Consider the following 63,555-nt stretch of genomic DNA (forward strand, 5'->3'; position numbering starts at 1 on the left):
CTGCAGTCACTATTCTGCTGCAGGTGCAGTCACTGTGTACATACATGACATTACTTATCCTGTACTGATCCTGAGTTACACCCTGTATTATACCCCAGAGCTGCACTCACTATTCTGCTGCTGGTGCAGTCACTGTGTACATACATGACATTACTTATCCTGTACTGATCCTGAGTTACATCCTGTATTATACCCCAGAGCTGCACTCACTATTCTGCTGCTGGTGCAGTCACTGTACATACATGACATTACTTATCCTGTACTGATCCTGAGTTACATCCTGTATTATACTCCAGAGCTGCAGTCACTATTCTGCTGCAGGTGCAGTCACTGTGTACATACATGACATTACTTATCCTGTACTGATCCTGAGTTACACCCTGTATTATACCCCAGAGCTGCACTCACTATTCTGCTGCTGGTGCAGTCACTGTGTACATACATGACATTACTTATCCTGTACTGATCCTGAGTTACATCCTGTATTATACCCCAGAGCTGCACTCACTATTCTGCTGGTGCAGTCACTGTGTACATACATGACATTACTTATCCTGTACTGATCCTGAGTTACATCCTGTATTATACTCCAGAGCTGCACTCACCATTCTGCTGCTGGTGCAGTCACTGTGTACATACATGACATTACTTATCCTGTACTGATCCTGAGTTACATCCTGTATTATACCCCAGAGCTGCACTCACTATTCTGCTGCTGGTGCAGTCACTGTGTACATACATGACATTACTTATCCTGTACTGATCCTGAGTTACATCCTGTATTATACTCCAGAGCTGCACTCACTATTCTGCTGCTGGTGCAGTCACTGTGTACATACATGACATTACTTATCTTGTACTGATCCTGAGTTACATCCTGTATTATACTCCAGAGCTGCACTCACTATTCTGCTGCTGGTGCAGTCACTGTGTACATACATGACATTACTTATCCTGTACTGATCCTGAGTTGCATCCTGTATTATACTCCAGAGCTGCACTCACTATTCTGCTGGTACAGTCACTGTGTACATACATGACATTACTTATCCTGTACTGATCCTGAGTTACATCCTGTATTATACCCCAGAGCTGCACTCACTATTCTGCTGCTGGCGCAGTCACTGTGTACATACATGACATTACTTATCCTGTACTGATCCTGAGTTACATCCTGTATTATACTCCACTGGTGCACTCACTATTCTGCTGCTGGTGCAGTCACTGTGCACATAAATGACATTATCCTGTAATATGATACATTATTGTGCAGCAGATCAGTTACATTGTTGCATTGTGTGTACATGTGACAGTTGGTAACCTGTGACGTCATGGTAGTGTCGGGAATCTTATTACAGGGGGCGGGGCCAGGCGTGTCACTGATACAGTGTGGTGTCTGGTGTTCTTGCAGTGGGCGGGGTTGTGTTAGGGATGTGTGCGTTGTTCCTCCCTCTTGTACATCTGCTTCTCCTCTGCTGCTCTCCGCTTCTTCCCGGGGCCGCGCTTTCTCCTCGCTCCCTGGCTGTGCCGGGGAGTTTCCATATAAGGAGATGCCCGGATCCGCGGCCTTTGATTGGCTGAGCGTAGCTCCTGTCACCGCCGTGTACCCAGCGTGGGAGCTGAGGTGAGACTGGCCCTTTAAGAGGTCATGTGACCGCTGAGTGACAGCTGCTCGGGTGTGCGGGAGGCAGCGGCGATTACCGGGTCACCAGAGAGGCGCCCACCGGATGTCACCCGGATCAGGAACCCACTGAGCGGAGGGTGATGGTCGGCGGCCTAAAGGTGAGAGACGGGAAACCCGCCTGCTGTGCCCGGGGCCCTGTATACAGTGTAATGGAGGGGGGACCTGTATACAGTGTAATGGAGGGGGGACCTGTATACAGTGTAATGGAGGAGGGGGGGGACCTGTATACAGTGTAATGGAGGGGGGACCTGTATACAGTGTAATGGAGGAGGGGGGGGGGACCTGTATACAGTGTAATGGAGGGGGGGACCTGTATACAGTGTAATGGAGGGGGGACCTGTATACAGTGTAATGGAGGAGGGGGGGGGGACCTGTATACAGTGTAATGGAGGGGGGACCTGTATACAGTGTAATGGAGGAGGGGGGGGGGGACCTGTATACAGTGTAATGGAGGGGGGACCTGTATACAGTGTAATGGAGGGGGGACCTGTATACAGTGTAATGGAGGAGGGGAGGGGGACCTGTATACAGTGTAATGGAGGAGGGGAGGGGGACCTGTATACAGTGTAATGGAGGAGGAGGGGGGACCTGTATACAGTGTAATGGAGGAGGAGGGGGGACCTGTATACAGTGTAATGGAGGGGGGGGGGACCTGTATACAGTGTAATGGAGGGGGGACCTGTATACAGTGTAATGGAGGAGGGGGGGGGACCTGTATACAGTGTAATGGAGGAGGGGGGGGGACCTGTATACAGTGTAATGGAGGAGGGGGGGGGGGAGCTGTATACAGTGTAATGGAGGAGGGGGGGGAGCTGTATACAGTGTAATGGAGGAGGAGGGGGGGGACCTGTATACAGTGTAATGGAGGAGGAGGGGGGACCTGTATACAGTGTAATGGAGGAGGAGGGGGGACCTGTATACAGTGTAATGGAGGAGGGGGGGGGGACCTGTATACAGTGTAATGGAGGGGGGGGGGACCTGTATACAGTGTAATGGAGGGGGGACCTGTATACAGTGTAATGGAGGAGGGGGGGGGGACCTGTATACAGTGTAATGGAGGAGGGGGGGGGACCTGTATACAGTGTAATGGAGGAGGGGGGGGGGGAGCTGTATACAGTGTAATGGAGGAGGGGGGGGAGCTGTATACAGTGTAATGGAGGAGGAGGGGGGGGACCTGTATACAGTGTAATGGAGGAGGGGGGGGGACCTGTATACAGTGTAATGGAGGAGGGGGGGGACCTGTATACAGTGTAATGGAGGAGGGGGGGGACCTGTATACAGTGTAATGGAGGAGGGGGGGGACCTGTATACAGTGTAATGGAGGAGGGGGGGGGGACCTGTATACAGTGTAATGGAGGAGGGGGGGGGACCTGTATACAGTGTAATGGAGGAGGGGGGGGGACCTGTATACAGTGTAATGGAGGAGGGGGGGGGGCTGTATACAGTGTAATGGAGGAGGGGGGGGGAGCTGTATACAGTGTAATGGAGGAGGAGGGGGGGACCTGTATACAGTGTAATGGAGGAGGGGGGGAGCTGTATACAGTGTAATGGAGGAGGGGGGGGGACCTGTATACAGTGTAATGGAGGAAGGGGGGGGGACCTGTATACAGTGTAATGGAGGAGGGGGGGAGCTGTATACAGTGTAATGGAGGAGGAGGGGGGGCCTGTATACAGTGTAATGGAGGAGGGGGGGGGGGACCTGTATAGAGTGTAATGGAGGAGGGGGGGGACCTGTATACAGTGTAATGGAGGGGGGGACCTGTATACAGTGTAATGGAGGAGGGGGGGGGGACCTGTATACAGTGTAATGGAGGAGGGGGGGGACCTGTATACAGTGTAATGGAGGAGGGGGGGGGAGCTGTATACAGTGTAATGGAGGAGGGGGGGGGGAGCTGTATACAGTGTAATGGAGGAGGGGGGGGAGCTGTATACAGTGTAATGGAGGAGGAGGGGGGGACCTGTATACAGTGTAATGGAGGAGGGGGGGGGGCTGTATACAGTGTAATGGAGGGGGGGGGGGAGCTGTATACAGTGTAATGGAGGAGGGGGGGGGGAGCTGTATACAGTGTAATGGAGGAGGGGGGGGGGGAGCTGTATACAGTGTAATGGAGGAGGGGGGGGTAGCTGTATACAGTGTAATGGAGGAGGGGAGGGGTAGCTGTATACAGTGTAATGGAGGAGGGGGGGGGAGCTGTATACAGTGTAATGGAGGAGGGGGGGTCCTGTATACAGTGTAATGGAGGAGGAGGGGGGGCCTGTATACAGTGTAATGGAGGAGGGGGGGGGGACCTGTATACAGTGTAATGGAGGAGGGGGGGGACCTGTATGCGGTGTAATGGAGGAGGGGGGGAGCTGTATACAGTGTAATGGAGGAGGGGGGGGGTAGCTGTATACAGTGTAATGGAGGAGGGGGGGCCTGTATACAGTGTAATGGAGGAGGGGGGGGGGGACCTGTATACAGTGTAATGGAGGAGGAGGGGGGGGAGCTGTATACAGTGTATTGGAGGAGGGGGGACCTGTATACATTGTAATGGAGGAGGGGGGGGGACCTGTATACAGTGTAATGGAGGAGGGGGGGGACCTGTATACAGTGTAATGGAGGAGGGGGGGGGACCTGTATACAGTGTAATGGAGGAGGGGGGGGGACCTGTATACAGTGTAATGGAGGAGGGGGGGGGGACCTGTATACAGTGTAATGGAGGAGGGGGGGGACCTGTATACAGTGTAATGGAGGAGGGGGGGGACCTGTATACAGTGTAATGGAGGAGGGGGGGGGCCTGTATACAGTGTAATGGAGGAGGGGGGGGGACCTGTATACAGTGTAATGGAGGAGGGGGGGGGACCTGTATACAGTGTAATGGAGGAGGGGGGGCCTGTATGCGGTGTAATGGAGGAGGGGGGGCCTGTATACAGTGTAATGGAGGAGGGGGGGCCTGTATGCGGTGTAATGGAGGAGGGGGGGGCCTGTATACAGTGTAATGGAGGAGGGGGGGGGACCTGTATACAGTGTAATGGAGGAGGGGGGGGGACCTGTATACAGTGTAATGGAGGAGGGGGGGGACCTGTATACAGTGTAATGGAGGAGGGGGGGGGACCTGTATACAGTGTAATGGAGGAGGGGGGGGGGACCTGTATACAGTGTAATGGAGGAGGGGGGGACCTGTATATGGTGTAATGGAGGAGGGGGGGACCTGTATACGGTGTAATGGAGGAGGGGGGGGGGGACCTGTATACGGTGTAATGGAGGAGGGGGGGGCCTGTATACAGTGTAATGGAGGGGGGGGGACCTGTATACAGTGTAATGGAGGAGGGGGGGGCCTGTATACAGTGTAATGGAGGAGGGGGGGGGACCTGTATACAGTGTAATGGAGGAGGGGGGGGCCTGTATACAGTGTAATGGAGGAGGGGGGGCCTGTATACAGTGTAATGGAGGAGGGGGGGGACCTGTATATGGTGTAATGGAGGAGGGGGGGACCCCTGTATACAGTGTAATTATTATGGGTGAGAGGTATGGAATAGGCTATATGGATAGAGCCCCCAGTATAGGTTATAATTCTTGTAGGTGGGGGTACTGTATGGTGGGGGCTGTATAATGGATTGTGTATAGTCGGTGGTCTTCATTGTCTGACCTCCATCTTCTCCCTGCAGGTTGCCTTGGACCTTTGATGTCATGGAGCCCCGGCTACCACCCCCCTCCACCTGTGGGGTCCTCGTCCGTTTGGTGCTTACCCCAGCAGCCATGCTTTGGAGAGCGGTGACAACGCGGGGGCTGCCGAGGAGAAGGCCCCTCCCCCAGAGGACGAGGAGTGCCCACAGGGCGGTGATGACCGAGTCCTCCTGGACACGTGGTACGTTATCAAGCCCGGGAACACCAAGGAGAAGGTGGCTTTCTTTGTGGCCTATCAGTGTGCGGGCAGCGGCTCCTCCCAACGCCCTGGAGGAGCGAAGGTCAAAGGGCGTTGGAGTGCAGGGGGCAGTTCCAGGGCTAAGCGGCGGCGGCATGCCTTAGATGCAGAAGCTCCTCCTTCTGTGGCTGAAATGGTGGCCCTTGCGGAGAGCCGGGGGGCTGAACCTGCCCCAGCCAGACCTCCGCTGGTCCTGGTGACGTCGTCAGAAGATGGTGCCGAGGCGCGCTGCCGCAGTGTGGCCGAGGCAGTGGCGCAGTACGAAGCAGAGCAGGCGGAGCGGGAGGTGCGCATTGCCTTCCGTGTTGCAGAGCGGCCTGGGGACCCCATCACCTGTGACCTGTACCAGCTGCTGAGCCCAGAGCCGCACCGGGTCTGTGTCCTGCTGGAAAAGATGGAGTCACAGCAGGGGGAGCAGTCAGACGAGGCGCAGGCTGCGGCCGCCGAATCCGGTTTCCATGTGGACCTGGTGCTGACGGGAGCCGTGGACCGTTGTGTCTTCTATGGGGGGGAAGCGGATGAGACAGAACCACTTCCTGGACAGCTCTTCTTCCCTGGACTGTCTGTGCCCCCTCCCCCACCTCCTCCCCCACCGCCTGTCCCCCCCCTCTGCCGCCTTTACCGCCACGTCTCCCATGACTTCCTGGAGATCCGTTTCCAGGTACAGCGTCTCCTCCAGCCACGGCTTTACCTCCCGTCATTACCGGACCACGTCCTCCTGGCGATCTTCAGCTACCTGTCCACGCAGTCGCTGGCAGCCATAAAGTGCACATGTCGCCGCTTCCGGACCCTGATCGAAGACTACGGTGTGCGGCCGTGTGACTCGCGCTGGAGCCAGCACCCCCTCTATCGGGACGACCCCTGCAAACAATGCAAGCGGGTCTACAAGCGCGGAGACGTGTCCATGTGCCGCTGGCACCCCAAGCCTTACCACCACGACCTGCCATACGGACGTTCCTATTGGATGTGCTGCCGCCGTGCCGATCGTGCTGCCCGGGGTGTCAGCTGGGCCTACATGACAATAACTGGGTGCTGCCTGGAGAAGGGACCCGGGGGAAAGGACGGGGACACGGGGAGGGGGATGAGGGGAGGTGAACTGAGGGCCGAGTGTCTGAATTAAAGGAATTATTTATGAAGTGTTCTTGTCCTACTGTGTCCTACGGGGGGCGTCTGCTGCCAGGAGCTCATCTGAGCCATGAGGTGCCCCCTGCTTCACCTACAAAGGGACCACTGATGAGCAGCGCCCCCTGCAGAAAATACACTAATGTGAGGTGTATATACCCTCTATAGGTGGTTTTGGGGGGGAGTATGTATATACTCTGCATTGGCACATTCCCAGGTGTTGAGTTTTGGAGCCTTGTGGTACCGGCCCTGGGGCCGTGATGTAGCCGCAGTTTGTGCCGTGTGTATGTGCGAGGTCTCTCTTTCCCTCTCTTTGTGGTCGCTGTTGAACAGGTGTGGTGTTCTTATTTTTTGCGGCTGAATGGTACAAACTGGTGACTTGTAGCATCTGTTGACCTCACAATCTCCTCACTGAGGCCGTGCTACGCTGAGGCTGGTTGGTTGCGGCAGCAAATGATACGGTAGCGCAATCCTGATGACGGTCTCTTCCACCTGTCAGCTCCATGAAGAAGGGGGTGAGGGGTGTAATGGGTCCCGGCTGCAGGTACAGGAGAGGCCTGTGATGTTAGCGGCTTCAGTTGAGACATCGCTCTGGGAAATGGAGATGATGCAAAACCAGAAGAACAGGTCAGCGGCAGTAATAATATGTATATAGCGTTATCCTATTCCATAGCTCTTTGCCACCGGTGGCTGAAGTGCAGATAAACTTCCATCTTGGTTGGAGCGACTGGACATCAGGCCCGTAGTAGTGACCTGCCGTGCTGGGCTAATCTACTGAGCGCCGTATCAGCTCTGCTGCATCAGCAGCACAAAACTGTGACCCGACTGTGAAACTGCGTTCACACTTTTGTCTGGATTGCGTTTCAACTCACGCCACGGTCACACGTACCGCTAGACGTCATAACGCGCCGCTAGCGCACAGGGGGAGGTCCTCGGCCCGAACACACATGCGTTTCCAGAGAAATGCATGCGATCGGCTTAACAATAAGTTCCCCCTGTGCGCTAGCGTCACGTTATGACGGACGCCTAGCGGTAAGTGTGACCGCGGCCTGACAATCCAGATGGAACGGGGATTGGGGGAGAGGGGGCGCAGCCCAATCCCAGATGCATTTCAGTGGAAACGCAAGCATTCTGTAACGAGCTCCTGATACACAATGCAAAACACTGGGCGCTCATTACCAAACACACACGGTTCTACGGAATTGCATCTGCAAGCCCCTCCCCCCACATCTGGATTTAGTTTTGAAAAGCGATCGAGAAGGATTGTGTGAATGCAGCCTGAAGCTTCTGGCAGATAAGAGATGGTGATTGGTCGATAAGACGCCTCTTTCATGTGAGCAACAGGAATCGGCTCTTCGCTTTGAGCCGACTGCTCACTTGATCCTGCCTAGAACTAAGCGTGATGAAGCGCATGCGCAGATGGATGGAACGGATGGAACTTTCCCTGGAACTGATATAAATAAACAGTAAAAATCATAAACACATTATGTATCGCTGCGTCCGACAATGCCCGATCTATCAAAATATAATCATTTTTTTTACTGCGTTTAACCCCGTAACGGAAAATAGAGCCCCAAAGTCGAAAAATGGTAGCAGCGAAACATCACACAAAATGACACCACCCCCAGCTCCGTACACTGAAGTATAAAAAGGTTATTAGCGCCGGTCATGTGGGGCGCACAGTCAAAGCTGTAAAATCCAAGTCCACAAGAAAACTACGCAGATGGGTTAATGCATTTGGAATTTTTTTTCCCGCTTCCCAGTAAACGGCAGGGAAGATTAACTACGGTCACTATGAAGTGCATTTTGTTATGCAGAAAACAAGCCGTCACACAGCTCTGTATGTGTAAAAATAAAAAAAGTTATAGATTTTTGAAGGTGGGGAGTGAAAAATGGAAATGAAAAAACAAAAAAGGGCCATGTCGTTAAGGGGTTAAATATCCTGTATAATGTGTGTGTGGGGGGGGGGGGGGGGGATGGGTTGTACTATATACCCTGTATTGTATGTGTGTGGGGCTGTTATATACCCTGTATGGTTTGGCCTAGCAACACCAAGCGTGGTGCGGCGCATGCGCAGATGGATTGGGGGATCGGGTGGCCAGCTCCACTTCATCTGCTCATGTCCACCTTCAAATGCTGTGCTGGTGGTGGGTTATATACCCTGTATACTGTAGAGTTAGGAGACGGAGTAAGATACACCGTGCCCCTCCACCTGTGTGATTTTATATATATACAGGGCGGAGTCACTTATTAGCCCCTCCTCTTGTGTGATTATATATAGAGTGGGGTTACTCATTTGCCCCTCCTCTCACTTATCATCCTCTCCTACATGGTCATATACAGGGTGGAGTCAGTTATAGCCCCTCCTCCTGCGTGATTATATATACAGGGTGGAGTCAGTTATAGCCCCTCCTCCTGCGTGGTTATATATACAGGGTGGAGTTAGTTATAGCCCCTCCTCCTGCGTGGTTATATATACAGGGTGGAGTTAGTTATAGCCCCTCCTCCTGCGTGGTTATATATACAGGGTGGAGTCAGTTATAGCCCCTCCTCCTGTGTGGTTATATATACAGGGTGGAGTTAGTTATAGCCCCTCCTCCTGCGTGATTATATATACAGGGTGGAGTCAGTTATAGCCCCTCCTCCTGCGTGGTTATATATACAGGGTGGAGTTAGTTATAGCCCCTCCTCCTGCGTGCTTATATATACAGGGTGGAGTTAGTTATAGCCCCTCCTCCTGCGTGGTTATATATACAGGGTGGAGTTAGTTATAGCCCCTCCTCCTGCATGGTTATATATACAGGGTGGAGTTAGTTATAGCCCCTCCAACTGCGTGGTTACATATACAGGGTGGAGTTAGTTATAGCCCCTCCTCCTGCATGGTTATATATACAGGGTGGAGTTAGTTATAGCCCCTCCTCCTGCATGGTTATATAGGAGGTGGAATGCTGGGAGCGCCTGTGGGTTCTGCCCGGAGCGGCGCCGGGATGACAGCGATTAGTCGGGTCCACACTGTGACTTGTTTGGTTAATGCTAATTTATTTATTTATTTGGATGACGCTTTTCAGGGATCATCCTGCATCAGATCTAACATTATAACGGAGGAGAGTAATACACGTAACCACGTAATGTAACAGATAGAAACAAGTAACTCATCATAAAGCGTCACATAAATACTCGGGGACCGACACGTGACAAAGAAAGGGAGAAGAGGCCGTGACGCCACACCCGGGCACCAGGGGGCAGCGGAGAGCAAGGGGCAGTTATTCAGTCTTTGTACTTCCATTCGCTGTCGGTCCCCGCGTTACTTTATGTGATGCTTTATTATTACTTCTAGTGTTTGCCTTTCAGGCTTGTGGAGACTTACAGCCATTGATGCTCCACTAGGGGATTCTGGGAGATATGCAGATATTTCAGGTGTTCTATGTTATAGGGTCCTTGGAGACATATCTGATACTTCCCGGACTCTTTATCATTTGGATTTGATGAAGGTTCTCTCAGCACCGAACTGGCCCAACCTGTCTGGACTGCGCCCGGGGCGGCCATTACCAGCGATAGGGGCCGGGATACGGATGTGATACGATGCTCTACCTTAGAGGGCGCCGTATCGCTGTGTATTCCTTATATACAAGGTGCTGTCATTCACAGCTCCTCCTCCTGTGGTCATTATATAGAGAAAGGGCGGGGTCACTGATAAGCCCCTCCCCCGGTCTAGTCATGTGACTACCGACTCCTATTATTCCACAGTATGGTGTGTGCTGTTACTTAGCAACGAGCGATAAACCAATGAGTGCCCGGGATGTTTACGATGACCTGTCACTGGAAGACTCCGCCCATCTCTTCTCATTGGATGAATAGTTATTGACTGGTTACGGAGTTTCTCTTCTAATTGGATTACAGCGCCCACTTTGATCAACGCCCACCTGATCAGGCCCCGCCCTCGTACAGTGTCTGGAGGGAGAGAAACCATGTGTTTGCGCGGCCTTGGGGCCCTGACTCCGCCCTCTGCTGTTGATTGGTTGTGTTAGAGGCCCCTGCCCTCTGATTGGCTCTAGTTCCTGTAGTCATGTTCTTCCTCGATGTGTGCCCGTCGTGCCGCCCGCATCAGCCCGAGCCCCGGGGGCCCCTGCAGCGGCCGAGCCTGGAGCCCGAGGCGGGGGCCCCTGCTCATACTCGGCCTGGCCCTGCTGCTCGCTGCCGCTACATTACTATGGCCGGACTGGGGGGACCGCTCCGGAGAGGAAGAGACTGCAAGAGGCCGACAGCAGGTGAGAGAGAGGAGACAGCAGGTGAGAGAGAGGAGACAGCAGGTGAGAGAGAGGAGACAGCAGGTGAGAGAGAGAGAGACAGCAGGTGAGAGAGACAGCAGGAGAGGGAGAGGAGACAGCAGGAGAGGGAGAGGAGACAGCAGGTGAGAGAGAGGAGACAGCAGGTGAGAGAGAGGAGACAGCAGGTGAGAGAGAGGAGACAGCAGGTGAGAGAGAGGAGACAGCAGGTGAGAGAGAGGAGACAGCAGGTGAGAGAGAGGAGACAGCAGGTGAGAGAGAGGAGACAGCAGGTGAGAGAGAGGAGACAGCAGGTGAGAGAGAGGAGACAGCAGGTGAGAGAGAGAGACAGCAGGTGAGAGAGAGGAGACAGCAGGTGAGAGAGAGAGACAGCAGGTGAGAGAGACAGCAGGAGAGGGAGAGGAGACAGCAGGTGAGAGAGAGGAGACAGCAGGTGAGAGAGAGGAGACAGCAGGTGAGAGAGAGGAGACAGCAGGTGAGAGAGAGAGGAGACAGCAGGTGAGAGAGAGAGAGGCGGCAGGTGAGAGAGAGAGAGAGAGGCGGCAGGTGAGAGAGAGAGAGAGAGGCGGCAGGTGAGAGAGAGAGAGAGAGGCGGCAGGTGAGAGAGAGAGAGAGAGGCGGCAGGTGAGAGAGAGAGAGAGAGGCGGCAGGTGAGAGAGAGAGAGAGAGGCGGCAGGTGAGAGAGAGAGAGAGAGGCGGCAGGTGAGAGAGAGAGAGAGAGGCGGCAGGTGAGAGAGAGAGAGGCGGCAGGTGAGAGAGAGAGAGGCGGCAGGTGAGAGAGAGAGAGGCGGCAGGTGAGAGAGAGAGAGGCGGCAGGTGAGAGAGAGAGAGGCGGCAGGTGAGAGAGAGAGAGGCGGCAGGTGAGAGAGAGAGAGGCGGCAGGTGAGAGAGAGAGAGGCGGCAGGTGAGAGAGAGAGAGGCGGCAGGTGAGAGAGAGAGAGGCGGCAGGTGAGAGAGAGAGAGGCGGCAGGTGAGAGAGAGAGAGGCGGCAGGTGAGAGAGAGAGAGGCGGCAGGAGAGAGAGAGAGAGGCGGCAGGTGAGAGAGAGAGAGGCGGCAGGTGAGAGAGAGAGAGGCGGCAGGTGAGAGAGAGAGAGGCGGCAGGTGAGAGAGAGAGAGGCGGCAGGTGAGAGAGAGAGAGGCGGCAGGTGAGAGAGAGAGAGGCGGCAGGTGAGAGAGAGAGAGGCGGCAGGTGAGAGAGAGAGAGGCGGCAGGAGAGAGAGAGAGAGACGGCAGGAGAGAGAGAGAGAGACGGCAGGAGAGAGAGAGAGAGACGGCAGGAGAGAGAGAGAGAGAGAGAGAGACGGCAGGAGAGAGAGAGAGAGAGAGACGGCAGGAGAGAGAGAGAGAGAGAGAGAGACGGCAGGAGAGAGAGAGAGAGAGAGACGGCAGGGAGAGAGAGAGAGAGAGAGAGACGGCAGGAGAGAGAGAGAGAGAGAGAGAGAGACGGCAGGAGAGAGAGAGAGAGAGAGAGAGAGACGGCAGGAGAGAGAGAGAGAGAAGAGAGAGAGACGGCAGGAGAGAGAGAGAGAGAGAGAGAGAGACGGCAGGAGAGAGAGAGAGAGAGAGACGGCAGGAGAGAGAGAGAGAGAGAGAGACGGCAGGAGAGAGAGAGAGAGAGACGGCAGGAGAGAGAGAGAGAGAGAGAGACGGCAGGAGAGAGAGAGAGAGACGGCAGGAGAGAGAGAGAGAGAGAGAGACGGCAGGAGAGAGAGAGAGAGAGAGAGACGGCAGGAGAGAGAGAGAGAGAGAGAGACGGCAGGAGAGAGAGAGAGAGAGAGAGACGGCAGGAGAGAGAGAGAGAGAGAGACGGCAGGAGAGAGAGAGAGAGAGAGACGGCAGGAGAGAGAGAGAGAGAGAGACGGCAGGAGAGAGAGAGAGAGAGAGAGACGGCAGGAGAGAGAGAGAGAGAGAGAGACGGCAGGAGAGAGAGAGAGAGAGAGAGACGGCAGGAGAGAGAGAGAGAGAGAGAGACGGCAGGAGAGAGAGAGAGAGAGACGGCAGGAGAGAGAGAGAGAGAGACGGCAGGAGAGAGAGAGAGAGAGACGGCAGGAGAGAGAGAGAGAGAGACGGCAGGAGAGAGAGAGAGAGAGACGGCAGGAGAGAGAGAGAGAGAGACGGCAGGAGAGAGAGAGAGAGAGACGGCAGGAGAGAGAGAGAGAGAGACGGCAGGAGAGAGAGAGAGAGAGACGGCAGGAGAGAGAGAGAGAGAGACGGCAGGAGAGAGAGAGAGAGAGACGGCAGGAGAGAGAGAGAGAGAGACGGCAGGAGAGAGAGAGAGAGAGACGGCAGGAGAGAGAGAGAGAGAGACGGCAGGAGAGAGAGAGAGAGAGACGGCAGGAGAGAGAGAGAGAGAGACGGCAGGAGAGAGAGAGAGAGAGACGGCAGGAGAGAGAGAGAGAGAGACGGCAGGAGAGAGAGAGAGAGAGACGGCAGGAGAGAGAGAGAGAGAGACGGCAGGAGAGAGAGAGAGAGAGACGGCAGGAGAGAGAGAGAGAGAGACGGCAGGAGAGAGAGAGAGAGAGACGGCAGGAGAGAGAGAGAGAGAGACGGCAGGAGAGAGAGAGAGAGAGACGGCAGGAGAGAGAGAGAGAGAGACGGCAGGAGAGAGAGAGAGAGAGACGGCAGGAGAGAGAGAGAGAGAGACGGCAGGAGAGAGAGAGAGAGAGACGGCAGGAGAGAGAGAGAGAGAGAGACGGCAGGAGAGAGAGAGAGAGAGAGACGGCAGGAGAGAGAGAGAGAGAGAGACGGCAGGAGAGAGAGAGAGAGAGAGACGGCAGGAGAGAGAGAGAGAGAGAGACGGCAGGAGAGAGAGAGAGAGAGAGACGGCAGGAGAGAGAGAGAGAGAGAGACGGCAGGAGAGAGAGAGAGAGAGAGACGGCAGGAGAGAGAGAGAGAGAGAGACGGCAGGAGAGAGAGAGAGAGAGAGACGGCAGGAGAGAGAGAGAGAGAGAGACGGCAGGAGAGAGAGAGAGAGAGAGACGGCAGGAGAGAGAGAGAGAGAGAGAGAGACGGCAGGAGAGAGAGAGAGAGAGAGAGAGAGAGAGACGGCAGGAGAGAGAGAGAGAGAGAGAGACGGCAGGAGAGAGAGAGAGAGAGAGAGAGACGGCAGGAGAGAGAGAGAGAGAGAGAGAGACGGCAGGAGAGAGAGAGAGAGAGAGAGAGACGGCAGGAGAGAGAGAGAGAGAGAGAGAGACGGCAGGAGAGAGAGAGAGAGAGAGAGAGAGACGGCAGGAGAGAGAGAGAGAGAGAGACGGCAGGAGAGAGAGAGAGAGAGACGGCAGGAGAGAGAGAGAGAGAGACGGCAGGAGAGAGAGAGAGAGAGACGGCAGGAGAGAGAGAGAGAGAGACGGCAGGAGAGAGAGAGAGAGAGACGGCAGGAGAGAGAGAGAGAGAGACGGCAGGAGAGAGAGAGAGAGAGACGGCAGGAGAGAGAGAGAGAGAGACGGCAGGAGAGAGAGAGAGAGAGACGGCAGGAGAGAGAGAGAGAGAGACGGCAGGAGAGAGAGAGAGAGAGACGGCAGGAGAGAGAGAGAGAGAGACGGCAGGAGAGAGAGAGAGAGAGACGGCAGGAGAGAGAGAGAGAGAGACGGCAGGAGAGAGAGAGAGAGAGACGGCAGGAGAGAGAGAGAGAGAGACGGCAGGAGAGAGAGAGAGAGAGACGGCAGGAGAGAGAGAGAGAGAGACGGCAGGAGAGAGAGAGAGAGAGACGGCAGGAGAGAGAGAGAGAGAGACGGCAGGAGAGAGAGAGAGAGAGACGGCAGGAGAGAGAGAGAGAGAGACGGCAGAGAGAGAGAGAGAGAGAGACGGCAGAGAGAGAGAGAGAGAGAGACGGCAGGAGAGAGAGAGAGAGAGAGACGGCAGGAGAGAGAGAGAGAGAGACGGCAGGAGAGAGAGAGAGAGAGAGACGGCAGGAGAGAGAGAGAGAGAGAGAGAGACGGCAGGAGAGAGAGAGAGAGAGACGGCAGGAGAGAGAGAGAGAGAGAGAGAGACGGCAGGAGAGAGAGAGAGAGACGGCAGGAGAGAGAGAGAGAGAGAGACGGCAGGAGAGAGAGAGAGAGACGGCAGGAGAGAGAGAGAGAGACGGCAGGAGAGAGAGAGAGAGACGGCAGGTGAGAGAGAGAGAGACGGCAGGAGAGAGAGAGAGAGAGAGACGGCAGGAGAGAGAGAGAGAGAGAGAGACGGCAGGAGAGAGAGAGAGAGAGAGAGAGAGACGGCAGGAGAGAGAGAGAGAGACGGCAGGTGAGAGAGAGAGAGACAGCGGGGGGAGAGACAGCAGGGGGGGAGAGACAGCGTGGGGGGGAGAGACAGCAGGGGGGGAAGAGAGAGACAGCAGGGGGGGGAAGAGAGAGACAGCAGGGGGGGGAAGAGAGAGACAGCAGGGGGGGGAAGAGAGAGACAGCAGGGGGGGAAGAGAGAGACAGCAGGGGGGAGAGAGACAGCAGGGGGGGGGAGAGACAGCAGGGGGGGGAGAGAGACAGCAGGGGGGGAGAGAGAGACAGCAGGGGGGGGAGAGAGAGACAGCAGGGGGGGGAGAGAGAGACAGCAGGGGGGGGAGAGAGAGACAGCAGGGGGGGGGAGAGAGACAGCAGGGGGGGGGGGAGAGACAGCAGGGGGGGGGAGAGCAGAGACAGCAGGGGGGGGGGGAGCAGAGACAGCAGGGGGGGGGGAGAGAGCATAGACAGCAAGGGGGGGGGAGAGAGCATAGACAGCAGGGGGGGGGGAGAGCAGAGACAGCAGGGGGGGAGAGCAGAGACAGCAGGGGGGGGGAGAGAGCAGAGACAGCAGGGGGGGGGGGAGAGCAGAGACAGCAGATGCAATGGCTCCAGGTGAGGTGCCCAGGTATTATGTGGCAGCCTGAGCCGGGTACATTTGGGGTGACGCTGGTGCACTGCCTCTTGTTCTCCTCAGTTGCGGCCCCGGCCTCTGTCGTCCGCTCGGTTGCGGGAGCTGGTGGCGCAGGTGGACTTGGAGCGTCTGTGGTTTTCCTTCTTAAGGCCGATGCTTATTGAGAGAACTCCCGGGAGCCCAGGGAACCGTCTGGTGCGAGAGGTGAGCGCGGGTGTGTGGTCACATGGGGCAGGCAGGTGATGCTGTTGTGGTGAAGTCACGATACACTGAGGGTGGTGGTGGGGTCACATGGCACTGGGTGGGGTCATGGGAAGATGGTGGAGGGGGGGCACATGGCACTGGGTGTGGTCAATGTGTGTGGGGGGTCACATGGCACTGGGGGAGGTCATAGGGTGGTGGTGGGGGCACAGGGTGAGGTCATGGGGTGGGTGGGTCACATGGCACAGGGTGAGGTCATGGGGTGGGTGGGTCACATGGCACAGGGTGAGGTCATGGGGTGATGGTCGGGGGGGTCACATGGCACTGGGTGAGGTCGTGGGGGGGTCACATGGCACTGGGTGAGGTCGTGGGGGGGGGTCACATGGCACTGGGTGAGGTCATGGGGGGGGGGGTCACATGGCACTGGGTGAGGTCATGGGGTGGGGGGTCACATGGCACTGGGTGAGGTCATGGGGCTCAGTCCTTCCAGCCAGTCACCACCATCGTCTTCTCTCATTTGCAGCTCATCTCTGGTCACCTGCGCTCCCTGTCCGCTGACTGGACAGTGGAGTTTGACCTCTTTGATGCCCTGACACCTCGTGGTTCCCTGCCATTTGGGAGCGTTATCGCCACCCTGGACCCCAAAGTGCAGCGCCGCCTGGTGTTTGCCTGTCATCTGGACTCCAAGTGGTTTCCCCCTGACGCTGGGGGCCGACCGTTTGTTGGAGCCACCGACTCCGCTGTGCCGTGCGCCATGATCCTGGAGGCCGTGACCGCACTGGACAAGACACTGCGAATAATGAAGGACAAAGTGAGGCTTCTGTATACACCGGGCTACTATATGCTGTATATATATGTATATGTATATATATATATATATATATATATATATATATATATATATATATATATATATATATATATATATATGCTCCTGTATACACTGGGCTCCTATAAGCTTTATACATATGCTTCTATATACACTGGGATACTGTATGCTGTATATATAGGCTCCTGTATACTCTGGGATACTCTATGCTGTATATATAGGCTCCTATACTCTGTATATATAGTATCCTGTATACACTGGGCTCCTATACTCTGTATATATAGGCTCCTGTGTACAAGGGGCTACTATATGCTATGTATATATGCTCCTGTATACACTGGGCTACTGTACGCTGTATGTATGGGCTCTTATATACTCTTAGCTCCTGTACGCTGTATATATAGGCTCCTGTGTCCCCTGGTCTCCGGTGCTCTTTATTCAGCAGGTTCCTCCAAACACTGCGGTTCTGTTACAATGTGTCTTCCGTTCTCCTCAGGGATCCCCCATCACATTGCAGTTGTTCTTCCTCGATGGGGAGGAAGCGTTCGGTGATTGGACAGAGACAGATTCACTGTATGGGGCCCGACACTTGGCCCAGCGCCTGCAGGATGAGCCTGGACCCGGAGGAGCCGGAAACAAGCTGCAAGCTATAGTAAGATTGTGGGCTGAATGTATGGGAAACCTACCTCCACCCACCTACAGCATCACTGACTACTGAGATCATTAATAAAGGGGATGTCTGATGGATAAGTGTTCGCATATGAGGGAGGGGGAGACGGCCTCGCGTGAGAGTGTCGGGAGGGGACATCATCAGAAGGGCGCCATTTCTTTCTTTGTCCAAGCAAATTTTAATGACCTGGAGTTAGAGAAGTGTTTTTATGGCATGCTCGACCCTCTTGTCATCAGTTTTGCTTGTGGTGTAGGATCTCTTTGTTCTGCTGGATCTGCTCGGGGCCCAGGAGCCGCTGATTCTGAGCCACTTCTCGGAGACCCGCAGCCACTTCATGAGACTTGTATCTATAGGTGAGTCCTATATGTCCTGGTGTACAGGGATTTGTGGTTAATCTTGACTCCGGCTCACGGTTTCTTCTCTTTTTTTGACTCTAGAGCAGCGGCTTCATAGACTGGGCCTCCTGGACGCTCATCACATGGACCGCCCTTACTTCAGGCCCAATCTCTATTTTGGGGCCGTGGAGGATGATCACGTCCCTTTCCTTCGCCGAGGTCAGAGAATTTTCTTGTGTGGTTTGGGCTCCCGGTCTCTTTCCTCTTCCACTTATGTCTTCTCTCTGGTCATACAGGTGTCCCAATCCTCCACGTCATCTCCACGCCATTCCCATCCGTTTGGCACACGTATGATGATACGGAGGAGAACCTTCACCGGCCGACCATCGCCAACCTATGTCACATCTTCGTCACCTTCCTGGCCGAGACCCTCGCTCTGTGACGTGGACAGATCCCTCCAGGTGCCTCCTGGAAATGAGCCTCAGTCTATAGACACAGACGGCTACCTCCAGCAGCCTCTCCAGAAGTCTGGGGTCTGAAGCTTCAGAGCTAAAATCCCCCCGGGATGTCCTGCTGGTGTCGGGGCAGTGCTCCCACTCTGGGACTGCTTTGTCTCTGCAGCCGCTTCAAACATAAACCCTCTTGTGTGCCATGACCTGACCTCCAGACACTGAGGATGTATGTTACACTGAACCAAGGTCACATTACTTTAAGAGGACGGGTGATTGGGTGATGGACTAACTGCAAAAAAATGTGTCCTGTATTTTAAAGGTGAACAAATTCTACTTTTACTACAGCCTCTTCACTCCTCTGCAGCTCCCTCTTCCCACTACTGGTTCATGGGGATCTATACATCACTGTTTCACTGTTGGTGTCTACTATTTATTAGTGGGATGAAAACTGCCAGGCTAGTCACTATGTATGTACAGACTATGCAGAACAGAGTGCATTTATTTTTTGAACTCTCATTGGGTTTTCCGCTCAACTCCTTCAATAGAGTATAAGAGGCATCATGGGAAGTGAGGGAAGTAGACTATAGCCTCTGTTCTAGGGTAAAGATAAAGGTTATTCTCGCTTCTCTGACGATAAGAAAGGAGCTTCAGACCAGATAAAGTATAAACACTCAGGAATTAAAAAGACAAAGCGTGGGAACTGGTCTGTTAATTTGAAAAGGTAATCATGTGTTACAATTTGTTGAAAATCTTAATGAACCATGGGGGAATATTTTAAGTGTGATGTGGACTTGTCAAAAACAGACTATAAACCTATGGAGAAGCTGTGATCAGGAAGAGGATGTAAGACACAGGACACCCCAGGATGAGAGACGAGCGGACCAGATGGTCGGGTTCATCGTTCAGATTTGGCCGCTTGACCCGATCATATTGGCGAATTGTCGGCCGAACAGTCGATCCAGAAAATTGATGCCTACAAACGTGGCATGGCTTTGATTACTATGAGCCATGGCTATGTTACCAGAGCCCCTCCGTACTGCAGCTTCACAGGCTGTTACACTATCTACCCCTCGGCTTCCCTTTTCCTAAAGCCTAATTAAATCTCACACGGTCTTTGACTTTTTGCATTGGTGTCTCCTAAATACCTGATCACTATAAAGGGGATAGGATAGGGAGGCATGTCCTTTCTGCTCTCTGAGATCAAAGACAGAAACCTTGTTCTTGCTCCGGACAACCGGGCCGGGTGCTAACCGTAGGAATGTGGTCCGTCTTCGGTGGCGTGGCAGTGATGTGTGTCCCCCTCGGGCACGGGTAGTTGAGCTGCTGCTGAAGATGGACTTCAAGGCGGCTGACATCTTTGCCTTGATCCATCCCTATGGTACATCTGAGTTTGATATCAGCTTTGTTCGGCCGGAGGGGCTTGAGCTCTTCTGGTCAAACTATGAGCTGAGATACAACGAGCCCGAGTGGCGGGACTTTGCTGTGCAAGCAGTGTCCCGCCAGAGCGAACTCAAGAAAGTGACCGTTCTTACCCATAACGAATCACTATCTTATATGATACATTAAAAAAATGAAGTTTCCATAAAAAGACACTTAAAATCTGACATGAAATCAGAACAACCTGTTCCCGTTTAAGGTCAATTAGAATTACCAAACGTATTACCAAAGGAATTTTTATAACTTTCTGCAAATTCAAAAGTTGTAACAAAAGAAATACAACTGCGCCTCTCTACCCATGAGGGTGACGGTAATTACATGTAACCGGCTGCTGGTGGAATAACCGGCTCCACTGCCTGAAGGTAAATATGGAGGTACACGTAAAATGTTAACCCCCTGCGCTGCTACTCGATGGATAGCGGAGACGGATGTTGGCCGATGCCTGATTCCACAGCACTAAATATCAGATTGCAAAGATGGCACCGACAAATACTCTATAAAAACAACACGCTGCCACGGACCTGAGGAAGGGTTGTTGAAGTTGCTATCTGGTAGCGGAGATGCAGCGGCTGAGCTTGCAGGACTCAACATCATCATGGATAGGTCGCAGAAGTCTTGCTAACTTCTTCAGTGGTGGCTGGTGGTGTTCTGTGTCCTCCATTACGTTTAAATTCTAGTGGGGGCACATTTACTTACCCGGTCCTGTCGCGATCCCGCGGTGCGTTGTCCGACGAGGATTCGGGTTCTGCTGGGATTCACTAAGGTTGTGCGCCCGATATCCACCAGGTGTCGCTGCTGCGCCGAGTTCCGCCAGAGTTCACAGTCTTCTTCCTGGTGCATGTAAGTGCGCCGATTTCTGCCGCATGAAAACCAGCGCCGATGCGCCACACTTCGGTCGCGTGCGCCAAAATCCTGTGGCGATTCAGCACAAAATGGAAATATTCGGGAAACCTGACGAAAGTGCGGCGTTCGGACCCTTAATAAAATGAGCCCCAATGTGTTGTGAGTCCAGGCAGAGGAGCTCCAGCCGGTAACTCTACGCCACAAGGTTCCGACGGGATTTCTGCTTCTTGTGACGTTGCAGAGCTACGGAAAGCCTTGAGTGTCCAATGCAACGCGTTTCTGAAGATTACGACTCCTGAAGGAAGCTCTGCGACGGCACATTGCAGAGTAGGGCTACCGGCTGGAGCTGCTTTGCATATCCTCGTACCATGTATTAATGTAATGGCAGACCCAGGACACCACCAGCCATTACTGAAGACGTTAGCAAGACTTCTGTTATCTATCGGAGGGGAGTACTGCAAACTCAATCACTGCATCGCCGCTTCCAGACAGCAACTTCAACAACTCTTGCTCAGGTTAATGGCAGATATAGTTTTTTTTATATTGTTTTTAATGTAGTATTGGTCGGTCCTATGTTTGCAATATGATATTTAGTGCTGTGAAATAAGGCATTGGCCATTGTTTTTGACCATGTCCTCCTATAGTATTAATTGAGTACCAGCACAGGTGGTTAACATTTTAGTTCTACCCAAATTCAAAGTTTTACATACACTTAGATTACTGTAGCTTTATACAATTTGGAACAGACCATATGATGATGCCATGTCTTTGAAAGCTTATGATTCAGGTTTATTGTCAACCTTTGAGTTAGTTATGCCTGAAACCAAAGTTGCATTGTGAAACATAATGGGAAAGTCTAAAGAAATCGGCCAAGGTTTTAGAAAGAAAACTGTTGGCATGCACAAGTCTGGTTCATCCTTGGGGGCAATTTCCAGAAACCTGAAGCTGCCTCTTTCACCTGTACAATTAACTATACACACGTACCACCAGGATGGAAATGTCCAGCTATCATATCACTCTGGAAGGAGACGGGTTCTGGGTCTAAGAGATGAACCTGCTTTGGTCTGAAATGTGCAGATCCACCCAAGAACAAAAGCCAAAGGTCTGGTGAAGATCCCGAATCTGGTGGGAATGTCATTATCCACAGTGACAAGTCCTCTATCCATATGGGCTGGAAGGCCGCTCTGCCAGAAAGAAACCATTGGTGCAAAACCAAAATAGCAGATTAATGTTTACAAATGAAGGAACAAAGACCTTTATTTTTGGAGATGCCTTGTGGTCTGACCAAACTAAAATTGAACAGTTTGGCCATAACGTCCATTGTTAGGTTTGGGAAAAAATGGGAGAAGCCTGAGATCACCAAGTGTGACAAGACCGCAGCATTATGTTGTGGAGGAACTGGGACACTTCACAAAACATAAGGAGGGAACATCATGTGGCAATACTGAAGCAACATCTCAAGACATCAGCCAGGAAGTTATAGCTTAGGCACACATGAGTCTTCCAAATGGACAATGACTTGAAATTACTGCCACACTGGTTACCAAGTGACATAAAAGGCATCTACCACCAGGATGGAAGATTGTGTATGCAAATGAGTCTGAGGGGCTCCAGGCTCCATAGGTGTTAATGGAGCCCCTCAGGCTCATTTGCATACAGTCTTCTATCCTGGTGGTAGATGTCCTTTGAGTGTAACAAAGTCAACGTTTTGGAGTGGCTATCACAAAGCCTTGATCTTAATCCTATTGAAAATGGTCCTGCCCAAAAGTTTGACCCAAGTCATAATGTTTAAGGGCAATGGTACCAAATACTAATGAATTGTATGTAAACGGTAATAAATATACCTTTCAAAAATTCTCTATCATTATTCTGGCATTTGGAACATACAGTATAAATAATATTGGTAAACCTACTTGACCTAAATATTGTGTCTTTTTATATGGAGTATGGAAACTTCTAGTTTCAGTTGTGTATATGATACCATGACCTGGATGAATCCCCTATAGGCCTTCATCAGCCTTCCTGGGTAGCAATCGTATTCGAATCTTCTACCGGGGGGCAGCCTAAGCTGTTGAACAGGTGAGGTTATCCCAGACATTTCAATGCAAACTGCACCGTGCAGAAGGGTGTCGACCATCTTGCTGCCTCCTGTACATAGATTAGGTGTCGCCTGTGTGGTGACCTAGGTCGCCCATAATGTAGTTGCCGTCTTTCCTTGGCTAATAGAGGCCCAGCCGCAGTGGATGAAAGCAATGAGGTGGACTAGCAAGGAGGAAGGAACTTAAGGGCCGGGGAATAAAAACAAGAAGACGTCTAGAGAAGCGTCAACAGGAGAGAGAGCTGGGGAAGTCTCGGGCCGCTGGGACGACCTCTGGCGCTATCCCGGAGACCACACCTGGGAATGTGGGAGATGAGACTTGGTGGCTCGTTGAGCCTTTTATCTATTTTTGGCACAAAATATCAGACAGTTTTTTTTAGGAAATTCGGGTAAGTTTTAAGCTTTTATGCTCTCTAAGCCATTTTAGGGTCTTCTTTTCGTTCTCGGTCTGTAAATCGGAGCCTCTACATCCCTTTTTACTTGTCTTTGGAATATGTCAGTACTCCCTTTAGTTTGTATCTGAGGATTGCATGTTGATTTTTTTTTCCCCCCTTCTTTAAAAGATTCTGGATCATTACGAGCTTGGAGCTTGTTGTAGTTGAGTTGATGAGAAATGGGCATAAGGGAGAACCAATCAGAGGGTATAGGAAGTAGTGGGGTGGTTTTTTGTCTGTATCTGCCACCCTGTAGGTGTATACTGTATATGTAATGATTAGGTGGTTTGGGTAGGATGAAGGTCTCCTAAGTGCAAAACGGCCGCCGATTCTTAAAGGAGAACCCCCTGATCCACATCCTCTCTCCCACTTCATATTCTGTATCCTGGTTTTATTGTTGTAAGTACGTGACTACAAATAAAAAGGAAGAAAGGAAAAGAAGCCGAGCGCCATTTGATTTCTTCTATATGAAAAATCAAGCCAATATTTTGCTTATATTGATTGGAAAGGAGCAGCATCTGCCGGACACTTTTGTTTTTCAGCTGTGAAAATTATGCATTAGTTCTACTAGAGAACGAGTTTCCGTATTTAAGGAGAGAAAAAGCGGTGGCGCTCTGACTTGCTTTTGGTATGCTGAAGTGGAAAGGGGTTGTCCTCGGGAGGAGTGCGGTGGCCTGCTGGAGAGCATGGACCACTTCCTGCATCAGTGCCCCTTTAACATAGAGGTGTACAACCGGGTGGGCGGTTCCATTCATTGGCCCGGGTTGGCCGGTCTCTCCTATGCGGAGTGGGCCTATGGAGCATTCAGAGGCCTGGGTGGCCGGGACCGCTGCACGTTATTCCTAGTTAGTTTAGTGGTCAGGTACCACACGTGGAACACACGGTGCTTAGTATCGACGCATCGTAAAATCCTCCCGGTGGATGAGGTGGTTAGGAACATTCTGGGTGACCTGGTGAAGGTGCGCTCTCTGGAGTATGAGAGGCTGGGCACGGGGAGGGCCTCTCTCCTTTGGAGGGGGTTCTCCTTTAGTTTGTCTATGGCTGGATCCTGTCCGTTAGTTGCTAGGGGGACTGTGTATAAATAGTTGCTGGGGGGCTGTATATTCATTATTGGAGCACCGTAGACATCTATGGGGACTGTGATCTGACCACAAATTGTGCAAAAAGATCCCCCCCCATACATTTGTGTAGATGGGGCCTAAGGAGAGAGCCTACCTTGTACATGGATACTAGAGGTGTTCCCTGTTTGGGCTACATTCTATGGTAGCCTCAACCAAATTTTGTGCCCAGTGGACCCCATCGACCTTCGCCCAGTCCTGGTTATTTAGTGGGTGTTTTGCTGCTATAGTTATGGATTTTATAAGTGGGTGTGGCTTGTGTGTGACAGTATATGGTATTATTATTATAATTATTATGTTTACTTTGTGTCCGTATTTATATAGCGAGTCAGTGTGAATGACCCACATGCGATGGACATGATGGCAGGTCAGACCCTTGGTACGTGTTTTGGTTCTGGGCCAAGACCTTCTGCTCCTCCGGAGGCTCCATTATTCATATTGGCTCAGGACCAGTATTAGATGGACACAAGGCTTTTATTTCTGTTACATAGACAAGTTGCGCAGACCTAGGCCTGGAAGCGGGGCCAGCTCCTGACGGTGTTGTAGAAGGTGTTTCCAGGGCAGTCGGTGGCGGTGACGTTGCGATGTCCCTTCAGGATGTAGGTGGACTTGATGTAGCCTCTGGAGACACCACAGCTGATGAGGCTCTGGACGGCGTTCAGGGCGGCTGCGTTGGGGTTACGGCCTATGACAAAGCGGTAATACGTATTTTGTAATATTATATCACAGACGAGGACTGATACATCATACTGCGCCCATTACTATGGACCTACAAAACCCAAACTGCTAGAGGGGGTATGTACAGTAACCAAGTTATGTGGCTGCACCCCTCACATTGCTAATCAGACCCCCCGCCAGAGAATGTGATGGAGTCCCACACTTACTCATGAAGGACCCAAAGACGCTGATGCCGATGGAGTTGGAGTTGTAATTTGGGGCGTGAGCTCCCACAGATGTCCATCCACGACCTTCGTATGCAATACCATCTTCACCCACAAGGAAGCTGGAGAACAAAACGGAGTCAGAACGTGGGCTGATATCAGAGAGCAGTAGAGTACCTGGGAGACACTTACCTGTAGCCGATGTCGCACCAGCCGTTGCTGTTCATGTGATAGTTCTGGACGCTCTTGGCCTGGGTGATGCAGGCGGATTGACTGGTGCATGCGGTGCCCTCGGTGTGGTGGATCACCACGTATGTGACCGGAGTGGCCATGGCTGTCCTGCAGGTGGGAGCACGGCCCCCCCACTGAGACTTGGTGAGGATGGTGGGGCAGCCTGGCACACAAGATAAGCATCAATATTCAGGAGCTGCCACCAAAAACTAAAATTGTTAAAACCTGCACCCTCCTGCAGTATTTACATAAGATTTGTACAGCGCACATCCCTACATCTATTCCAGAGAAAACCTGCTGGAGGCTGCGGCTATAAATCAACCCTGAATTTTGTGATATCAGGAGCCTACTGCATACTGAGAGCCACAATAATTCTTGGATATGCTGGGAGCTCCCCCTAGTGGTGGTGTATAATCTGTATGTAGTGATCTCCTCCTAGTGGTGGATATATAATCTGTATGTAGTGATCTCCCTCTAGTGGTGGTGTATAATCTGTATGTAGTGATCTCCTCCTAGTGGTGGATGTATAATCTGTATGTAGTGAGCTCCCCCTAGTGGTGGTGTATAATCTGTATGTAGTGATCTCCTCCTAGTGGTGGCTGTATAATCTGTATGTAGTGAGCTCCCCCTAGTGGTGGTGTATAATCTGTATGTAGTGATCTCCCCCTAGTGGTGGTATATAATCTGTATGTAGTGAGCTCCCCCTAGTGGTGGTGTATAATCTGTATGTAGTGATCTCCCCCTAGTGGTGGTATATAATCTGTATGTAGTGAGCTCCCCCTAGTGGTGGTATATAATCTGTATGTAGTGAGCTCCCCCTAGTGGTGGCTGTATAATCTGTATGTAGTGAGCTCCCCCTAGTGGTGGATATATAATCTGTATGTAGTGATCTCCCCCTAGTGGTGGTGTATAATGTGTATGTAGTGATCTCCCCCTAGTGGTGGTATATAATCTGTATGTAGTGAGCTCCCCCTAGTGGTGGTGTATAATCTGTATGTAGTGATCTCCCCCTAGTGGTGGTGTATATTATATATGTAGTGATCTCCTCCTAGTGGTGGTATATAATCTGTATGTAGTGAGCTCCCCCTAGAGGCGGTGTATAATCTGTATATAGTGAGCTCCTCCTAGTGGTGGCTGTATAATCTGTATGTAGTGAGTTCCCCCTAGTGGTGGCTGTATAATCTGTATGTAGTGATCTCCCCCTAGTGGCCGTGTATAATCTGTATGTAGTGATCTCCCCCTAGTGGTGGATGTATAATCTGTATGTAGTGAGCTCCCCCTAGTGGTGGTGTATAATCTGTATGTAGTGAGCTCCTCCTAGTGGTGGTGTATTATGTGTATGTAGTGAGCTCCCCCTAGTGGTGGTGTATAATGTGTATGTAGTGAGCTCCTCCTAGTGGTGGTGTATAATCTGTATGTAGTGATCTCCCCCTAGTGGTGGTGTATAATCTGTATGTAGTGAGCCCCCCCTAGTGTCAGCTGTATATTCTGTATGTAGTGAGCTCCCCCTAGTGGTGGTACATAATCTGTATGTAGTGAGCTCCCCCTAGTGGTGGCTGTATAATCTGTATGTAGTGAACTCCTCCTAGTGGTAGCTGTATAATCTGTATGTAGTGAGCTCCCCTAGTGGTAGCTGTATAATCTGTATGTAGTGAGCTCCCCCTAGTGTTGGTGTATAATCTGTATGTAGTGAGCTCCTCCTAGTGGTGGTGTATAATCTGTATGTAGTGAGCTCCTCCTAGTGGTGGCTGTATAATCTGTATGTAGTGACCTCCCCCTAGTGGTGGCTGTATAATCTGTATCTAGTGAGCTCCCCCTAGTGGTGGTGTATATTATGTATGTAGTGAGCTCCCCCTAGTGGTGGTGTATAATCTGTATGTAGTGAGCTCCCCCTAGTGGTGGCTGTGTAATCTGTATGTAGTGAGCACCCCCTAGTGGTGGTGTATAATCTGTATGTACTGAGCTTCCCCTAGTGGTGGTGTATAATCTGTGTGTAGTGAGCTCCCCCTAGTGGTGGTGTATAATCTGTATGTAGTGAGCTCCCCCTAGTGGTGGCTGTGTAAGTTGTATGTAGTGAGCTCCGCCTAGTGGTGGCTGTATAATCTGTATGTATGGAGCTCCCCCTAGTGGTGGTGTATAATCTGTATGTAGTGAGCTCCCCCTAGTGGTGGCTGTATAATCTGTATGTATGGAGCTCCCCTGCAGTTATCTATTAGTCATTTCTCCACTACTCACCATGAGTGACTGCACAGAGTGCGGCAAGGAGGGCGACAAGACGCAGCATGGTGGGATACACCTGTAGGAGGGAAGCGGAGGGATCAGGGTGAGTGGCTTCGGGCTGGGGTTGGCTCCGGTTAGCTCAGGCTTAGCTCTGGCTTCAGTCACTTACCTTTAGTTTTTTTGTGTCTGACTCTCTGCCTACAATCCTTCTCTATTTATTGACCTAAAGATGTGGGGGGGGGGGGGAGGTTTTGTATTATGTAATGGGGTTCACATGGATTATACAAGATCCTTTCATTGAGTAATTTGGAACATAAACATCTAAAGGCGTTACCTTTGGCTCTGCACCCGGTTCTGCACCCGGCTCTGTGGCCCTGAATCTGAGATAAGCAGAGATCGAAATAGTCATCTGGTTATTTTTTGTTTCACTGTTTGTATCAAAGACTCGGTAATTAGAGCAGAACCACGGAGGTAATAATGAGGGTCAGATCACCCCACTCAGAGCCCTCATCCCAGATTTTACAATAATTACGGAATATAAGATAAAATTCTGCATTAAAGGGGAAACGGGAAAATGTTAAGAAGAGAAAAGTGAAAATCAGGAAATCTCAAGAAAAAAGATGTTACATTGTGTTTTGAAAAGCAATAAACAGCTAAGGAGAAGAAATTGTCTAATAAAATTTTTGTTTACAAATTTCCATTGCGTTAACATTCCATTTTGGGTGTGGACACACTTGGCGTTTACATTTAGTTTCCAGAACAGAAGAGATTTGCCTAATTGCATTGTGTTAACAATATGTTAACATATCATTTGCATAAATGCAGTGTTAACAAAATGTAAATTCTTGACATTAACATCACATTAAAGGGAACCTTACACCAGGGCCCTCATTTTCTCTAAAGGCAGGTAATAGAAGCCTGTTACAGCTGCATTATACATTTGCATGACAATATAATTGCGTGTTATAACTTATCTTCCATCCTGACAACATCCTCTGTGTAGTCCCAGGGGTTGGGCTTGGGTTTGGATGCATTTCAAAAAACAACATGTGACTTGTCTGTGCTGCAGACTCCTCAGCTCTCAGCCCCCACCTTTGTGCTCCCCCACTGATGTCAGCTCACCAGGCTGTGAGCTCTGTGAAGGAAGGAGGAGCTGAACAGAAGCACATAGGTCGGTGCTGAGAGCTGAGGAGTGAGCAGCACAGACAAGTCATATGTTGATTTCTGAAATGTAGCCAAACCAAAGCCCAACTCCTGTGACTACACAGAGGATTCTGTCAGGGTGCAAGGTAAGTTATAACTCACAATTATATTGTAATGAGAAAGCAGAAAGGCTTATATGCAATGCAGGTGTAATGGGCTACTACACCCTGTCTTTAGTGAAAATGACGTCCCTGATGACAGGTTCCCTTTAACATTGTCTTTTGTAAACACAATTTTAACATAATGTAGTTATGCAAATCTCCTCTCCTCAGCTGGTTTTTCACATTTCAAAATGTGAACGTCACATGTGAACACAGCCGCAGAGGAATGAGCTGCCCTAAACTCATTAAAATCAGTGGTTGGCCTGGGACAATAAGTAATTTAATGACTTTTCTACTAAAGGAAATCCATCCTGATAAACCAGGGACATTACTCATAGATCCAGGCAGCAGGACGGTAGGTTGGTTAAAGGTTGGTACATAAGATGAGACTGCTGGGACTAGGGGAAAATCTGTGTATCTGGGTAAGTAATTGGCTTAGTGATAGAAAACAGAGGGTCGTCATTAATGGCACATTCTCAGATTGGGTTGATGTTACCAGTGGAGTGCCACAGGGGTCAGTATTGGGGCCACTTCTTTTTAATATTTTTATTAATGACCTTGTAGTGGGTTTACACAGTCAAGTTTCAATATTTACAGATGATACTAAGCTGTGTAAAGTAATAAATACTGAGGTCGATAGTTTAGCATTACAGAGGGATTTGTGGAAGCTTGAGGAGTGGGCAGAGAAATGGTTGATGAGGTTTAATGTAGATAAATGTAAAGTTATGCACTCGGGCCATGGAAACAAAAAGTATAATTATGTTCTATACAGTCAATTACTTGGTAAAACTGGAGCTGAAAAGGACTTGGGGGTATTGGTGGATGGTAAACTTAATTTTAGTGACCAGAGTCAGGCGGCTGCTGCTAAAGCAAATAAAATTATGGGATGTATCAAGAGAGGAATAGATTCTCATGTTAAAGACATAGTTTTGCCCTTATACAAATCATCAGGGGGGTGATCAGGAGACCCTGCATTGGGGCAGAAAGGTGGGCTCCAGATCCTGCTCATGTTCACGAGGAGCAGGAAAGCTCAACAGGTAGCAGATAGTGAAGTGCAGGAGGAAGAGCCCACACTGACAGATGCCTTTAAGGCCATCCTGCAATGTAATGGTGCTCTCACCACGCTTACTGGCCATGTTGTATACATTGGGGCTCATTTACTTAGGGCTCCACGGGTGCACTTTCGTCGGGTTTCCTGAATTTTTCCGTTTTGCGCCAATTTCCGCCGGGATTTTGGCGCACGCGATTAGAAATGGCCGTCGGACAACCCGATGGATTTGGAAAAACTGCGGAATGTAAAAAATAAAATGTTTCGCAAGATCAAGCACTCAGATGCACCGGGGTGAAGCAGCGACTCCTGGTGGATATCGGGCGCACGACCTTAGTGAATCCCGGCAGACCCGAATCCTCGTCAGACAACGCGCCGCGGGATCGCGACAGGACCGGGTCTTGAAGGGACTTGAATAAGTTTATCAGTAAAAAACATCTTGGCAAGTCGGCCAGCTGTGACTTGATAGACAAAACATTAAAATAATATCATAGAAAAACATCATATGAACAGAAGGGGTGGGGGGCAGTACTGCTTGAATGCCGCAGTGAAGAGAGGCAGGGGAACGGAAGACCCTGCCTTAATACCTAGTAGCCATGTCAATGGCCAAAGCTGATGATATATAAAACCTACTACGCTGAAATAATATCTGGAAGTCCCTGGAAGTCCTGATGATGATCCGGAGCCGGGTGTAAGAGATCTGTCCCCTATTTTCTTGTCCGTTCTATTGGTTGAATATAATAATCGGCCTCAGCCCCGGGTGCGGGTTTCCTGCCTGCTCTGCTTATGCACCTTGTAGATTTCACTTTTGATAGACATTAGGCCATTTTTTACTGTTTTATTTTTGTTACTTGTTGTTATTTGCCTACTAGGCAGGTGGATTGTGCCCGACCCAGTCCTGAGACCCAATAAATTCTTGAATTTGGAGATTTAGCACATTTCATCCCACAAGTCAAATATCTCTAACATTTTGTGAGCAGAATAAATAACAGAATAGTCTGGCAATATCATCCAACAATGTAGTGTAATGTAAACTCTCACAATGGGGCACATTTACTTACCCGGTCCTGCACGATCCCCGATCCGGACTGTCTGACGAGGATGAACTCTGCTGCGATTCACTAAGATCGTGCTCCCGATATCCTGCATGTGTCGCTTCCCCGCTCAGGTCCGCCGGAGTTCACCTTCTTCTATCTGGTGCATGTAAGTGCTTGGCTTGTGACACAAATTTAAATGTTAAATCCCGCGCTTAATCCATGTTGCATGAAAGCCGGCGCCGATGCGCCAAAATGCGATTGCGTGCAACACAATCCCCGGAACGATCCCCGAAAAGTCGGAAAACCCGACGAAAATGCGCCCACGGTACCCTTAGTAAATAAGCCCCATTGTGTGCAGCAAAGTGCAGCTCATAAACTCAGTGTTCATGTGTTGCTAAGTGTCAGGTGCGAGGCAGCCCTGAATATCGTGATGTGCGAGGCAGCCACAAGAGTTGGTGAGGTGCAACCCAGACCCAAGTGTTGGTGAAGTGCGAGGCAGTCCCGAGTGTCAGGGTGGTCTTATGGCACTGAGTATAAATGTGGTGTAGCAGCTTTGCCTCATTCTTCTAGTAATGATTGCTGCCTTCTATCGCTCTTCATCAAGTCCAGGGTGCAACTAGGAATTTTGGGGTTGCTGACTGGCAAATATGGGCCTCATTCACACACATTGGGGCTCATTTACTAAGGATCCGCGGACCACACAATTCCAACGATCTCCGTTTTGCGCCGCATTTAGCAGGGGTTTTTGTTGCACGCGATCGTATTTTGGCGCATCAGCGCTGCTTTCATGTGACACAAATTGGGGACGATCCGACTGATTGGGACTGAGCGCGGGATTTAACTTTTAAATTGTGTCGCAAGCCCAAGCACTTACCTGCACTGGAAAGAAGAAGGTGAACTCCGGCGGACCTGAGCGGGGAGCGACACATGCAGGATATCGTTCCATTTTCAGTTTTTCTGATGCAGTTCTTGAAGCCAAAAGCAGGTGCAGATCATAATGGATGAGAACATATAATTGAGAGCTATTATTCCTTTTTTCACTTTTTTTCTGGCTTGGACATCAAAAACTGCATCTGAAAAATGTGAATGCACTCATAGACTCAGTTGTGGGTTGATGATGGAGGGGCAGGTCAGTCAGCGGCTGGGGAGACTCCAGGTAATAGATAAATTACCAAGGCTTAGCTTACTCAGGGTGGGTTATACTGTACTTTCTGATCTGGTACTGCTGTTACCTGTGGTTCTCCTGACTGATATAGAACCCTCCATTCTTACCTGAATTCATAACCCAGTATTAACCTGTGTAACCCCAGGCTGAGCCAGAGACCTGTGTAACCCCAGGCTGAGCCAGAGACCTCTGTAACCCCAGGCTGAGCCAGAGACCTCTGTAACCCCAGGCTGAGCCAGAGACCTCTGTAACCCCAGGCTGAGCCAGAGACCTCTGTAACCCCAGGCTGAGCCAGAGACCTCTGTAACCCCAGGCTGAGCCAGAGCCCTGTGTACCCTAACCTGAGACCTGTGTGCCCCAGCCTGAGCCGTGTGTACCCCTGGTCGGAGTCAGACCTCTGTGTACCGTGAATCTGCCTGGAAACCTATTTATTCTGAGTCTGTATGAGTCGGGCGATGATGTGAAATTGTGAGTTCATTGGTAATGCAAGCACTTACTGTAAATCTGGTAACTCACACGTGATGCATTTTCTTCTTTGCTTTTCTACCTGCCCAGCATGTCAGCTTCTACTTCTCATGGGCCTGATGTACAGAAAGCGCAGGCAGAGCCGACTACAGTAAAGATAATTTGCAGAAAAATAAAGATTTTTCAGCACCAAAATAGGTACAAATAAATCTGCTTTATTTCTTTTTAAAAAATGATATTCACCAATAATATGTATAAAAACAGGGAGGGGAATTTCATAACCGCTGACGCAATTCAGACTGTTAACTGTCCTTAACCGGAGCTACAGTAGACAACACCATAAAGGAGAATATATGTAAATGGCAAGTGTAAGCCACCCAATGAAAGTCAATTACCTTCTGCTGCATCACTGTGGAGGGCTGGCCGGTATCTTCAGATTCTCCTTGTCTTTTGATGTCATCTTGTGTTGTAATAATCCCCCATGGAAATAGCCAAGGGGGTCTAATTTATTAGTGGGTTGTGTAAACACACCATAGATAGGTTCTAATTTCTCAATGGGAGGTCACAGGACATCGGCCCAGTTCAGATCTCCATTTTATTTAGACTGAACATGAAACTAACTAAACTTACTAAGCTGCCATTGAGAGTTCTGTATTTTTCCTCATCCAAAGCCTCCAGAAGACAGAGACCCAGATGTGTGTTCTCCCAGCTGCCCCAATCCTAGGAATGTACCTGGTATCTGGATGTGGGGGCCCATAATTCTATTACTGGCATGTGAAGTTATTAGCCATGTTCTCTTTTATAGTTGTGGCGGAAATTCTATGAAGATTATTGGTGCCAATGGGGCTCATTTACTTACCTGTCTGCGGAGCTCACAGAAAGTGCATTGTCCGTGTATAATGCCCTGTGCCGCGATTCACTAAGATTGTGCACCTGATATCCTGCATGTGTCGCTTCCCCGCTCAGGTCCCCGGGGTTCACCTTCTTCTTCTTCATGCTGCATTTAAGTGCTTGGGCTTGCGAAACAATTTGAAAGTTAAATCCTGCGCTCAGTTGTTGGTTGAAAAACCTATATGTACAGGACAGGCTTCCTTGGGTGAAGATCTCTATACATCCATGTGAGGCTCATTTGCAGGGGTTCCTATACATACAAAGTCTTACTAGGCTCCCTATACATTAGGTGGGGATTCCTTGCTGAGGGTCCCTATAGATACAGATAAGGCTTCCTCCCAGGGGTCCATTATATATAAAAGTGAAACTTCCTTCCAGGGGCCCCTATACATAGAGGTGATACTTCCTTCCGGGGGTCTCTATAAGTACAGATAAAGCTCCCTTCCAGGGGTCCCTATACAAACAAGTGAGGCTCCCTTGCCTTGGGTTCCCAATACATAATGGTGAGGATTCTTTTTTAGGGTCCCTATGTATATTTACAGAACAAGCTTCCTTGGGTTAGGTTTGGGGTCTCTATACATACAAGTGTGGGGATCCATATACATAAAAGGTGCAGCTTCCCTACCAGGATCCCTACACACAGGTTAAGGTTCTATTAGTGGGGTCCCTGTACCTATAGGTGGGACTTCCTTGCTGGGGTCCCTATACATATAGGTGAGGTTTCTGGTTGGATTTAGGTGGATATAGGAACATTGGGCACCTGAGAAAGTTCCTGTACACAAACAGGTGGGTTACCACAGGTCGAATCTAAACACCTGATGGTGTGAGCCTTGTGACAGAGCAGCATAGCCCTCCCCTCACCATCAGCACAAGGTCACTCTGATAACCAGCCGAGAATAAAAGAGGCGCGAGGAATAGAGCACCAGGTGCGCCAGATACAGGTAAGGCATCACAGCGCCCGAGCCTGACCCTAATCCTAATGCAAAATACAAACCGATCTACTGCACAGTATTTCCCACATATTGTACCAGTCCACCGACCCTGACAAGACGAAATCTCCGCAGGACACTGCCCATCACTGTGTGCGATCAACTGCACCAGGACAATAACTGTACATTCATTGGACTGTACCCAGCACTGTACCTGATCCATAGCCGTCCTGTACCTGACCCATAGCCGTCCTGTATCCAGCACTATACCTGACCCATAGCCGTCCTGTACCTGACCCATAGCCGTCCTGTACCCAGCACTATACCTGACCCATAGCCGTCCTGTACCCAGCACTGTACCTGATCCATTATCGCCCTGTACCCAGCACTGTACCTGATCCATAGCCGTCCTGTACCCAGCACTGTACCTGTACCCAGCACTATACCTGACCTATAGCCGTCCTGTACCTGACCCATAGCCGTCCTGTATCCAGCACTATACCTGACCCATAGCCGTCCTGTACCTGACCCATAGCCGTCCTGTACCCAGCACTGTACCTGATCCATTATCGCCCTGTACCCAGCACTGTACCTGATCCATAGCCGTCCTGTATCCAGCACTGTACCTGACCCATAGCCGTCCTGTACCCAGCACTGTACCTGTACCCAGCACTATACCTGACCTATAGCCGTCCTGTACCTGACCCATAGCCGTCCTGTATCCAGCACTATACCTGACCCATAGCCGTCCTGTACCTGACCCATAGCCGTCCTGTACCCAGCACTATACCTGACCCATAGCCGTCCTGTACCCAGCACTGTACCTGATCCATTATCGCCCTGTAGCCAGCACTGTACCTGATCCATAGCCGTCCTGTATCCAGCACTGTACCTGACCCATAGCCGTCCTGTACCCAGCACTGTACCTGTACCCAGCACTGTACCTGACCCATAGCCGTCCTGTACCCAGCACTGTACCTGATCCATTATCGCCTTGTACCCAGCACTGTACCTGATCCATAGCCGTCCTGTACCCTGCACTGTACCTGACCCATAGCCGTCCTGTATCCAGCACTGTACCTGACCCATAGCCGTCCTGTACCCAGCACTGTACCTGTAGCCAGCACTGTACCTGACCCATAGCCGTCCTGTACCCAGCACTGTACCTGACCCATAGCCGTCCTGTACCAAGCACTGTACCTGTACCCAGCACTGTACCTGACCCATAGCCGTCCTGTACCCAGCACTATACCTGATCCATAGCCGTCCTGTACCCAGCACTATAGCTGATCCATTAACGCCCTGTACCTGATCCATAGCCGTCCTGTATCCAGCACTGTACCTGATCCATAGCCGTCCTGTATCCAGCACTGTACCTGACCCATAGCCGTCCTGTACCCAGCACTGTACCTGTACCCAGCACTGTACCTGATCCATAGCCGTCATGTAGCCAGCACTGTACCTGACCCATAGCCGTCCTGTACCCAGCACTGTACCTGATCCATTGCCATCCTGTACCCAGCACTGTCCCTGACCCATAGCCTTCATGTACCCAGCACGATGTCCGATTCACAGCAACCTTGAACCTCTCGACAGCTGCTCACCAATATCTCAGCACACAGCACCCCATACTTCTTCTCATGCAGAAAAGTCTCAATAATAACTTTCTTGTCCTTCTCCTTTCTTCTACCCAGGATCCTGTCAATCATGCTTCGCCTCTTCGCCTTCCTTGCCCTCTGTGCTCTTGCACAATGTAAGTATAAAAGTTGTCAGGGTGATGGCACCGAGCACTATGTGGAGCTGCTGAAGTGTCTTAGGTGCATATATTCTAGATAAATTCCAGGTGTTATACAGATGCACTGACATCCACACTGCACACATGATACCCAAGTAGTTCCTGCCTTTCAGGGGTCTAGCAGAGGGTGGTGGGCTGTAAAGACAGCAGCATTGGTCGTCTCTCAGGTGGACTCTCTGGTGCTATTTAAGTAATAGAAGATCCTGTAAGCTCACCAATAAGTCTTAGGCTGCATTCACACGCCCATGTGGGAAACGTATATACAGAAGACGGCAATGGGCTTGTAGAGCGATACGGTACCGCTCCGTTCACAAGGAAAAGATAGGCCATGTGTGCACGGCCATATGCCATGCATCTCTATGAAGAGGGTCATCCCTCCTCCATTCAAGCGTGCCGGACATATGGCCACCCGGTAAATGGGTCCTTATTGTTATAGCCATGCTCCATAAAAAGAAAAACGTGGTCCAGTCCCAAGATGCGAATACAAGGGTAAACAGTAGCGGAACAGAACCTAGAGAACAATGTTAACCATGTTCTGCCTTCCCTCCACAGGCTGCCCCACTATCCTTACTAAATCCCAGTGGGGTGGACGTGCTCCTACATGCAGGACAGCAATGGCCACACCAGTCACCTATGTAGTTATCCACCACACTGCCGGAGCCGCCTGCTCCTCCCAGTCCACCTGCATCACCCAGGCCAAAAACATCCAGAACATGCACATCAACACCAATGGCTGGTGCGACATCGGCTACAGGTTAGTGGTGCGGTCACATGATCCCTAAAGCTCAGCCATATCACACTTATCTCCAACCAGATCTTTCTCTTTTGCAGCTTCCTGGTCGGAGGAGACGGCTCTATCTTCGAGGGCCGTGGCTGGACATCCGTCGGTGCTCACGCACCAAATTACAACTCCAACTCAATCGGCATCAGCTTGATTGGAACCTTCACCAGTAAGTGTCCAGTATACAGCGCACAGGTAGAAATATCCTCTGCTTCTTCACCAGGAGCATCACACAATGGCCGTCACAAGGGGCGCAGGAGGGGAACAGCTCCGCCTGGTCTTGACAGTCCATGAATATTGGCCCCAGTCTTCAGGCCGCACTAAAACTAATCCCACTGTAACCTCTGCTGTGTTATTCCAGGCAGTAATCCCACCACTGCAGCCCAGAACGCTGCAAAGAACCTCATCAGCTGTGGTGTCACCAGAGGGTACATCAAGTCTGCCTACATCCTGAAGGGACATCGCAACGTCACCGCCACAGAGTGCCCAGGAAACACCTTCTACAACACCGTCAAGACCTGGCCCCGCTTCCAGGCATAAGGTGGCCCCTGAATTCCAGCGCCGCAGCAACAGTGTAAGGTCCATCCATTATCACTCAGTAACATCCCGCTGCTGATCGAGTGGTATCTTAATGGCCACGTCCACTGTCTCCGTGTACTTACCTTGCATGTCACTGCATGAAATCAATAAAGAACCTAGGACACAAAACCTATGGGTCTGATAGTAACTATATTAGCGATGTGCACCGGCATCTCCACCAGTCACACAGACTGGAACAATGTGCACGCTCAACGCATTGCTTTATTCATAAGGCAGTGTTCACACATGGAGTCAATACAACAGCTGAGGAGAGGAGATTCACCTAATTGCATTGGCCAAAATATATACAATCTAGTGTTATCTGCCTTGGTGCAGTCTCCTCACTAATGTGCAGGTCGCACCAGATAATCCAATAGTGTCACAGGCTCTTTGTAAACTCAAATGTTAACATCGATGTAATCGGGCAAATCTCCACCCTTCAGATGTTGTATCGCGTTTAAAAACACAATGGGGCAAGTGAGGGAAAACACTAAGTTTTGGACTCCTGAAGGGTACGCAAGGTCACATAGTTATCTTTTTTAGACGCTCCCAGAACACACGGGTTCCGAGAGGAGCAGGAAGTGATTTAAAGTTGTCCACATAACTTCCGGATATGGCACAATAATAAATCACAGCCCTGAATGACTATACGACCCCTTTCACTAGTCTCAGTGAAACAGAATCTTATCAACCCAATTTAAGCTGCCACCAGTTCTCGATTAGACCGGTCGGTAACGGGATTATATAGGGTGAGGAACCAACCAGATAGCATGTATATGAGCGACATACGGATCGAGGTTAAAATTTTATATTTAATTGCCTTAAGGGCACACTAGACAGTACACACAATAGATATATACAGTAAACAAAGTACAAAATACAAAGGTAGCACTACAAGTATCAGCAGTTCAGTGGGCCTAATGGAACCTGATAGTCCACACCTTAAGCTCTTACTCTGCACTTAGTGGTAAGCGCTTCCCAAAGACAATGGGGATTCAGAGGTGTCTTATTATATCAGGTGTAGACACACCTCTGCACCCCCCCAAGAGGGGTCATGGGTCCCTCCTACCTGTTATTACATCCAGAACCTTGGAGAAGTCATTGCTTCTCAAGGGGAAGTCATCGGTTCAGGGTGGATTGGATCTGGGTGAATCCCATTGATACCAAACTTGACCCATTTGCTATGGTCCTATCCAGAGATATTTGGGGGGGATTCCATGGAGATGATGCGGCTGTGGAGATCCTTTGAAGCTACCCCTGCTGGAGTGATCGTAAACAACCTAGCTTGCTCAATTGGGCCAATTAAGCTAAGGCTGGGGGAAAGTGGGGGATTTGAGTAGTATAAGGCCTCCCTCCCACAGGGCACATTTATTAAAAACGTTTTTGGTCCGTTTTTAAGCATTCCGTTAAAACCCGCATGTGTTAAAAAACGCATATGATTTTTGAAAACGCATGCGTTTTTTGAAAACATGTAAAAATTCGGAAAAAACTGTCAAAAACTGATGCGTTTTTTAACGGATTGCTTAAAAACGGACCAAAAACAGTTTCAAAACGCCATCACGCTTACATGCAGGATATCGGGCGCACGATCTTAGTGAATCGCAGCACAGTGCATTTTCTGTGAACTTCTTGGACCAGGTAAGTAAATGAGCCCCATTGTGTTCCACAGGCTACACATAACGGGGGAGCAATCTTCCCGTTAGGCCACACCCACACGAACGTAATGGGGGCTGTGATCTTGTCACACATTTTGCGGCCAGATCACAGCACCCACATTAAGATCTATCTGTACCCCTTGCTCCCTGATATCTGCACCCTCTCCTCTATATCCATCACCCTGATATCTGCAGCCCCTCCTTTATATCCATCACCCTGATATCTGCACCCCCTCCTCTACATCCATCACCCTGATATCTGCAGCCCCTCCACTATATCCATCACCCTGATATCTGCACCCCCTCCTCTGTATCCATCACCCTGATATCTGCACCCCCTCCTCTGTATCCATCACCCTGATATCTGCACTCCCTCCTCTACATTCATAACCCTGATATCTGCACCCCCTCCTCAGCATTCATCACCCTGATATCTGCACTCCGTCGTCTGTATTTATCACCCTGATATCTGCACCCCCTTCTTTATATCCATCACCCTGATATCTGCACCCCCTCCTCTACATCCATCACCCTGATATCTGCAGCCCCTCCTCTATATCCATCACCCTGATATCTGCACCCTCTCCTCTGTATCCATCACCCTGATATCTGCACCCCCTCCTCTGTATCCATCACCCTGATATCTGCACTCCCTCCTCTACATTCATCACCCTGATATCTGCAGCCCCTCCTCTGCATTAATCACCCTGATATCTGCACTCCGTCGTCTGTATCTATCACCCTGATATCTGCACCCCTTCCTTTATATCCATCACCCTGATATCTGCACCCCCTCCTCTACATCCATCACCCTGATATCTGCAGCCCCTCCTCTATATCCATCACCCTGATATCTGCACCCCTCCTCTATATCCATCACCCTGATATCTGCAGCCCCTCCTCTGTATCCATCACCCTGATATCTGCACCCCCTCCTCTACATTCATCACCCTGATATCTGCAGCCCCTCCTCTATATCCATCACCCTGATATCTGCACTCCCTCCTCTATATCCATCACCCTGATATCTGCACCCCCTCCTCTGTATCCATCACCCTGATATCTGCACTCCCTCCTCTACATTCATAACCCTGATATCTGCAGCCCCTCCTCTATATCCATCACCCTGATATCTGCAGCCCCTCCTCTGCATTCATCACCCTGATATCTGCACTCCGTCGTCTGTATCTATCACCCTGATATCTGCACCCCTTCCTTTATATCCATCACCCTGATATCTGCACCCCCTCCTCTACATCCATCACCCTGATATCTGCAGCCCCTCCTCTATATCCATCACCCTGATATCTGCACCCCCTCCTCTGTATCCATCACCCTGATATCTGCACCCCCTCCTCTGTATCCATCACCCTGATATCTGCAACCCCTCCTCTACATCCATCACCCTGATATCTGCACCCTCTCCTCTATATCCATCACCCTGATATCTGCAGCCCCTCCTCTGTATCCATCACCCTGATAATTGCACTCCCTCCTCTACATTCATCACCCTGATATCTGCAGCCCCTCCTCTATATCCATCACTCTGATATCGGCAGCCCCTCCTCTATATCCATCACCCTGATATCTGCAGCCCCTCCTCTGTATCCATCACCCTGATATCTGCACTCCCTCCTCTACATTCATAACCCTGATATCTGCAGCCCCTCCTCTATATCCATCACCCTGATATCTGCAGCCCCTCCTCTACATCCATCACCCTGATATCTGCACTCCCTCCTCTACATTCATCACCCTGATATCTGCACCCTCTCCTCTGTATCCATCACCCTGATATCTGCACTCCCTCCTCTACATTCATCACCCTGATATCTGCAGCCCCTCCTCTATATCCATCACCCTGATATCTGCAGCCCCTCCTCAATATCCATCACCCTGATATCTGCACCCCCTCCTCTGTATCCATCACCCTGATATCTGCACTCCCTCCTCTACATTCATCACCCTGATATCTGCACCCTCTCCTCTGTATCCATCACCCTGATATATGCAGTCCCTCCTTTATATCCATCACCCTGATATCTGCACCCCCTCCTCTACATCCATCACCCTGATATCTGCACCCTCTCCTCTATATCCATCACCCTGATATCTGCAGCCCCTCCTTTATATCCATCACCCTGATATCTGCACTTCCTCCTCTACATCCATCACCATGATATCTGCAGCCCCTCCTCTATATCCATCACCCTGATATCTGCACCCCCTCCTCTGTATCCATCACCCTGATATCTGCACTCCCTCCTCTACATTCATCACCCTGATATCTGCAGCCCCTCCTCTGCATTCATCACCCTGATATCTGCACTCCGTCGTCTGTATCTATCACCCTGATATCTGCACCCCCTTCTTTATATCCATCACCCTGATATCTGCACCCCCTCCTCTACATTCATCACCCTGATATCTGCAGCCCCTCCTCTATATCCATCACCCTGATATCTGCACCCCCTCCTCTGTATCCATCACCCTGATATCTGCACCCCCTCCTCTGTATCCATCACCCTGATATCTGCAGCCCCTCCTCTGTATCCATCACCCTGATATCTGCACTCCCTCCTCTACATTCATCACCCTGATATCTGCAGCCCCTCCTCTATATCCATCACCCTGATATCTGCACTCCCTCCTCTATATCCATCACCCTGATATCTGCACCCCCTCCTCTGTATCCATCACCCTGATATCTGCACTCCCTCCTCTACATTCATCACCCTGATATCTGCAGCCCCTCCTCTGCATTCATCACCCTGATATCTGCACTCCGTCGTCTGTATCTATCACCCTGATATCTGCACCCCTTCCTTTATATCCATCACCCTGATATCTGCACCCCCTCCTCTACATCCATCACCCTGATATCTGCAGCCCCTCCTCTATATCCATCACCCTGATATCTGCACCCCCTCCTCTGTATCCATCACCCTGATATCTGCACCCCCTCCTCTGTATCCCTCACCCTGATATCTGCACCCCCTCCTCTACATCCATCACCCTGATATCTGCACCCCTCCTCTATATCCATCACCCTGATATCTGCAGCCCCTCCTCTGTATCCATCACCCTGATATCTGCACTCCCTCCTCTACATTCATCACCCTGATATCTGCAGCCCCTCCTCTATATCCATCACTCTGATATCGGCAGCCCCTCCTCTATATCCATCACCCTGATATCTGCACCCCCTCTTCTGTATCCATCACCCTGATATCTGCACTCCCTCCTCTACATTCATCACCCTGATATCTGCAGCCCCTCCTCTATATCCATCACCCTGATATCTGCAGCCCCCTCCTCTACATCCATCACCCTGATATCTGCACTCCCTCCTCTACATTCATCACCCTGATATCTGCACCCTCTCCTCTGTATCCATCACCCTGATATCTGCACTCCCTCCTCTACATTCATCACCCTGATATCTGCAGCCCTTCCTCTATATCCATCACCCTGATATCTGCAGCCCCTCCTCTATATCCATCACCCTAATATCTGCACCCCCTCCTCTGTATCCTTCACCCTGATATCTGCACTCCCTCCTCTACATTCATCACCCTGATATCTGCAGCCCCTCCTCTATATCCATCACCCTGATATCTGCAGCCCCTCCTCTGCATTCATCACCCTGATATCTGCACCCCCTCCTTTATATCCATCACCCTGATATCTACACTCCGTCGTCTGTATCTATCACCCTGATATCTGCACCCCTTCCTTTATATCCATCACCCTGATATCTACACCCCCTCCTCTACATCCATCACCCTGATATCTGCAGCCCCTCCTCTATATCCATCACCCTGATATCTGCACCCCCTCCTCTGAATCCATCACCCTGATATCTGCACCCCCTCCTCTGTATCCATCACCCTGATATCTGCACCCCCTCCTCTACATCCATCACCCTGATATCTGCACCCCTCCTCTATATCCATCACCCTGATATCTGCAGCCCCTCCTCTGTATCCATCACCCTGATATCTGCACTCCCTCCTCTACATTCATCACCCTGATATCTGCAGCCCCTCCTCTATATCCATCACTCTGATATCGGCAGCCCCTCCTCTATATCCATCACCCTGATATCTGCACCCCCTCCTCTGTATCCATCACCCTGATATCTGCACTCCCTCCTCTACATTCATCACCCTGATATCTGCAGCCCCTCCTCTATATCCATCACCCTGATATCTGCAGCCCCTCCTCTACATCCATCACCCTGATATCTGCACTCCCTCCTCTACATTCATCACCCTGATATCTGCACCCTCTCCTCTGTATCCATCACCCTGATATCTGCACTCCCTCCTCTACATTCATCACCCTGATATCTGCAGCCCCTCCTCTATATCCATCACCCTGATATCTGCAGCCCCTCCTCTATATCCATCACCCTGATATCTGCACCCCCTCCTTTGTATCCATCACCCTGATATCTGCACTCCCTCCTCTACATTCATCACCCTGATATCTGCAGCCCCTCCTCTATATCCATCACCCTGATATCTGCAGCCCCTCCTCTACATTCATCACCCTGATATCTGCACTCCGTCGTCTGTATCTATCACCCTGATATCTGCACCCCTTCCTTTATATCCATCACCGTGATATCTGCAGCCCCTCCTCTATATCCATCACCCTGATATCTGCAGCCCCTCCTCTATATCCATCACCCTGATATCTGCAGCCCCCTCCTCTACATCCATCACCCTGATATCTGCACTCCCTCCTCTACATTCATCACCCTGATATCTGCACCCTCTCCTCTGTATCCATCACCCTGATATCTGCACTCCCTCCTCTACATTCATCACCCTGATATCTGCAGCCCCTCCTCTATATCCATCACCCTGATATCTGCAGCCCCTCCTCTATATCCATCACCCTAATATCTGCACCCCCTCCTCTGTATCCTTCACCCTGATATCTGCACTCCCTCCTCTACATTCATCACCCTGATATCTGCAGCCCCTCCTCTATATCCATCACCCTGATATCTGCAGCCCCTCCTCTGCATTCATCACCCTGATATCTACACTCCGTCGTCTGTATCTATCACCCTGATATCTGCACCCCTTCCTTTATATCCATCACCCTGATATCTGCACCCCCTCCTCTACATCCATCACCCTGATATCTGCAGCCCCTGCACCCCCTCCTCTGAATCCATCACCCTGATATCTGCACCCCCTCCTCTGTATCCATCACCCTGATATCTGCAACCCCTCCTCTACATCCATCACCCTGATATCTGCACCCCTCCTCTATATCCATCACCCTGATATCTGCAGCCCCTCCTCTGTATCCATCACCCTGATATCTGGACTCCCTCCTCTACATTCATCACCCTGATATCTGCAGCCCCTCCTCTATATCCATCACTCTGATATCGGCAGCCCCTCCTCTATATCCATCACCCTGATATCTGCACCCCCTCCTCTGTATCCATCACCCTGATATCTGCACTCCCTCCTCTACATTCATCACCCTGATATCTGCAGCCCCTCCTCTATATCCATCACCCTGATATCTGCAGCCCCTCCTCTACATCCATCACCCTGATATCTGCACTCCCTCCTCTACATTCATCACCCTGATATCTGCACCCTCTCCTCTGTATCCATCACCCTGATATCTGCACTCCCTCCTCTACATTCATCACCCTGATATCTGCAGCCCCTCCTCTATATCCATTACCCTGATATCTGCAGCCCCTCCTCTATATCCATCACCCTGATATCTGCACCCCCTACTTTGTATCCATCACCCTGATATCTGCACTCCCTCCTCTACATTCATCACCCTGATATCTGCAGCCCCTCCTCTATATCCATCACCCTGATATCTGCAGCCCCTCCTCTACATTCATCACCCTGATATCTGCACTCCGTCGTCTGTATCTATCACCCTGATATCTGCACCCCTTCCTTTATATCCATCACCCTGATATCTGCAGCCCCTCCTCTATATCCATCACCCTGATATCTGCAGCTCCTCCTCTGTATTCATCACCCTGATATCTGCAGCCCCTCCTCTACATCCATCACCCTGATATCTGCACCCCCTCCTTTATATCCATCACCCTAATATCTGCACCCCCTCCTCTACATCCATCACCCTGATATCTGCACCCCCTCCTCTGTATCCATCACCCTAATATCTGCACCCCCTCCTCTGTATCCATCACCCTGATATCTGCACTCCCTCCTCTACATTCATCACCCTGATATCTGCAGCCCCTCCTCCGCATTCACCACCCTGATATCTGCACTCCGTTGTCTTTATCTATCACCCTGATATCTGCACCCCTTCCTTTATATCCATCACCCTGATATCTGCACCCCCTCCTCTACATCCATCACCCTGATATCTGCAGCCCCTCCTCTATATCCATCACCCTGATATCTGCACCCCCTCCTCTGTATCCATCACCCTGATATCTGCACCCCCTCCTCTGTATCCATCACCCTGATATCTGCACCCCCTCCTCTACATTCATCACCCTGATATCTGCACTCCCTCCTCTGTATCCATCACCCTGATATCTGCACCCCCTCCTCTACATCCATCACCCTGATATCTGCACCCTCTCCTCTATATCCATCACCCTGATATCTGCAGCCCCTCCTTTATATCCATCACCCTGATATCTGCACTCCCTCCTCTACATTCATCACCCTGATATCTGCAGCCCCTCCTCTATATCCATCACCCTGATATCTGCAGCCCCTCCTCTACATCCATCACCCTGATATCTGCACTCCCTCCTCTACATTCATCACCCTGATATCTGCACCCTCCCCTCTGTATCCATCACCCTGATATCTGCACTCCCTCCTCTACATTCATCACCCTGATATCTGCAGCCCCTCCTCTATATCCATCACCCTGATATCTGCAGCCCCTCCTCTATATCCATCACCCTGATATCTGCACCCCCTCCTTTGTATCCATCACCCTGATATCTGCACTCCCTCCTCTACATTCATCACCCTGATATCTGCAGCCCCTCCTCTACATCCATCACCCTGATATCTGCACCCCCTCCTTTATATCCATCACCCTAATATCTGCACTCCGTCGTCTGTATCTATCACCCTGATATCTGCACCCCTTCCTTTATATCCATCACCCTGATATCTGCAGCCCCTCCTCTATATCCATCACCCTGATATCTGCAGCCCCTCCTCTGTATTCATCACCCTGATATCTGCAGCCCCTACACTACATCCATCACCCTGATATCTGCACCCCCTCCTTTATATCCATCACCCTAATATCTGCACCCCCTCCTCTACATCCATCACCCTGATATCTGCACCCCCTCCTCTGTATCCATCACCCTGATATCTGCACCCCCTCCTCTGTATCCATCACCCTGATATCTGCACTCCCTCCTCTACATTCATCACCCTGATATCTGCACCCCTTCCTTTATATCCATCACCCTGATATCTGCACCCCCTCCTCTACATCCATCACCCTGATATCTGCAGCCCCTCCTCTATATCCATCACCCTGATATCTGCACCCCCTCCTCTGTATCCATCACCCTGATATCTGCACCCCCTCCTCTGTATCCATCACCCTGATATCTGCACCCCCTCCTCTACATCCATCACCCTGATATCTGCACCCCTCCTCTATATCCATCACCCTGATATCTGCAGCCCCTCCTCTGTATCCATCACCCTGATATCTGCACTCCCTCCTCTACATTCATCACCCTGATATCTGCAGCCCCTCCTCTATATCCATCGCCCTGATATCTGCACTCCCTCCTCTGTATCCATCACCCTGATATCTGCACTCCCTCCTCTGTATCCATCACCCTGATATCTGCACTCCCTCCTCTACATTCATCACCCTGATATCTGCAGCCCCTCCTCTATATCCATCACCCTGATATCTGCAGCCCCTCCTCTACATCCATCACCCTGATATCTGCACTCCCTCCTCTACATTCATCACCCTGATATCTGCACCCTCTCCTCTGTATCCATCACCCTGATATCTGCACTCCCTCCTCCACATTCATCACCCTGATATCTGCAGCCCCTCCTCTATATCCATCACCCTGATATCTGCACCCCCTCCTCTGTATCCATCACCCTGATATCTGCACTCCCTCCTCTACATTCATCACCCTGATATCTGCACTCCCTCCTCTACATTCATCACCCTGATATCTGCAGCCCCTCCTTTATATCCATCACCCTGATATCTGCACTCCCTCCTCTACATCCATCACCCTGATATCTGCACCCTCTCCTCTATATCCATCACCCTGATATCTGCACCCCCTCCTCTGTATCCATCACCCTGATATCTGCACCCCCTCCTCTGTATCCATCACCCTGATATCTGCAGCCCCTCCTCTATATCCATCACCCTGATATCTGCGCCCACTCCTCTATATCCATCACCCTGATATCTGCAGCCCCTCCTCTACATCCATCACCCTGATATCTGCACCCCCTCCTCTGTATCCATCACCCTGATATCTGCAGCCCCTCCTCTACATCCATCACCCTGATATCTGCAGCCCCTCCTCTGTATCCATCACCCTGATATCTGCACCCCCTCCTCTGTATCCATCACCCTGATATCTGCACTCCCTCCTCTATATCCATCACCCTGATATCTGCAGCCCCTCCTCTGTATCCATCACCCTGATATCTGCACCCCCTCCTCTGTATCCATCACCCTGATATCTGCACCCCCTCCTTTATATCCATCACCCTGATATCTGCACCCCCTCCTCTGTATCCATCACCCTGATATCTGCACCCCCTCCTCTGTATCAATCACCCTGATATCTGCACTCCCTCCTCTATATCCATCACCCTGATATCTGCAGCCCCTCCTCTGTATCCATCACCTTGATATCTGGCACCCCCTCCTCTGTATCCATCACCCTGATATCTGCACCCCCTCCTTTATATCCATCACCCTGATATCTGCACCCCCTCCTCTGTATCCATCACCCTGATATCTGCAGCCCCTCCTCTATATCCATCACCCTGATATCTGCGCCCCCTCCTCTATATCCATCACCCTATCTGCAGCCCCTCCTCTACATCCATCACCCTGATATCTGCACCCCCTCCTCTGTATCCATCACCCTGATATCTGCAGCCCCTCCTCTACATCCATCACCCTGATATCTGCAGCCCCTCCTCTATATCCATCACCCTGATATCTGCAGCCCCTCCTCTGTATCCATTACCCTGATATCTGCACCCCCTCCTCTGTATCCATCACCCTGATATCTGCACTCCCTCCTCTATATCCATCACCCTGATATCTGCAGCCCCTCCTCTGTATTCATCACCCTGATATCTGCACCCCCTCCTCTGTATCCATCACCCTGATATCTGCACCCCCTCCTTTATATCCATCACCCTGATATCTGCACCCCCTCCTCTATATCCATCACCCTGATATCTGCACCCCTCCTCTGTATCCATCACCCTGAAATCTGCACCCCCTCCTCTATATCCATCACCCTGATATCTGCACCCCCTCCTCTGTATCCATCACCCTGATATCTGCACTCCCTCCTCTACATTCATCACCCTGATATCTGCAGCCCCTCCTCTATATCCATCACCCTGATATCTGCAGCCCCTCCTCTACATTCATCACCCTGATATCTGCACTCCGTCGTCTGTATCTATCACCCTGATATCTGCACCCCTTCCTTTATATCCATCACCCTGATATCTGCAGCCCCTCCTCTATATCCATCACCCTGATATCTGCAGCTCCTCCTCTGTATTCATCACCCTGATATCTGCAGCCCCTCCTCTACATCCATCACCCTGATATCTGCACCCCCTCCTTTATATCCATCACCCTAATATCTGCACCCCCTCCTCTACATCCATCACCCTGATATCTGCACCCCCTCCTCTGTATCCATCACCCTGATATCTGCACCCCCTCCTCTGTATCCATCACCCTGATATCTGCACTCCCTCCTCTACATTCATCACCCTGATATCTGCAGCCCCTCCTCCGCATTCATCACCCTGATATCTGCACTCCGTTGTCTTTATCTATCACCCTGATATCTGCACCCCTTCCTTTATATCCATCACCCTGATATCTGCACCCCCTCCTCTACATCCATCACCCTGATATCTGCAGCCCCTCCTCTATATCCATCACCCTGATATCTGCACCCCCTCCTCTGTATCCATCACCCTGATATCTGCACCCCCTCCTCTGTATCCATCACCCTGATATCTGCACCCCCTCCTCTACATCCATCACCCTGATATCTGCACTCCCTCCTCTGTATCCATCACCCTGATATCTGCACCCCCTCCTCTACATCCATCACCCTGATATCTGCACCCTCTACTCTATATCCATCACCCTGATATCTGCAGCCCCTCCTTTATATCCATCACCCTGATATCTGCACTCCCTCCTCTACATTCATCACCCTGATATCTGCAGCCCCTCCTCTATATCCATCACCCTGATATCTGCAGCCCCTCCTCTACATCCATCACCCTGATATCTGCACTCCCTCCTCTACATTCATCACCCTGATATCTGCACCCTCCCCTCTGTATCCATCACCCTGATATCTGCACTCCCTCCTCTACATTCATCACCCTGATATCTGCAGCCCCTCCTCTATATCCATCACCCTGATATCTGCAGCCCCTCCTCTATATCCATCACCCTGATATCTGCACCCCCTCCTTTGTATCCATCACCCTGATATCTGCACTCCCTCCTCTACATTCATCACCCTGATATCTGCAGCCCCTCCTCTACATCCATCACCCTGATATCTGCACCCCCTCCTTTATATCCATCACCCTAATATCTGCACTCCGTCGTCTGTATCTATCACCCTGATATCTGCACCCCTTCCTTTATATCCATCACCCTGATATCTGCAGCCCCTCCTCTATATCCATCACCCTGATATCTGCAGCCCCTCCTCTGTATTCATCACCCTGATATCTGCAGCCCCTACACTACATCCATCACCCTGATATCTGCACCCCCTCCTTTATATCCATCACCCTAATATCTGCACCCCCTCCTCTACATCCATCACCCTGATATCTGCACCCCCTCCTCTGTATCCATCACCCTGATATCTGCACCCCCTCCTCTGTATCCATCACCCTGATATCTGCACTCCCTCCTTTACATTCATCACCCTGATATCTGCACCCCTTCCTTTATATCCATCACCCTGATATCTGCACCCCCTCCTCTACATCCATCACCCTGATATCTGCAGCCCCTCCTCTATATCCATCACCCTGATATCTGCACCCCCTCCTCTGTATCCATCACCCTGATATCTGCACCCCCTCCTCTGTATCCATCACCCTGATATCTGCACCCCCTCCTCTACATCCATCACCCTGATATCTGCACCCCTCCTCTATATCCATCACCCTGATATCTGCAGCCCCTCCTCTGTATCCATCACCCTGATATCTGCACTCCCTCCTCTACATTCATCACCCTGATATCTGCAGCCCCTCCTCTATATCCATCGCCCTGATATCTGCACTCCCTCCTCTGTATCCATCACCCTGATATCTGCACTCCCTCCTCTGTATCCATCACCCTGATATCTGCACTCCCTCCTCTACATTCATCACCCTGATATCTGCAGCCCCTCCTCTATATCCATCACCCTGATATCTGCAGCCCCTCCTCTACATCCATCACCCTGATATCTGCACTCCCTCCTCTACATTCATCACCCTGATATCTGCACCCTCTCCTCTGTATCTATCACCCTGATATCTGCACTCCCTCCTCCACATTCATCACCCTGATATCTGCAGCCCCTCCTCTATATCCATCACCCTGATATCTGCACCCCCTCCTCTGTATCCATCACCCTGATATCTGCACTCCCTCCTCTACATTCATCACCCTGATATCTGCACTCCCTCCTCTACATTCATCACCCTGATATCTGCAGCCCCTCCTTTATATCCATCACCCTAATATCTGCACTCCGTCGTCTGTATCTATCACCCTGATATCTGCACCCCTTCCTTTATATCCATCACCCTGATATCTGCAGCCCCTCCTCTATATCCATCACCCTGATATCTGCAGCCCCTCCTCTGTATTCATCACCCTGATATCTGCAGCCCCTACACTACATCCATCACCCTGATATCTGCACCCCCTCCTTTATATCCATCACCCTAATATCTGCACCCCCTCCTCTACATCCATCACCCTGATATCTGCACCCCCTCCTCTGTATCCATCACCCTGATATCTGCACCCCCTCCTCTGTATCCATCACCCTGATATCTGCACTCCCTCCTTTACATTCATCACCCTGATATCTGCACCCCTTCCTTTATATCCATCACCCTGATATCTGCACCCCCTCCTCTACATCCATCACCCTGATATCTGCAGCCCCTCCTCTATATCCATCACCCTGATATCTGCACCCCCTCCTCTGTATCCATCACCCTGATATCTGCACCCCCTCCTCTGTATCCATCACCCTGATATCTGCACCCCCTCCTCTACATCCATCACCCTGATATCTGCACCCCTCCTCTATATCCATCACCCTGATATCTGCAGCCCTTCCTCTGTATCCATCACCCTGATATCTGCACTCCCTCCTCTACATTCATCACCCTGATATCTGCAGCCCCTCCTCTATATCCATCGCCCTGATATCTGCACTCCCTCCTCTGTATCCATCACCCTGATATCTGCACTCCCTCCTCTGTATCCATCACCCTGATATCTGCACTCCCTCCTCTACATTCATCACCCTGATATCTGCAGCCCCTCCTCTATATCCATCACCCTGATATCTGCAGCCCCTCCTCTACATCCATCACCCTGATATCTGCACTCCCTCCTCTACATTCATCACCCTGATATCTGCACCCTCTCCTCTGTATCCATCACCCTGATATCTGCACTCCCTCCTCCACATTCATCACCCTGATATCTGCAGACCCTCCTCTATATCCATCACCCTGATATCTGCACCCCCTCCTCTGTATCCATCACCCTGATATCTGCACTCCCTCCTCTACATTCATCACCCTGATATCTGCACTCCCTCCTCTACATTCATCACCCTGATATCTGCAGCCCCTCCTTTATATCCATCACCCTGATATCTGCACTCCCTCCTCTACATCCATCACCCTGATATCTGCACCCTCTCCTCTATATCCATCACCCTGATATCTGCACCCCCTCCTCTGTATCCATCACCCTGATATCTGCACCCCCTCCTCTGTATCCATCACCCTGATATCTGCAGCCCCTCCTCTATATCCATCACCCTGATGTCTGCGCCCCCTCCTCTATATCCATCACCCTGATATCTGCAGCCCCTCCTCTACATCCATCACCCTGATATCTGCACCCCCTCCTCTGTATCCATCACCCTGATATCTGCAGCCCCTCCTCTACATCCATCACCCTGATATCTGCAGCCCCTCCTCTGTATCCATCACCCTGATATCTGCACCCCCTCCTCTGTATCAATCACCCTGATATCTGCACTCCCTCCTCTATATCCATCACCCTGATATCTGCAGCCCCTCCTCTGTATCCATCACCCTGATATCTGCACCCCCTCCTCTGTATCCATCACCCTGATATCTGCACCCCCTCCTTTATATCCATCACCCTGATATCTGCACCCCCTCCTCTGTATCCATCACCCTGATATCTGCACCCCCTCCTCTGTATCCATCACCCTGATATCTGCACTCCCTCCTCTATATCCATCACCCTGATATCTGCAGCCCCTCCTCTGTATCCATCACCCTGATATCTGGCACCCCCTCCTCTGTATCCATCACCCTGATATCTGCACCCCCTCCTTTATATCCATCACCCTGATATCTGCACCCCCTCCTCTGTATCCATCACCCTGATATCTGCAGCCCCTCCTCTATATCCATCACCCTGATATCTGCGCCCCCTCCTCTATATCCATCACCCTATCTGCAGCCCCTCCTCTACATCCATCACCCTGATATCTGCACCCCCTCCTCTGTATCCATCACCCTGATATCTGCAGCCCCTCCTCTACATCCATCACCCTGATATCTGCAGCCCCTCCTCTATATCCATCACCCTGATATCTGCAGCCCCTCCTCTGTATCCATCACCCTGATATCTGCACCCCCTCCTCTGTATCCATCACCCTGATATCTGCACTCCCTCCTCTATATCCATCACCCTGATATCTGCAGCCCCTCCTCTGTATTCATCACCCTGATATCTGCACCCCCTCCTCTGTATCCATCACCCTGATATCTGCACCCCCTCCTTTATATCCATCACCCTGATATCTGCACCCCCTCCTCTATATCCATCACCCTGATATCTGCACCCCTCCTCTGTATCCATCACCCTGATATCTGCACCCCCTCCTCTATATCCATCACCCTGATATCTGCACCCCCTCCTCTGTATCCATCACCCTGATATCTGCACTCCCTCCTCTACATTCATCACCCTGATATCTGCAGCCCCTCCTCTATATCCATCACCCTGATATCTGCAGCCCCTCCTCTATATCCATCACCCTGATATCTGCACCCCCTCCTCTCTATCCATCACCCTGATATTTGCACTCCCTCCTCTATATCCATCACCCTGATATCTGCACCCCCTCCTCTGTATCCATCACCCTGATATCTGCACCCCCTCCTCTGTATCCATCACCCTGATATCTGCACCCCCTCCTTTATATCCATCACCCTGATATCTGCACCCCCTCCTCTATATCCATCACCCTGATATCTGCACCCCTCCTCTGTATCCATCACCCTGATATCTGCACCCCCTCCTCTATATCCATCACCCTGATATCTGCACCCCCTCCTCTGTATCCATCACCCTGATATCTGCAGCCCCTCCTCTATATCCATCACCCTGATATCTGCACTCCCTCCTCTACATTCATCACCCTGATATCTGCAGCCCCTCCTCTATATCCATCACCCTGATATCTGCAGCCCCTCCTCTATATCCATCACCCTGATATCTGCACCCCCTCCTCTCTATCCATCACCCTGATATCTGCACTCCCTCCTCTATATCCATCACCCTGATATCTGCACCCCCTCCTCTGTATCCATCACCCTGATATCTGCACCCCCTCCTCTGTATCCATCACCCTGATATCTGCACCCCCTCCTTTATATCCATCACCCTGATATCTGCACCCCCTCCTCTATATCCATCACCCTGATATCTGCACCCCTCCTCTGTATCCATCACCCTGATATCTGCACCCCCTCCTCTATATCCATCACCCTGATATCTGCACCCCCTCCTCTGTATCCATCACCCTGATATCTGCACTCCCTCCTCTACATTAATCACCCTGATATCTGCAGCCCCTCCTCTGTATCCATCACCCTGATATCTGCAGCCCCTCCTCTATATCCATCACCCTGATATCTGCACTCCCTCCTCTAAATTCATCACCCTGATATCTGCAGCCCCTCCTCTATATCCATCACCCTGATATCTGCAGCCCCTCCTCTATATCCATCACCCTGATATCTGCACCCCCTCCTCTCTATCCATCACCCTGATATCTGCACTCCCTCCTCTATATCCATCACCCTGATATCTGCACCCCCTCCTCTGTATCCATCACCCTGATATCTGCACCCCCTCCTCTGTATCCATCACCCTGATATCTGCACCCCCTCCTTTATATCCATCACCCTGATATCTGCAGCCCCTCCTCTATATCCATCACCCTGATATCTGCACCCCCTCCTCTCTATCCATCACCCTGATATCTGCACTCCCTCCTCTATATCCATCACCCTGATATCTGCACCCCCTCCTCTGTATCCATCACCCTGATATCTGCACCCCCTCCTCTGTATCCATCACCCTGATATCTGCACCCCCTCCTTTATATCCATCACCCTGATATCTGCACCCCCTCCTCTATATCCATCACCCTGATATCTGCACCCCTCCTTTGTATCCATCACCCTGATATCTGCACCCCCTCCTCTATATCCATCACCCTGATATCTGCACCCCCTCCTCTGTATCCATCACCCTGATATCTGCACTCCCTCCTCTACATTAATCACCCTGATATCTGCAGCCCCTCCTCTGTATCCATCACCCTGATATCTGCAGCCCCTCCTCTATATCCATCACCCTGATATCTGCACTCCCTCCTCTACATTCATCACCCTGATATCTGCAGCCCCTCCTCTATATCCATCACCCTGATATCTGCACCCCCTCCTCTCTATCCATCACCCTGATATCTGCACTCCCTCCTCTATATCCATCACCCTGATATCTGCACCCCCTCCTCTGTATCCATCACCCTGATATCTGCACCCCCTCCTCTGTATCCATCACCCTGATATCTGCACCCCCTCCTCTATATCCATCACCCTGATATCTGCACCCCCTCCTCTCTATCCATCACCCTGATATCTGCACTCCCTCCTCTATATCCATCACCCTGATATCTGCACTCCCTCCTCTGTATCCATCACCCTGATATCTGCACTCCCTCCTCTATATCCATCACCCTGATATCTGCACCCCCTCCTCTGTATCCATCACCCTGATATCTGCACCCCCTCCTCTGTATCCATCACCCTGATATCTGCACCCCCTCCTTTATATCCATCACCCTGATATCTGCACCCCCTCCTCTATATCCATCACCCTGATATCTGTTTCACAATGTTTTTATTAGTTTTAAACTTTTTTTTTTTTTTGAAGGGGTACAGAAATAAAAAGGGGGATGAAGGGGAGATGCACAATAAAAGCTAGTAAAAGCCTTTAACATAGTATCTCTCAGACACTACTTGGTCTGGTAATTCCACATGTTACAAATTATAGGCCCTTTGGGTCCGCTATAAGTTCTTTAAAACAAATCATCTCCAGTATATGACAGGAGGGAAGGGGAAACACAAATAGGAAAGGAATAACGGGTGGGGAAGGGGGTCCTGTTTGGATGAGAAATTGTCTATCTATATTAAACTCTTGATTGATATGCAATCCACATCTGCCATGTTTCATTAAACAGTGTAATTTTATCATGTACTGTACAATAAAGCTTGTCATTAACCATTATCCACATTAGTTTGTTTTTTATCAGTTCCAGGGGAACCATGGCCTTTTTCCAAGAGGCTGCAATCGCTATCTTAGCTGCTAGAAAGAAAAAGGATAGAAATCTCCTCATGGGAGCAGATATATCTGGGATCCTTTCGTTGAGTAAAGCTTGACTGGGGGATAGTGTCAGGTTTATCAAGGTTATCGAGTATAACATGTTATAAATACGCCTCCAATATCTACGGATTTTTGGACACTCCCACCACACATGGAAGTGAGTGCCCCTAGCACCACAGCCTCTGAAACACAGGGGAGAGTAAGCAGGGGCAGCTTGCGCGATACGTACAGGGACTAAATACCACCTAAGTAGTACTTTATAGTTCGCTTCAACAAGTGCCATATTAATAGAAATTTTCGCCGTATTTTCTGCCATGTCCTGCCATTCCCGTAAAGAAAAGGATTTATTTAAGTCACTTTCCCATGCCAGCATATAGCCCAGTTTCCCCTGTTGGTTATTTAAAATTTGATAAATATTCGATAGAGTGTGGGGTAGGTCCGCTGTTTTTAGACAAAGGTCTTCGAACAAGGTATGAACTGTTATATCTTGACAAGAATTTTTCAGTTTTTGGAGGAAATGATATATTTGTTGAAATCTGTATGATTCTGTCTCTGGCATATCGTATCTTGTTTTAAAGTACTCCTTTGATCGAAGGCCTTGTCTATCATAAAAGTCCCCTATACGATACAACCCCTTGTCTGTCCACCACTTAAATTGGCCCTGTTGAAGGCCAGGGGAGAAGCTAGGATTGCTTAGTATTCTTGCCACAGGAGTATGTGGTGACTGTAATCTATAGCTACGTTTAATTCTATCCCATATCGAAAGCATAGAAGAGAGGAGTGGGCACATAATCAGCGGCCTTTCTCTGGGTTTCAACCAGGGAAGGGCGTCAATCGGTATCTGTGGGCATGCAGATTGTTCAATTTGCGCCCATAGTGGTAGAGCTACCTTTTTGTGAGAGGTAACCAAAGGTACTAATCTGGAGGCATAATAATATTTTAATATATTCACCGCCCCTAAGCCACCTTGAATCTTGGATGAGTACATCGTTCTAGCAGAGATCCTACTTCTTTTGGGTCCCCAAACGAATTTATTTATGTCTCTTTGAAGGGATTTTAAACTAGCTAAAGGTATATCAATTGGCACCGTTTGAAAACAATATAATAGTTTGGGTAATAGAGTCATTTTTACCGCGGCAATTCTCCCCAGCCACGAGAGGCTTAGATTTGCCCACCTATTCATGTCCCTTCGCAGTCCTCCGAAGAGCGGGTTATAATTAGCCGCTAACAAGGTGTCAAGAAAAGGGGTTAAAAACATGCCCAGGTAAGGAATCTTATCCTCCTTCCACTGAAAGTTAAAGTTTAGCTGTAAGAGTTTGGCCATATCCGGGGGTACGGATATATTCAAGGCTAGAGATTTATCATGGTTAACTTTTAATCCCGATATGGCTGAAAAATCCTTCAATATTTGGAACAAATTGGGAATAGAAGTGAGTGGAGACGATAGCGTCAATAATATATCATCAGCAAAAAATGCACACTTATGCATCACCCCTCCAACCTCTAGGCCCCTAACATTCCTGTTTGCCCTGATCAGATAGGCCAGGGGTTCAATTGCTAATATAAAAAGTATAGGAGACAGGGGGCATCCCTGACGCGTGCCCCTGAGTATTGGGAAGGGTGTAGATAAGTGGCCCGCTATATTAACTCTTGCCGATGGAGAGGAATATAAAACCTGAAGAAGACCTATAAATTTATCTCCGAAGCCCCATTTACCCAGAGTATACCTCAGGTAGTTCCAATCTATAGAGTCAAAGGCTTTATGTAAGTCAAGCGATAGACACATAATATTATCTAGCGGTTGTTTACCCCACCCACTCCTTGCTAAAGAGATTAAATCAATTAATCTACGGGTTTGGTCTCCCGCTTTACGGCCTGGTATGAATCCTACCTGATCGAGGTGAATATATTGTGTGAGAAAAGAATTGATTCTGGTAGCCATAATTTTTGTCAATATTTTGATATCTACATTAATCAGAGATATTGGTCTAAAATTTTGGCATATGGAGTGATCTCTATCGGGTTTGGGTATAACAGAGATTAAAGCCTGCAAAGAGTCAGGTATCGGCAGACGTCCATTAAAAATTTGATTGTAATATTTTACCATATGGGGTCCTAAAATTGCACTGAGCTTTTTAAAGTATAGTCCCGTGAAGCCATCAGGGCCAGGTGCTTTAGAGGGCTTAAGATTTTTAATTGCATCCTCAACCTCCTGTAGGGTAATAGGATTATCTACTATTTGTCTATGGGTATGTGATAAAGAAGGTAAAGCGAGGTCCTCAAACACTTCCTCGGCTTTAGCAGAGTCAAATCCATTGCTATTGCTATATAATTTGGAGTAGAACCTGGCGAATTCTGCCACCACTTCCCTCGGATGTTGGGATAGAGCGCCCGATGGAAGGCGTAATCTCGGTACAGTATAGGACCTAGGCAGGGGATTAAGGTTTCTAGCTAATAACGTCCCTGGCTTATTCCCTTGAGAGTAGAACCGGTATTGTGACCATCTCAAGCTCCTTTCTGCCGAGGTGGTAAGGCAGAGATTTAACTCTGTTCTAGCTACCTCTATTTCTTTGCCTAAGTCTATCGTAGGATTGACTTTGTGTTTCTGTATTATTTCAATATAAGCTTTCTCCTTTTCTCTTAGTAGCGCATTTTTCTTTTTTTTAAATCTTGCGGCCATTTCCATAAGTTTTCCTCTAACTACAATTTTGTGCGATTCCCAGAATGAGACTAAAGAGTCCTCTACTGGCTCTTTCTCAGTAAAATAGGAATTCACTGCTTCTGTCACTTCTGAAAACATACTAGGGTCAGTCATAATATATTCATTCAGGCGCCACATAAAGTGGGGGGATCTGAACCACATAGGGTCCAATGAGACCACCACCGGATCATGGTCAGACCATGCAGTCGGGACAATAGCAGCTTTTCTAATTTTAGGAATTAGGTGAGGACCTAGAAACATATGGTCTATACGTGAGTAAGTCTTATGTGCCACCGAAAAATATGTGTAGTCACGATCAGTAGGGTGACATGATCTCCAGGCATCTATTAAATTGTGGGAGTGAAGAATGGAGGCTAGCTCAGTACTAGAGTGAGATGGGCCACGGAGAATAGAGCGAGGTGCGGATCTATCCAGGGCCTCATCAAGAGCCAAATTGGAATCGCCTCCTACAAACACGGCTCCTTGTAAGTGTGCTGACAGCTTTTGAAACATTCCCCGGAAGAACCGCACCTGGTCCACGTTCGGGGCATAATAATTTAGGAACGTTACCTCCTGTTCATGTATGGTTCCTGCCACCAAAATATAACGACCTTCCGAGTCTGCTATGGTGATACGGTGTACAAATGGTACATTTTTGGACATAAAAATACCCACTCCTCTCTTCTTTTCTCTAGCCAACGCTAGGAACACTAGGGGATAGTTAGCTGCCACATATTTTGGGTATGATGTTCTGGAAAAATGCAGTTCCTGCAAGAATACGATATCAGCCTGCAACGCTTTATAAGATTTGAACGCCATTTTCCTTTTAGCTGGCGCATTAAATCCCTGGACATTATGAGATAAAATAGTAAAATCATCATTAACCATTACCTTTCCAGTATGGGTAAGGCTGACTAGTTCCTTTCAGTGACCCTCCTTCTGAAGGGGAAGAGGTGAGGAAAGACAGGGAAGGAAAAGGGGAGGGGAAAAGACACACAAGAATCACTTCTAGTTTCAAGACTTTTTCAAATAAACAAACATTAACAATCTGGATAATAATCCAGAGTTCTTCGAGGTCAGGGGAGAACCAGCCCCGAGCCAGCTCAAGGCTGCTAGTCCCTTCTGACATCACAAGAGAGGGCATGCGACCCCCTGAGGCCCCGCGGCCGAACTTAACCTCAGATACCAAACGGAAAACATTATCTATGCAGAGAACAGTGCAATTAGATACTTATGTAAACTAACTACCACCTATTTGGTGGTCACGCAAACACTTAGACATCGACTAATCTACATTCCTCAGATTAACCATGGGGTTGTGCCCAGTGACTCCTAACTGAATAGAAGAAATGTGCGCCCATAATTTTTCATTTCTTTTTCTTGGCCCCTGTACGCCATAGAGGTTGAAGAGGTGGGTCCGAGTCCAAAGCGTTATTTGTAGAAGATGAGGAAGACTTTTGATGCTCCTTTGTAATTAGACCAAGCTTCAATAGTAGAGATTCCCCCTCTGTGAAGGTGGTAAAGCCATGTGACCTGTTTTGGTGTTGAAAGATTAGCCGAAAAGGAAAAGCCCATCGATATCTGATTTCATTTTCCTGTAGCACACGTAGTAATGGTTTTAGTGATCTACGCCTTTGGATGGTTTTCGGGGCTATATCTGCGAAAATTTGAATGTCTGAGTCATACAGTCGTAAGGATTCCGCATCCCGGGACGCTTGCATTACCTTTTCTTTTACCGAAAAAAAGTGAGGCTTCACAACAATGTCCCTTGGTAAGCCGTCCGCCCTTGGCGCTGTCAACGCACGGTGCGCTCGATCAATTTCACTAAAAGGATCAGTCAAATCTGGGATAAGTATCTGAAGCAGGTCTTTAACCACTTTAGTTGCGTCTGTATAGGTCTCAGGGATACCTCTAATACGGAAGTTGCCCCTTCTGGATCTGTTTTCTAGATCCTCTATCTTAAGTTGCGCCTCCTCCAATTGCATATATATATCAGCAATGCATGTAATAACAACAAAGTATAGCGGCACTCACCAGAGTCGTGCGAACAGTTCAATTTATTGAGGTGTGTACATATAGCAGAGCGGGGCCAGGCGACGGGCCGTTTCGCGCTAGTCCAGCGCTTTCTCAAGCCAAATGACGTCGTCTTCCGGCGTGGCGCACAATATATGCGTCCAAGCCGGTCGGCGTCGTCATGGTAACAGAGATACAACAACTAAACATACGTGTGAACGTGAAGTTAAAAACAGTACAAAAGTACAAAGATAAAAGCAAATCGGCGAAAAGCGCCGGTACTAGGACCTACTGTGGTAAGTATACATATAGCACAGGACACAATCTGAGCGTAGCTATTCACATCACATACCCTAAGAATCGGACCTGGTTAATAACATGGATCCAACAAGTACGAATGGATACAAAAAAGCTGGTAATCGAATTATTTACAAAAAGCAGTTATAATCGTTTCTGTCATTTAGGCCCAGCGTGCCAGTGGCATTAAAGCGAATAATATGCCTACTCTCCTGTCTAAGCAACTGTTTTTTCCTGTCCCCACCCAAAGGATCAATTTTAACTTGTTCAATGCCAGCGAAGCGTAAGACCCGTGGGTCTCCTCCATGTTGCCTTCTAACGTGATCGATTAGACGAGGGCAACCCTCCCCCGTAACGATAGATTTGCAATGTTCTCTGAATCGAACGTATAGTCTGCGTATGGTTTTCCCAATGTAAAAGAAACTGCATGGGCAAAAGATGACGTACACTATATACGTGGATTTGCATGAGATAAAGTGTTTCACCCTATACGTAATACCTCCCAACTGTATGATTTTGAGTTGACTGTTAAATTCACAGAATTTGCAAGAGCCACATTTAAAATTACCTATAGGGGTGCTTTTCTCTAGCCACGTTTGGGACTGTGTGGAGAAGTGACTATGTACCAACATACCTCGTATTGTAGGACTCCGTCTAAAGGCAACACATGGGCGTTTATCGGTAATGTCCTTTAATTGGGGATCCCGACTTAAGATTCCCCAATTTCTGGAGATAGCCTGACGTATGGCAGGTTCACATGGGCTGAATTCGAAAGAGAAGGTGAACTTTTTACTATCATCGACGGGTCTATGACGCCCTGAACTGTTTCTACATCTGCGTTTATTCTTGGTGTATAGCAGTTCTTTTTGCGACAGTGCGGCAACCTTAATGTAAGCCTCTAGGACAGTCTCGCTAGGGTAGCCCCTCTCCATCAGTCGTTCCCCCAATTCTCTGGCTTGTGAAAAGAACAGAGTATCCTCGTTGTTAATACGTCTGAGTCTTAAGAACTGAGCATATGGCAGACTTTTTTTCGTATGGAATGGGTGATAGCTGTCAAAGTGTAAGAGCGAATTAGTGGCTGTCTCCTTTCTAAAAGCCGAGGTACATAGTTCACCCTGGTTCTCAAAAACTTTAACGTCTAAAAAGTCAAGGGTTTTGCCACCATAAACGGCAGTAAAGCTCATGTTCATATTATTATTTGTGTTGAGATACTCAACAAATTCAAAAAATTTAGGGCGTGTGCCCTCCCATACAATGAACACGTCATCTACATAACGATGGTAAGCCTTAATGTTCGAGGCGTACGGATTGTCCAGAGAGTAGACACAGCGATCCTCGAAAAATGCGAGGAAAAGGTTGGCGAAAGTACAGGCAACAGGAGTGCCCATCGCCGTGCCCACTCTCTGGACAAACCAACGACCATCGAACAAGAAGGCGTTGTGTGACAACACAAACGACAAACCCTCGCAAACAAAGTCAATGAATTGGGGGCTCTTATTAGCGTTAGCCAATAAGTGACGAATACACTGTACACCCAGATTCTGGGGAATACGAGTGTACAAACTCTCGACGTCAATGGAGGCTAGGGTATAACACTCTTTCCAACATGTGTCTCTCACCACTCTAAGGAATGAGTTGGTATCTTTTAGATACGATGGTATGTCCCTTAATGTAGGGCGAAGTAGCCAGTCAAGGTACTGTGACAAGGGTTCGGTGAGAGACCCGATCCCAGCCACAATCGGGCGGCCAGGGGGACTAATTAACGACTTATGTACCTTTGGTAGAAAGTACCAGACAGGATGTCTAGGACTTTCAGGAAGTAGTTTGATGGCCGTATGTTCAGATAGAAGGCCCAATTCCACATTTTTTCTAAGGAAAGATCGTAACAAGGTTTGGTATCTGAGGGTAGGGTTGCAGGTAAGAGGGGTATAGGTAACAGAATCACCTAATTGTCTGGCCGCTTCCTTCCTGTAATAATCGCTGGTCATGATGACCACATTACCCCCCTTGTCTGCCGGCTTCACGACGACATCCTTAAGAGATTGAAGCCAACGTAGGGCCTGTT

At 49.9% G+C, this 63,555-nt stretch overlaps 4 protein-coding genes across 4 annotated transcripts; 3 read left to right on the forward strand and 1 right to left on the reverse strand.

Annotated features, from left to right (window-relative positions):
- The first annotated feature begins 5,354 nt into the window (after window positions 1-5,354).
- FBXO46 (F-box protein 46) lies at window positions 5,355-6,698 on the forward strand. The gene is given in 3 exon segments (XM_072123685.1): window positions 5,355-5,370; window positions 5,373-6,578; window positions 6,581-6,698. Coding segments are annotated over 3 exon segments (1,326 nt in total). The 3' UTR covers window positions 6,685-6,698.
- Window positions 6,699-10,538: 3,840 nt separating this feature from the next.
- On the forward strand, window positions 10,539-18,533 carry QPCTL (glutaminyl-peptide cyclotransferase like). Its single transcript, XM_072123184.1, has 7 exons — window positions 10,539-10,979; window positions 15,907-16,047; window positions 16,568-16,855; window positions 17,370-17,525; window positions 17,797-17,896; window positions 17,981-18,097; window positions 18,175-18,533. Exons 1-7 carry the CDS (start codon window positions 10,791-10,793, stop codon window positions 18,318-18,320), a joined length of 1,137 nt encoding a protein of 378 aa, XP_071979285.1. The 5' UTR covers window positions 10,539-10,790; the 3' UTR covers window positions 18,321-18,533.
- Window positions 18,534-24,715: 6,182 nt separating this feature from the next.
- On the reverse strand, window positions 24,716-27,766 carry LOC140076591 (peptidoglycan-recognition protein SC2-like). The gene is made up of 4 exons (XM_072123185.1): window positions 27,608-27,766; window positions 25,334-25,535; window positions 25,145-25,263; window positions 24,716-24,945 (listed from the first exon to the last, which is right to left on the reverse strand). Exons 1-4 carry the CDS (start codon window positions 27,654-27,656, stop codon window positions 24,767-24,769), a joined length of 549 nt encoding a protein of 182 aa, XP_071979286.1. The 5' UTR covers window positions 27,657-27,766; the 3' UTR covers window positions 24,716-24,766.
- An 8,317-nt stretch (window positions 27,767-36,083) lies between these two features.
- LOC140076648 (peptidoglycan-recognition protein SC2-like) lies at window positions 36,084-37,715 on the forward strand. The gene is made up of 4 exons (XM_072123265.1): window positions 36,084-36,184; window positions 36,779-36,980; window positions 37,058-37,176; window positions 37,369-37,715. Exons 1-4 carry the CDS (start codon window positions 36,139-36,141, stop codon window positions 37,545-37,547), a joined length of 546 nt encoding a protein of 181 aa, XP_071979366.1. The 5' UTR covers window positions 36,084-36,138; the 3' UTR covers window positions 37,548-37,715.
- Window positions 37,716-63,555: the final 25,840 nt, after the last annotated feature.

This window comes from Engystomops pustulosus, chromosome 9 (assembly GCF_040894005.1).
Source record: "Engystomops pustulosus chromosome 9, aEngPut4.maternal, whole genome shotgun sequence".
NCBI lineage: Eukaryota > Metazoa > Chordata > Amphibia > Anura > Leptodactylidae > Engystomops > Engystomops pustulosus.

What these genes read in the sequence shown, in the direction of transcription:
- LOC140076591 (XM_072123185.1), bottom strand. Translation starts at nt 27,656, where the DNA reads ATGCTGCGTCTTGTCGCCCTCCTTGCCGCACTCTGTGCAGTCACTCAT. An exon ending in ACTCTGTGCAGTCACTCATG is followed by an intron (nt 25,536 to 27,607) that starts GTGAGTAGTGGA and finishes CTTGTGTGCCAG; the next exon opens with GCTGCCCCACCATCCTCACC. An exon ending in CGTCTTTGGGTCCTTCATGA is followed by an intron (nt 24,946 to 25,144) that starts GTAAGTGTGGGA and finishes GCTTTGTCATAG; the next exon opens with GCCGTAACCCCAACGCAGCC.
- QPCTL (XM_072123184.1), top strand. Translation starts at nt 10,791, where the DNA reads ATGTGTGCCCGTCGTGCCGCCCGCATCAGCCCGAGCCCCGGGGGCCCC. An exon ending in CTGCAAGAGGCCGACAGCAG is followed by an intron (nt 10,980 to 15,906) that starts GTGAGAGAGAGG and finishes TGTTCTCCTCAG; the next exon opens with TTGCGGCCCCGGCCTCTGTC. An exon ending in GGAACCGTCTGGTGCGAGAG is followed by an intron (nt 16,048 to 16,567) that starts GTGAGCGCGGGT and finishes TCTCATTTGCAG; the next exon opens with CTCATCTCTGGTCACCTGCG.
- LOC140076648 (XM_072123265.1), top strand. Translation starts at nt 36,139, where the DNA reads ATGCTTCGCCTCTTCGCCTTCCTTGCCCTCTGTGCTCTTGCACAAT. An exon ending in TGGTGCGACATCGGCTACAG is followed by an intron (nt 36,981 to 37,057) that starts GTTAGTGGTGCG and finishes TCTCTTTTGCAG; the next exon opens with CTTCCTGGTCGGAGGAGACG. An exon ending in CTTGATTGGAACCTTCACCA is followed by an intron (nt 37,177 to 37,368) that starts GTAAGTGTCCAG and finishes GTGTTATTCCAG; the next exon opens with GCAGTAATCCCACCACTGCA.